This window comes from Chrysemys picta, chromosome 11 (genome assembly GCF_011386835.1).
Source record: "Chrysemys picta bellii isolate R12L10 chromosome 11, ASM1138683v2, whole genome shotgun sequence".
Taxonomy (NCBI): Eukaryota; Metazoa; Chordata; order Testudines; family Emydidae; genus Chrysemys; species Chrysemys picta.
Window position 1 is genome coordinate 43,122,915 of NC_088801.1, and position 56,712 is coordinate 43,179,626.

Here is a 56,712-nt window from a genome sequence, read left to right on the forward strand (position 1 = left end):
TGGAAAAATTAGTAAATTATATTCTGTAGTTCCTTAGTTATTCAGAATGGTCCCATTATAATTTTTTTTATACCATTATATGCCAGTTTTACAAGAGGAAGATTGTCCTGAATCTCTGTCATTTCATCTAAGCTGATGCGTAGTCCTACATCCAGTTCTGGTAAACTAATGTGAACCTGTGTAATGTGAAATCATCAGCCACAATTCACCATTGCCCTGCACTTTATATAGTACTTGAACAATGCAAAGTGAGTGTAAAATGCCACCATTCTCAGTTAGTAGCATTTTACTAACACTTTACATTTGTGCAAAGGACTTCATGAAGTGCATGGTAACGGTGAATCAGGACTATTGAACTCAAACTTGATCTGCCTGTGGATTGGTAACATCAAATCAGAGGAAAACAGAGTTCCAGTACTACTGAACACTATTTGAAACCATTTACGCTTCTAACATTATTGTGATAACTGCAGGCGATACATGCAAATTCAACCTACTTTCTTGGGATTGAGATTTTTACAATAACGTCTGGAAAACATCATTACACAAAAAGATGATTATAGAAAAAAATATATTTAAAGGAACTAATAGGAAGATTACGCTGTCTACTATGTTTTGTGTTAATGAACAGAATTTCTATGTAACTGTGATTACTCTGTTTAATATTTTGTTAAACCAAATGTATTGATATTACTTGAACCACATTAGTCCCTGAGAAACCATCACCTTTCTCCCACATTGTCATAGATGGATGAGAGTTTATTATTTTGCCTTTATGTTCTCTCCTTATGAGTATTATTACTCCTTTCCAATAAAGTATTTACTGTATATTACACTATCAATTGTATTTTATTTACTGCATGACTACAATGTTAAATTCCACAGATATAGCCTAAGTCAGAGTACTACTATTTCCAGTGCTTAAGTTTAAATATAAATAAAAAGAGTACATCTGAGACCTCAATAACATCTTGGCTTTTGCAAGGAATACTAAAAAGTTGAACCATATCACTCTTTGATTGCTATAAGGCAATCCTAGCAAAAAACAATAGCAGACATTTTGCTATATTTTTTATTTAAAAAAAAATTTTGGTCAACACTTGCTACAATGATCATTAAATATCTTTGTTGCCCATAGTACCTAATTCTAGGAAACAGGGCATGAGTAAAACAAAAGCCAAATTTAGGGAAACTATTTTATTTGAAAACAAAGCTAGTTAAATGCAGAGAAGTTTGTTTAAATATCAGATATTAAGGGCCAGTTTGGGATTTTTGGTAATGGCCCCTAAGAAGCCATCTCCCCACCAACTGAGAATAGCCAGAGCACAATAGCAATCTGATCACATCCCTTCCCACCTCCAGTACACTCCATACACCAGTGCCAGAGGATATACCATCTCTGCCCCAACTTGGTGGAATGCTTGGTTGATGAAATCCAGTAATTTTCTAACCCCTTTGCATCAACTGGAGTGAACTAGAGCATCTGGCCTGAATCTAAAAGAGCAGTAATCTTCTGAGTACTATAGATTTAAGATACTTGATCTATAGAAAGAAGAGTCATTAGATATTGTGCTGGACATTATGGAGACTTTTTCCCCAAAAACTTTGTTTGTATAACTATTACAATGTGTTTATCAAAAAGAAAGTTTAAATACAAAATAATAGTTAAAATACAAGCCTTACTATAATAGTAGCTAACACACTTGTAGCAGTTTTCCTCTACATTTCTGCTTATTTACTCAAAACTTTCTGTGTGCTCTTTCTGCTCAAATTTTATAGAGCCTTCCCCCACCTGCACCCCCTTCAGTAAAACCACACCTATTGACTTACTCCACCCAATAAACTGGTCTTGTGACCATATATAGAGGGAAGGGGAAGCCTACAAAGGGATAAATACTGACTTGCTCTACCTATTATTTTAGTTAAAAGGTGTATTTGAGTTAGTGTATCCTTCTGAAATGGCTATTGCTACAATCAAAGAGGACAAAGATATTCAAGACTATGTAAGAAGAAAGGATGAAGACTTTTACAGGTTGACTAGCTTTGGGGGGTTTTATGCTTATTCTGGTGTCCTTCTCCAAAGAGACAGAAAGAATTGCCTAACTATACTTATAACTATTCAGTTTGTGTCCTTCTTCTACACTATATGAAACAAACAAATTGAGTACTTCCCAGTCCTATTTATTGAGTTACTTGACAGTTTGTTAGTCTATTTCTTCCAGTCCCTACACAAGGGTGTGTGTGATAACAAAATCAAGAGAAACCTGGCCTAATTGGTGATGAGCTTGCTTGTTACAATACTCTAGCTAAAACTTCCAGAGGTAACTGCAGATTGAAACTATTGCCTTTATTTTTAGTACTCAATTTGAGACACCTTAACATGACCTGACTTTGAAAGTGTAGGTGCTCAATAATTCCTGCAAGTAAAGCTGTTTACAATATATCCAGTTGAATATACAAAAACTAAGGTATGCAAAATCACTCATGAAAAATCTTGACCACATTTGTGCACAATTTAGTGTTAATCTAAGATTACTTTTGCAGTATAGATTTCTGAAAAATTACTATTTTGAGACAGGAGGCAAGGCTTTTCCAATATTGCTATGTCTTGTGATTTTTATCATGACTGCAGTGATTTTTGTGATATTTTTATTTTAATGTGCCCTATGAAAACATGCTGAATAGTACCCATGCATCAATTTCCTTATTCAAAATGGCCACCTACTACTACTCTCAATGGAGCTGAAGCCATCAAGATGGCCACTGTTTCCCTACAGTTTCTCTGCATATGGTAGCACGGCTGCCCTTTATAAAGTTAGCTGCCATCTCCCACTGTTTTCAGTGAGATTGATGCCATCCCTGCAGGCAAAATGGCTGCTATTCTATGGTTGAGGGGGTTAGCAGGACACAGGGACTATGAGGAGCAGCAGAAATACTGTGAATGGTGAGAATAAGGTAGAGCAGCAGGTGGATCTATAGGATGCATGGGGGTGTGGGGCTGAAGGGGTGCAGAGTAAAATGATGGGAAGAATGGCAGCAGCACTCCTAGCCTGGGGTAGTGGTGGGGAAGAGATGGCACCTCTGAGCAACCTGGAGAAGGCAACAAGGAGTCTGGTGGCACCTTAAGACTCCTTGTTGTTTTTGTAGATACAGACTAACAGGGCTACCCCCTGATACTGGAGAAGGCAGTCATGCCAACTTTTGCAAACTGATCATGAGTTAGGGCATTTTTTGTTGGCACCTGCAGGAGGAGCTCTGCTGTGATGTGAGAAGTTCCTCTGAGCCTGTGACTTTTTTCAGGGCTGGGCAATGGCATACTAGCAAAATTCTACGTGAGTGCCTTGGGATTGTGGATACTACAGACCTGCCCTACCTACAGGAGTGGCTAGATAGCAGGGAGAGGGACCTGGGGTGAGGGGAAGCAGTGATGTGCTGTTACTCCACCTGGGAAGAGAAGTACTAGGGAAGCAGGGGGATTCAGAGAGCTGGTGTTGGTGGGGCACAGGTGGAAAAGCCCCGGGGCAGCAGGGGGTGTAGAGAGTAAATGAAGTATCCATCTGAGCATCCAGGGAGAGGATTGCATCTTGTGTGCATTACTGGTTGACTTTCAACCTGACATTATGACATACTGGCAGAGGAATAAAGGGGAGTTAAGAAATTTAAAAAAAGGATTAAAAACTGATTTTTCTAGGCCAAACTTTGTCTCGTGACTTTTGATCTCTTGAGGGTGGCAATCCTGTGTGTGTTCTAGAGTTTAAAAACAAGCACTATTTTATCTCACTAAGTTATTAACTTTCATAATAGTCAGCGTTTGACGGGTGGGTTGTTCTCTTTAACTAATGCTGTTGTGTATTTTTGCCCTTCCTCTAATCTGCCGCTATTTTCCATTTTGCTTGATGGAAGTGAGCCCACAGTACCCTCCCGTGAATTGCGTAGGATTTTTGAGGGTGAAAATATGGCTGCCCTTAGAGAAGATGGCTCACCCCCTTTCGTTCCAACGGGGAATGAAGGCAACTGGCTGTCAGGGAAGATGGCTGCTCCTTTGAGGTGTCAGATATAGCAGGACGAAAGGCTGGAGTGAGCACTATTGGAAGGGCTGAGAAGGGAGGTCCTTGGAATCTGGAAGGGCAGGGAAGAGAGACTAGGAAACGTGGAGGGGGCGGGGAGGAGCAGGCTCGCTGGACGTAGAACAGAAGTGGGACAGAGCTCCCAGACAGAGGAGGGTAGAGTCCTTCCATCAGGTCGGGGGAGGCCCTCATTTTTGCGTATATGTACTTAAGGGTGACTTGATCGTGCATGGCATATGGAACTCAAGCCCCCTAGGCTGCTTTCCAGGCTCTTGCAGGGATATTCCCTGAGGCAGGGGGCTTGGATTTATGTGTTGCGGCCCTATGTAGATATCCGAGTCATGGGCTGGGGCATGGCGGGCCACGCGCGCTGCGCCTTCTGAACAGGGAACATTCGTCCCTCCGCCCCTCCCCACGCTGTATCTTGTAGGTATAGCCTCCCCTCCCCCAGCTGTGGCTATTTCATACAGCGTTCTTGTTCGCAGCTTCCTTTCCCCCTCTGGGGTCGGGATCGCCCTGAGCCGCCCTCCCCGGCTTCCTGGCGGGAAGGGGAGGACAGAAGGAGGCGGCCCCGCCACGGCGCGCGAAAGCTCTGCCGAATTCTCTGTTACTGAGCGCACGCGCTGTCTCGAGCCCGCCTCCCCTCTTCTCACGTGACCCCTCCTCTCCTCTCCTCTCCCTCTCGGCTCCATATTGAATTTGAAACTGAAGGAAACGAGTCTGGTCACAAAATGGAGGTAATCGCCGCCGCCGCGTTAGCGCCGCGTGGAGGGAGCGGGGCTGCTGTCCGGCCAGACACGAGGGAGGGATAGTGAAGCCGCCTCCCCCTGCGCTGCTTTCGTGCCCGGCTGAGCTCCATGCGGGTGGATTTGGGACGGGAGCGCAGGCAGCTGGGTGTGTCGGGCAGGCTGGCGGCAAAACGGCCCCGCTTCCCCGAAGGGTTTCCCCCGATCCACCCGCCTCGGCGTTGCGAAATAGCGCACAGACCGAGGGCGGGGGGAGGGCTGCGCTTCAAGCTCCAGCCCCTCAAGCAATAGGGCTGCGGCCGCCATTTTGCCGCCCTCTGAGCACTCTACCCTCCGGGGTGGGGGTGGGGGGGGGAGATTGACACTATGGGTCCGGCCAGGAAACCGCAATGCTCGTAATAGCCCCCGGCCGGGAGGGTGGGGGTGGAGAGTGAGCCCCGGCCCCCCAGTAAAATCCCCACCGCGCGCACCTAAGGGAGGGGCGTAATTTCCAGCAACCCCCCCTCTCTCGGCATCGACCAACACTCTCCAGTCGGCACCCGAGAAAGGCTGGGACACCCCCCAACCCACAGCTGCAAAATGCCATCCTGCTGCGCCCCCTTCCCCCTGTAGAGAAACCGCAAAATGCCATCCTTCTCACTGCACCTCCTGGGGGAGAAACCGCTATACGTGACCCCTCCCCACCTCCAGAACAGGCTGGCAGTTGCACCCACAGCAGCACAATCCCCACTGTCCCCAGGGAGAGACAAACGTCTAAAGCCAAAGTCTGGCCCGGCCAACAACCAACATGCAGCTGCCACGACTCTGGGAAGAGAGACAAAGGAAGAGTCTCACACGGAATCTGATCCAAAGCCCATTGAAGTCAGACTCCCATTGACTTCAGTTGATTTTTGGATCTGGCCTACACTGAGAGTAAGATACAAAGCAAATCCTACCACCACCCATGGAAGATCCTGTAATGCCCCAATTGTTGGAGAGAGCTCTTGCACAGCCGTTCCTTTCTCTGTGATCCATTGGGGAGGGATGTGGGTATCCCTGCTCAGTAGAACTCACAGCAAGATTCCACCACTCCGTTTCTCAGGTATCCAGGCCTGAAGCGTGTACAAGCAACTAGAAGAAAGGGAGAACCTGACTGCCTCCATTAGTAACTGCTACTACATAAGAGGCAGAGAGGAAACTCCAGACGATAGCATAACAGGTCAGAATAACTTTATGTGTAAGCAATTGTTTTAGTTGCTTCAGGGATGTTGCAGTTTGCAAAGGGTAGGGGAGCTGTCCTACTGACATCTAACAGTGTGGATCATGATTAATATAGCTTGAAAATCCATGGTGTGCCTAATCAAATATTTTCCTGCTCTTCACAAATGATAATGCTGCTTACATTGGGAATGGGTTGTCTGCAACAGTGTAAACCATTTACATTGTTTCTAGCCCAGTTTTAGTTCTGTTTATGAAACTATGTTTTAAAGGAATCTTCTTCAGATATATTTGCAATATATTATCCTTGTCAGAATTGGCTTAACTACAGCTGTGTTTAAATGCAGTGCCATAACTTTCTGTGAAACACATTGTAGATATAGCACTGCCAAATGTCATGCATGTTGACACTTCTGCATATTGCAAGCCTATCAGGCCTGCCTGCATCCCAGTTGATACCTCATGCATTCAACTGGCCTCTAAGCCAGGGGTGGGCAAACTTTTTGGCCGGAGGGCCACATTGGGGGTTGCAAAACTGTATGAAGGGCGGGGTACGGAAGACTGTGCCTCCCCAAACAGCCTGGCCCTTGCCCCTATCCAACCCCTCCCACTTCCTGCCCCCATCAAAACTACTGACCCATCCTATCCCATCCCTCCCTTCCGCTTCTTGTTCCATAACCGCCCTGGGACCCCATCCCCTATCCAACCCCCCTTGCTCCCAGTCCCCTGACTGCTCTGACCCCTATCCACACCCCCCCCCCCCCGATAGGCTCCCTGGGACTCCCACACCTATCCAGCCCCCCCGCCCCCGCTTCCTGTCCCCTGACTGCCCCCCGGGACCCCTTGCCCTTTATCCAACCCCCTGGCCCCCTTACCATGCCGCTCAGAACAGCATGTCTGGCAGCTGCGCCGCCCGGCCGGAGCCAGACATGCTGCACTCTCCTCAGCAGGTGTGTGCAACCCTGCCACCCAGAGCGCTGCCCACACGGTGACATGGCACTGGGGAAGGGGCCGGGGGCTAGGCTCCCTGGCCAAGAGCTCAAAGGCCGGGCAGGACGATCTGGCCCACCTGCCTTAGTTTGCCCACCTCTGCTCTAAACACACAGTAGTAGTTCCTCCTGGGCTCCTGTGTTCATTGTGGCACCAGATTTCAGGCAGCGTCTCCACCCTTCCTGCAGTGCTGGCCTGCATAGAGCCTAGCTGGTGGTGACAACAGCTGCTGATAGGAAAGTGAGGGGATTTAGACCCTTAAAAAGGCACAGTAGAGGTCTAAAAGAGGGAATAGATTGGGGAATCTCCTCCCACACCTCTTAACAACTCCCCCAGGCATGTGTTAGCGTGCATCAAAACCCACCCATGCTTCCCTTTGGCAGCCCCTGACTGCCTCCAATTCGCCACCACGTGCCTCCTCCAGCTACCCATAATTCCCTATGTTCTTCAGAAGCAAGGACTAGACTCCTATTTTCTCCAACACCTGCTCTGAGGAATCTTGAGAGAGAAATTGGTGACTTTTACCTCTGAAATGACATACATGAAGCTGCACCAAACTTAGCATTGAGGTAGACAGTGTTTGAGGACAATAGAGAAGCTCTGATGGTACTTCATAAATGCTCCTATAAAAGCTTTTGTTTCTAAGCAGGATGCGTTATTTAAATCACAGCATTTAAATTTGGTTTAAAATCTGATCAAATTAAAGTTTGATTTAAATCTTGTCTTGTCTTAGTTTGCAGAATAAAAATTCATTCTCATTTAATGTAGAATCAAAACTTTTATCTATTGCATGCATTAAATGTGTAGACTGTCTACCTAAAAAGTTAATAGTTCTGTTTGGTAACTTGCACATGTGATGGTCAAACAGTTACTTGGTTTACTAATTAAATTTTTCAAATATCATTGTTGGAATAAACATAGAATTGCTCCTGATTTACTAGATTCTACATTGCTATATTTTGCAGAATGTTAGAATTAAATCTAAAACCAACATACAGTATTAAAACTATTTATTTTTCCCTTATTGGGGATTCCTATATCCCATTACAAAATGGGATAATTTTAGATTATTGATGCTTCTTGCCCCATGAAGAACTGTACATCTGACTCTTACTAACTGGGGTCTCTGCCTTCCCAGGATATTCTTCAGTGGCTGAAATAAAAGTACATTGAAATCACTGATTTACATATATCCTGTAAAAGCTAAGTATATAAAAGCTAAGTTTAGTAAACTGACTGAATTATCACGAGGGCAGAGGAAAAACTGTCCTTGTGTTTTCAGCTTATACTTTACTCCCACTTTGGAATACATTTACCAGAATATTTCACAGTTGAAATTTCGTATGGTGACTAGAAAATTTAGATGTTGACTAAATCTGTGTGCAGTTGTTTCCAGCTATTCATTTAGAAGTGTAGAGGAAATTGAGGGCCTAAACTTCAGTGTTAACTGAAATAGCCAAGGAGTAGAGGGGGACATGCTGCCTTTCACTTGTTAAAGGACAATAATCTAGTATGGGGTTCTCAAACTTCATTGCACCATGACCCCCTTCTGACAACAAAAATGACTACATGACCTCACAAGGAGGGACAGAAACCTGAGCCTGCCCAAGCCCTGCTGCCTGGGTTGGGGGAAAATGGGGGAAGCAAAGCCCAAGGGTTTTAGCTCCAGTTGGGGGGCCTGTAACCTGAGTCCCACTACCCAAAGCTGAAGCCTTTGGGCTTCAGCCCTGGGATCCAGCAAATCTAACGCCATCCCTGGCGACCCCATTAAGGATCCTGACCCACTTTGGGGTTCCGACCCACAGTTTGAGAACTGCTGATCTAGCACATGAGTTAACAAGAATCTTCAAGATTGAAAAGTGTCTTGACTACCTCCCTTATTTGTGACTGACTGCATGTGCCCTTGGTAAGTGTAAGCCATTACTTACAAGACAGATATTAGAATTGTTATAGGTTTTTAGCTTTAATTAAACTTACAACGGGAAACAAAGATGAGGCAAAACCATCTGACCAGTTGTACTCTACATACAGATCACTAGTGGTCAACTGACCACAATCTTGGACTTTATGAACTAGCAGCAACCCACAGTGGCATTAGAGGATTCTTGCATTAATGTCTAAAGTAAAGCATTAGAGCAATATTTGCTGTTATGGCAATTGTTTTTCCCATGTTATAGTGCTCCAGTCTTGTAGGCTACTTGCTCAGTGAGTAGAACACAAGGGGAAACATTCCCAATAAAGTAGGGAAATCATCCTGTTAATAAATAATATTTGTTAAACATTGGAGGCTTTAAAGCAGTGGTAGGCAACCTGTGGCCTGCCAGTGGTTTACCCTGATGGGCTGCAGGTTGCCCATCACTCCTTTAAAGGATATCAGGAATAGAATCTAAGACCAGAAATGAAATTTTATGTAGTAAGATGAATCATATATTGACTATGATAGCTATACAACAGCAGTCAGATTTCATGGTGTTTTATAAATCAACTGAAACATTTTTTTCAGACCTCACTTCCCTAACTAGCAATTAAAGTAACTATCTTAAAAATAACCTAAAGGTTAAACACAAAAAACAAATCCCGTTGCAGCACTCTTCCTCTAAGCTTCCATCTACTGGCTTGTAACTTGTTCTATTTTTTTTATAGAGCTTTGCCCCACTGCCATACCCTGCCCCCCTTAGTAAAGCCACTTGTTTGTTCCAACCCATGGAAAGGCGTGCATCTTTACATATGGGGAAGAAAAAGACCCACAGAGGTAAATACTGACTCATACAACTTGTTTCCTAGGTTAAAAGGAGCAACTGAGTTAGTGCATCCTTCCAAAATGTCTGGGATCAAAGAGGAGAGAGATATTGAAGACTACAAGAGGAAAGGAAGAAGATCTTCACAGGTAGTGTTTCCTTTATTTCTTAAGTTCATTCTGGTTCTCCTATATGGGTAGATGAAAGAGTCTTGTCTGTCTGAATGTTTCTATGCCAGGTATGTAACAACACTTCACCATTCATCCCTGCTGGGCTCTATTAACAACTTGTTCAAACATTCCCATCCCTTGCATTACAAAAACCGAAACAAAACAGGGTCAAGCAACAAACTTGTTTGCTAAAATGTTATGTATAGTTTATTACTTCTACAGGATAGACTCTGAGAATGAGATAAAATCTGTACTTCTATTCTGTTACTATAACAAAATTTATCTTAAAAATGTCCTCAAAGTTGCTAATTTTCATTGATTTAGGTGTTTTCTGCTTTACTGCTGATGCTCAGGAGCATCAGCAGTATATTAATGAATTCTTGATTTTTATTCAGAATTCCTTCCATTTTTCTCAATGAGAGGGAAGACAGGCTATCTGTAACTAAAATGAACAACAATTCTCTACAACCTCTGAGAATGGAAGTGAGACTATATCTCGTAAAAGTGATAACTTCCCTATCAGGTCCCTCGGCATTTTTAGTCCTGAGAAAAGACTTGTTTTTTGTAATCTTTCCTTGTAGGTCAGGTTTTCTAAACCTTTTATCACTTCTGTTCCTCTCTCTCCTTTGGACTTGCTCCAGTTTACCTGCATCTTTCCTAAAATGTAGCACCCAGAATTGGACCCAGTACTCCAGCTGAAGCCTCACCAATGCCAAGTAGAGTTGGAATATTACTTCCTATTTTTTACTTACAACACTCCTGTTAATACACCCAAGAATACTAGCCTTTTTAAACTTCTTCATATTGTCTCATTCAATTTGATCTATTATACCCCCCAGATCCTCTTCAGCAGTATTACCACCTTCCATTTGTTCCCCATTTTGTAGTTGTGCATAAGGATATTTTGTATCAAAAGTGGTCCTTAAACCTTTTAAAAACAATGCCATAACTATTACACTCTATCCAAAGATGCAAAAAAGTAACATCAGTCGCTCAGTCTCTGAACCCACAAGCAAAAAATGAGTTTAATGGTCATTTTAGGGCTGCAGATTTCATGGTGGTGAAAATGTCATGGATGTGGTTTCTCTGACTTCCATGCAGGAACGCTTTAGGTGGGTTGGCCTGCCAGCCTGGTGAAGAGGGGAGGCCCTGAGGATGGGGAATGTCAGAGCAAGCCTGCCCCACATTTGTCCCTCAGTGGTGGCTCCTATGGGGTAGGGCCTGGTTTTCCATTCAGGGCTTTGCAACATGGGCAAAGGGTCTCAGTGCCCCCATGACTGAGAAGTGACCAGGCCAAACCTGAGTGCTGATGTGATTCCATGCAATAGATTGCAATATCCAGAGCAGGGAGTCAGGCTAAGTCCTACAGGATGTAGGAGCTGCCATTGGGATGAATGTAGGGCAGGCTTGCTCTTCAGCCTCCATCCCCTTCCTTACTGGGCCAAGATTAGAGTTGCTGTGCAGAGGATAATGGTTCTGTTGTGCATGTTGGTGCTCCCTCAGCAGGGTGAGGAAGAGAACATGACAGAGGAAAGGCTGTAGACACTGGCCTATGATTTTAACAAGATACTATGTTAAAGTATTGTATAAAAAAATCACAACCTATGGCTTTTACTAAAGTTACCATGAATTGCTGATTTTCTTGATTAAAAATGTCATGACAAATCTGCAGCCAGTTTTCCAGAGGACAAGTGTCTCCACCAAACACTGTCACTAACTGTCAGTCTTATTTTTGGTCTCTGAAAATACTTGGGGGTTGAATAGGCTTGGAGATTGAGCTGATTCTTAGCTAGGGTTGGTCCCTGCAGATCAGTTGGTATACACTGACAGTGCCAATACAAGCTTCTCCACAGTTCCTATCTGCATGTCTTTTTTTCCTGTTGATAAAGGATATTGATATCTCGGGCTGTGAAAACAGCACCTGTAAGTAATCTGGGAAAACACTGTAATCTAAAAGTGTTCCCCAGAAGCTGTTGTGCTATAAATATGAAACAAGTGAACTGGTGTTGGAGCTGCTTCCCAAAACGTAACTTGCTGTTGCACTTAAGTGCTTTTTAGTCTTCAGGGCTAACTTTGTGTCTCCAGACAAAGCGAAGGATTCTCATGGAGTGCTGTGCGGGCTTGCAGAGGGGGTTTTGGCAGCGGTTTCTACATGTAGGTGGAAATGCTAGGATCTGGGGGTGCCTGTACAAGGGAAGGACAGAGACTTAAGGAAGCGGCGCGTTCGCACCCGGCCATGTGTTGTATTTCGCCCCTCCCTCATGCGCTCCTGTTGTGGCTGCTTAGCACAACGAGACTGGGGTCTCCAAACAGAAAATGTTGGTCTTGCATATGGGGCCAGAGACGCTGCTCCCACAGGAGAAAGAGGGACAGGCCCTCTCCCTCTCCCTCCTCCCCTTGCCAGTAAGCGACAGCTGGGTGCGCGCGCTGGTTTCAAGCCCGCCTTCCTCCTATCACGTGATCCCGCTTTCCTCTCTGCTCCATATTGAGGCGAGGGTGAACGCGGCGACTCGTGTCCGGTCACAAAATGGAGGTAACCGCCGCCGCGTTAGCGCTGCGCCGGGGGAGCGCGGCAGCTGGCCTAGACTGCCGGGAGGGGGGGGGCTGGCGGCGGAGCGTGCCGCCTGGGCCGGGTGGAGCAGAAACTGGCCGCTCCCGCTCCGGAATTCGCCCCCTGAATAGGCGTCTCGGCGCCGCGAAATGGCGCGCAGGCCCGCAGTGTGGGCTCGGGGGAGGCTGCCCTTCCTCTATGCAAGGGGCTGCGAGCGCTTGTACTGCGTTTCCTCCCCATTGCAACCACTGCTCGGGAGGGGAATGGAACAGGCTGAAAGGAGCTGACAGGAGTATAATATTCAGCATAATTCTCAATCCTGGAGACTAACACCACAGTCCATCTCACACACGCATGAGGGACAATGCTGATCCCATCCGCAGGAAACTAACATCTAGAAAACCCCAGCCATCCATCCCCAGAGAGAATGAAATCCTTAACAAGTTAGCCCTGCTTCTCAAGCGACAAACTCCCAGAAAAAAACATCTTCATGGAGAGCTTCTTTAAAATAGAAACATCCCCCTTTCAGAACTCTCATGCAAAAAAAAGAGAGAGAAAATCACTACGAGGAGAGTGCAGTACCCAGCAAAATACCTCCTGCCTCAGGGAGAAACTAATACACCAAGATCTATTCCTTCTTGCCCAATGAGAATACAATACACAAGAAAGCCCAAGGAAAGACTGCAGTTTGTGCAGGAACCAGGGGGAGAAAATGACACAGCAGAATTCCCCTTCCACCCGGAATGACACTTTTCAGTTGTTCTCCAGTCATATTTCTGGAGCATAGATAAGACCTATTTTTCTCTTATTTGTATATTTATATTAAAATGGCAGGCCTGATGCATGTTGAAAAACAAAAGGGACCGGGTCCACTTTTTCTCTTTGTAGGTCCCTTTTAACAAAGGAACCCAGCTCAGTTTTTTCTGTTAGCAGGCTGAACTGCCAAACAAAATTCATGTTGAGATAGCTTTTCTTCCCACTTCCTTTTTCTCCATTACTGTGAGCAGGCAAGTTTGAAATATTCAAGACCTTTACTTATTGCTGTAAATTCAGTGCCTGCTAAGACTAAAACAGACAGGCACAGCAGGGAAAGGAGCGTGTGTACATATACAATAAAAAACAAAGCTGGCTAATGTAAATGTAAAAAATATGTTGTAGGTTAAATACTGACTCTTTAGCATATGTCATGTAAAATTATGAATGCTGGTGATTGCATTATATTGCAGTTGTATCAAGCAATAATTACACCATGACTAAACTTGAACCTTTAAAAATTTTAAATACAAATGTAACTAAAGTATTTGGAGTAAAGGTACTCAAATATTTTCAGAATCTGGACCATTTAAAGTATGTCATGACCCATGTTTCCCACTTGCAGTCACAGGACCCCTGAAACCCCCCTCTCTGCTTAATCATTACATAGTATTTGTATGGTAACTAAGTCGGTTGTTTAAAATATAAAACTAATATGAGGGGGGGGAATGCTTTTGGATATCTATAGAGTTTCTCATCTGAAAATGAGAGCCAGCTCTTCGTGAATCACCAGCCATTGGTCTTTGCACTATAGTTTGGAACCCACTTAATTGAATATTTCCCAGAAGTGGTACAAAATTCAGCCTTAAGCCTTTGTTTGCTAAGCACTCTTGAACAAATAACTTATAAATATGTTGTCCTTCAAAGCAGCCATATTGCATTCACTCAAAGGGAAATGCATTTTTTTCTGAAAAAAGCCAAATGACCTTCCCTAACCTGAGAGCAGGACTGGAATGCTCCACTTGCAGATTGGAGTGGCAGATCACATCTGTCTGAGGCCAGGGTTACTTGTTCCATATAGTTGTATCTGCAATCAGCCATCCTTCAGGTTGCCCTGTGTCTGCCCCACATTAGCCTGTTGGGAGCAGATGCAGTGGTCCCTCATGCACATCCCCACTGTAGGGCTTTAATTGTGCACAGGGCCTTGTGCCAGCACTCCACTCTGGAGTGTTTCCTATTTCTTATTTTGTGACTATGCGTTCATAAACGTTAAAATATCTTCTACTGCTTTTCCCACATGAGCTGTTGTATGAGTTGCCCAGTAGTCTTAAAGAGATCTAATCAACTTGAAACACTCTTTAATTTTTAACCTGCTGTGTAATTTAGTAAAACCTGTGGTTACAATAATTGGTAAGTTTGCCGAAAAAATATTGTACATTGTCAGCACTTTGTGAGTTATCTCCTTCGTTGCTTAAGTCACTTGAAACTAATAGGAAGGAGAGAACCCCTTATGTCTTTAAAACTTAAAAACAAAATTCAAAGTATACTGTTAAAGCAGTGGTTCTCAAACGTTTGTACTGGTGACCCCTTTCACACAGCAAGCCTCTGAGTGCGACCCTCCCTTATAAATTAAAAACACTTTTTATATTTAACACTATTTTAAATGCTGGAGGCAAAGCGGTGGAGGCTGACAACTCGTGACCCCCCCCCCCCCCCCCATGTAATAACCTCGCAGCCCCCTGAGTGGTCCCGACCCCCCAGTTTGAGAACCCCTGGGTTAAAGAATTCCCTGAAAAGCTGCACTCTGGAAAACTAAACTGTGCATTTAATTTTAATAGCTCACATTAAAATTTAGCTCAACTAAACTAGAAACAAGCTTTTCCTTACTTTTGCTTTCCAATACAGTAGTTCTTCCTCCGGCTTTAACCTTGTTTCATGGGCCCAGCTCAAGAAAGTATCATGGGGCCCTTTTTTCACAGCACTGTTGAGACTCTTGTTTCAAGATACTTTACATTGTGGCCTTTTAGAAAAATGTTTGTTGAATGAAGACATAAAATAAGCTTACACTTAATTCAGATTTCCAAAAAGTCTTAAATTTGATCTACAAAAATAAGTCATAGAAGATGTTCTAGCATGACCTAAATGTTCTTTTAAAATACTTGTAATTGCTTCACTAATTTGTATAAGATTCACATTTTTAAGCGCTGTCTTCACATGTCCATGCAGCTTTTTGCAGCAGTTTAACTAAATCTGTTTTTAAAATAACACCTTCAGGTAAATCAGTTCAACCCTGTCATATAGACAAGACCTTGTTTCACTCTTGGACAAGGTGTGGGGCCACAATGCTTTTTGTTATACTTTCAGACTAACATAGCTAATGGCTGTTGGTGGATGGAATTGTTGCTGTCCAGTCAGAAAGGTTGGCAAAGGAGACATTTGAATCTTGCTATAAGAAAGCTTTTACAACTTTGTTTGCCTCTGTACAGGGGCCGAGATGCTCAAAAAGTGGCTGATTTTGTATATCTTAGTTTTTGGTTGCTTATCTTTGAAAGATCCCATCCTCTGAAAATTGGACCCCTTTATAGTGTGGGCTCCCAAAGTCACTTGTCACTTAAATCTAGCAAAACAGCATGTTCTCAGACCACTGAGACTCTGGACTTCAGTTCCTTGACGGTGCCCTTTGGCTTGGTGTCTTGCTTTATTTTTAACCCTGTAGAAGTTATTTGCCAGTATATAGTGGTGGCTCACTTATAATGAAATCTGTAGGATATAGTTCCTGAGACTTGCAGATCAAATAGCATTAACATGCCATAGATATTTGGATACACTTTAAAAATAAACTGTTTGATACTCTTGTATCTAGCTATAGGTATGACCAAACTTGTAATATTAAAATTCAAAACCAAGTTCTAGCCTGCTAAACAAAACCACACATCACTAAAGAAGCTAACCAGTGGAATTACTTAAACCTATTCTTCTTCACCAAATGTTAAATGTTTTTTACTGTTGTGAACAAAACTTATTTAAATATTTATATTATGAAAAAAAACTCAGAAGAATTGTTAGTAATGCTACCAAACTTGTTAACTTGACAGGACACAAGTGTTTGGTGTAGCTTGCTGAGAAAATGTCTTTGTTTTGCAGGGCCATGACCCAAAGGAGCCAGAACAGTTGAGAAAACTGTTCATTGGAGGCCTGAGCTTTGAAACAACAGATGACAGCTTAAGAGAACATTTTGAAAAATGGGGCACGCTCACAGACTGTGTGGTAAGTTGTCATAATTCAAAAAATGTTTCTGAAACAATGAAAATATCTAAATGTAGTAAGATGATAGCATGTCTCTTATGCTCTTGTAGGTGATGAGAGACCCACAAACAAAACGTTCCAGAGGCTTTGGCTTTGTGACATACTCTTGTGTGGAAGAGGTAGATGCTGCAATGAGTGCTCGACCACATAAGGTTGATGGGCGTGTGGTCGAGCCCAAGAGAGCAGTTTCTAGAGAAGTAAGTCATAACTTAATTTGTACTGAGTATATTAGGAAGTCATGAGAAATATAAAGTACTAAATATAATTTCTGGCCTTCTAGGATTCTGTAAAGCCTGGAGCACACTTAACAGTAAAGAAAATATTTGTTGGTGGAATTAAAGAAGATACAGAAGAGTATAATTTAAGAGACTACTTTGAAAAATATGGCAAGATTGAAACCATAGAAGTCATGGAAGACAGGCAGAGTGGAAAGAAAAGAGGATTTGCTTTTGTAACTTTTGATGATCATGATACAGTTGATAAAATTGTTGGTATGTGACTGTTATAGAATGTGAAATTACTTGAAATAGTATAACTGATTTTTACACAGACCTGAACCATGCATGGAATGTGTTTATTAGTAAGCAAATAGTTGACCGAAAGCATGCTACAAGAAATATTGCATGTAGTATAATCTTTGCTTTTAACCTGTGTTTATGCTTTTACTAAAGCTTTGTGTAGCTCATGTTCTGGTGAACAGTGAAAACGAGAAACTATTTCAAAATTGTTTATTTTCTAGTTCAGAAATATCATACTATAAATGGACATAATTGTGAAGTGAAAAAAGCACTTTCCAAGCAAGAGATGCAGACTGCTAGCTCACAGAGAGGTAAGTTTGAGGTGGTGCATAATGGGATATTTTTACATAGCTTAGTTTGCATTTCATTTAATATATGTAAAATGTCTTGTAGGTCGCGGGGGTGGCTCAGGCAACTTCATGGGTCGTGGAAGTTTTGGAGGAGGAGGAGGTGGTGGTGGTGGAAATTTCAGCCGAGGAGGAAACTTTGGTGGCAGAGGTAGATGATTGAGTCTCTTTCATATTTCATCAAAATGAGATATTGGCTCAACCAGACTTGTATTTGTTCATGAAAACCTCTTTTCTTTGGTCCAGGAGGCTATGGTGGCGGTAGCGGTGGTGGTGGGAGAAGTGGAAGCTTTGGGAGTGGTGATGGATATAATGGATTTGGCGATGGTAAGCATATCCTAATACCACTTGGTCAGAACTGGCTTTGGACTTTGGAAAGTGAGGTTATTTTGGCAGTGATTGTTTACTTGGATATTGTGCAACATGAGTTGAATGACTTCCTTTTGATATTTTTTTTTTCAGTGCAGTTACATCTTCCCTAGATGAGCAAGTTGGTTAAAATGAAACTGATCCAAGTGTAAACTGAGCCTTAAACACATCTACATTTAAGTAAATGATAGGCAAATAATTAATTGAGTGAAAACAGTTAAATGAAAGCTAACTTTTTCCAGTCCCTATGCCTGCTATGGCTGAAACCTCAAGGGTCAGATATGACAAAATGACATGAAAGTTGACTTAATATCTGAGGTTCATATGTAAAAGATTTCATAAACTTGTAATCTTAGCAGACTTGGGTTTGGATGCTTATCCAAACCAGTGTCTGGACAGAACTTCTGGAAGTTTTCCCATCAGCGAGATGTGTAAGTGGCACTTCTGCCTTTGAAAACAATAGAGGAAATAGAACAGTAGACTATTTTATAATTAAAGCTACTTTATTGCTTTTGGTACAGACACATAGATTAATGTGTTGTGACTTACTTAGCTATTAATTTATCAAAGAATGTTCTTGTAGCTGAAAAAACTTAGCATTTCAGTTGCAGCATACTTATTCTACTTAAATCTATACCTAATTTTTTTGGTACACTGACTAATCTTTCTTTTTTAGGTGGGAACTATGGAGGTGGCCCTGGTTACAGTAGTAGAGGGGGTTACGGTGGTGGTGGTGGAGGAGGACCAGGATACGGAAACCCAGGTGGTGGATATGGTGGCGGCGGCGGTGGTGGTGGAGGAGGAGGAGGTGGTGGATACGATGGTTACAACGAAGGAGGAAATTTTGGTGGCGGTAAGTAGTAGTTGCAGATCTTTAAAATGTAGCCTATAGCTCGCAAATCTGAACTATATAGAACCTAAAATTACGGGATATAGTAATGATTCTAGAAATGACAGAGGTTAGGGTTTGGCCCCAAATATAATCAACATAAGGATATTGCAGAGGGGGTAAGCGAACTTTCCTTATGTTTATACTTAATTGTACAGTCTTCCATTGCTCAGGAATTTTTTATAAAGAGCAATGACCATAATTTTTGGGGTGGAGGGGGGGAGTAGCAGATAGAGGAGAGACTTTCTTCTGATGTCTTGAGTGAGGAGGAGTAGAGAATTCCCAGGACTATGCCCAACTTAATATATCAAAATTCTGTATAACGTGGCATGAAGGTATTTAGTTTAATCTTTCATAACCTGCAGACTACTGCTATTTTGGCCAGAAAGTTAAGATACAAAACTTACCTTCCTCCATCCTGTGACCTCAGCAAGGTTTGAACATCAGTCTGTATAAGACATTTAAATACTAACACGAAGTATTTCAGTTTATTGCATTTTCTTTCATTAGAAAATGAGTGCAAAATTACTAATTAGATTGCAAAAGTCAGGAAATTAGTCACTACCACCGTCTTGATATGTAAACTATATTTGACAATTAAGCTTATTAGCCTCAAACCACCAATACAAGTATTAATAAAGGGATTACATATAGGTTAACTATTAGCAAAAAGTTGCTTTCCTAAGTCCCTGTGTGTTATGAATGGGTAAAGAAGGGAGGGGCATTTTTGAAAAGTTGAAATATCACCAATGTCTATGCATGCAGCTTTCAGTGAGGACACTCTCAGTGTTTTTGGTTACATAATGGTGTACTAGAATAAAGACCAGGTCTACGCTACACATTCTTGCTAGTATAGCTGTATTGGTCAGGAGGGTGATACCTGATCAACATAGCTGTGCTGGTAAAAATCCTTACTGTAGGATGCAGGTACACTGGCAAAACTCTGCTTTTGCCAAATGTAGCATACATCCCTTGGTGTCTGGAATAAGATATGCCAACAAAAGCAGTTGTGAAGATACAAGCTGAACTCGTACTAGGAGTACTCTGCCATTGTAATATACCCCTATAAAGCCCACCTCGGGCTTGTCTATGGGGGTGTGCGTTGCAGTATGCACTAAACTAGGGGTCTGCAACCTTTCAGAAGTGGTGTGCTGAGTCTTCATTTATTCCCTCTAATTTAAGGTTTCGCATGCCAGTAATGTATTTTAATGTTTTTAGAAGGTCTTTCTATAAGTCTATGATATATAACTAAACTATTGTATATAAAGTAAACAAGGTTTTTAAAATGTTTAAGAAGCTTCATTTAAAATGCAGAGTCCCCTGGACCGGTGGCCTGGGCAGTGTGAGTGCCACTGAAAATCAGCTCGCATGCCACCTTTGGCACACGTGCCATAGGTTGCCTACCCCTGCACTAAACCATTGTACTGTAAATACCCTGTGTAGGCCCTGCTAGCATGAGCATAAAAGCTACCTAGTTCACATTAATATACTCCTGGCAGTGCATGCCACAACTCACTCCTGTAGCCTGCCCTGGGGGCTGTGTAGACCTGGCCAAAGGATGAGTCTGTTTTGAAAGGTAAGGAAGTCCCTGTCAACATAACCAAAATGTCTTTCCACAAAGTTCAATCAACTTGATTGGAAACCCTTCCAAATACCAATATAGACAATTGTAATGTATTTTATATCTTATGAGCTTATCTGGCTTGATTGGAAAACTTTTTGCTCATGTTGATAGGGTTTATGGGGCTTTTATACTCTCGAGGCATTGCAGTGATTAATAGGATTAGCTCACTGATTAACAAATTGGCTTTTCAGTTGATTTAATTAAGCCAGTGGAGCCCCTTTTGGAGGAAACTTTCATAAATCAGTGTAGAAATGGCTATAAATTTAGTTAAACTTGGTGATATTAGTTCAGCCACTCCTACACTGACTTAAGAGCTCTACAAAGGCATTGCACTACTTAAACCAGATAGGTGTAACTAATTTGTTTTTAATCAGTGCACTTTCTGTATATAGACCTGGCCAAAGGCCCCAGTTAAGCACATTCTTAAGTACAGGGCTAATCAAGCCATTAATGGTTAACTGGCCTTTTTGGATATAGAATGAGGAGTGGGGCCTGAATTGATAGTTTGTTTTTCCTATAGGAGGGGTGGGGGGGAAGCTCTCTGCAGTTTTCCTGGATAACTTTTCTCTTCCAAGACTGGTTTGGTAGCTAGTTAGCGGCTATCAAGGACTTGAAAAGAGTTCATCTTGTTTAACTGTTATCTCTAACTGTAGAGCCTTCATCTAGCGATGCTTTTCAGCAATTAATATAGCAGTATTTGTGGGTTCACACTGTAAGTTCTGCCTTAAAGAGATACTGAATTACAGGTGGAAAACTGTTAATTTGAGTAATTATGGTTAGGGTGCCTCAGTAGAAAAACTGACTTTCTGCCTTAATGGAGGTAGAAATAGGAGTGACATAATGGTGTGAATGCTTGGTCAAAGACAAGGTAGTACATGTTCTCTTCCCCAAGATGGTGTTGAAAGTCGGACTGGCATGGGTTAGCGTGAGGCTGTGGCAAGCCATATGACCAGAATTTTGTATAACTTGATTATGAACACTAATTTGTCCACATTGCTCTCCCTCATAAGAAAGTTAAGACCCATTTCTTTCTTCCCCTAAATCAGAAGTGATGTTTCACGTTTTTCTTTTGTGGGTGGGGAGGGGAGAGAACTTCTATGTTGAGGGCTACATTAACAATACCAGTTTTGAGTTTGCCTTTCACTTCTGTGGCTTAGGTATACAACCTGAGGCCAATCAGTGGGATTCTTTAGGTTTTTGTGTTTGAAGCTGTCTTAGGTGGTAAATTTGAGATGATTAAAAATAAATTTTGTTTCAGGTAACTATGGTGGCAGTGGAAACTATAACGATTTTGGCAATTATAGTGGACAACAGCAGTCAAACTATGGACCCATGAAAGGAGGTGGCAGTTTTGGTGGCAGAAGCTCAGGCAGTCCCTATGGTGGTAAATATAACTCTTTGAGCAAAAAATTTTAAACGCTTGCAAAGAAACTTTACATAAATATATATGTTATTTGTAGGTGGTTATGGATCTGGAGGTGGCAGTGGTGGCTATGGTGGCCGAAGATTCTAAACTGAACCAGAAAAAGGGTGGGTATAGTATACATATAGATGACGATGATGATGAAGAATATACAGCTGTTCACTGAGTAATAATTTTCTTATCCTGTATTCAACAGGCTACAGTTCTTAGCAGGAGAGAGAGAGCGAGGAGTTGTCAGGAAAGCTGCAGGTTACTTTGAGACAGTCGTCCCAAATGCATTAGAGGAACTGTAAAATCTGCCACAGAAGGAACGATGATCCATAGTCAGAAAAGTTACTGCAGCTTAAACAGAAAACCCTTCTTGTTCAGGACTGCCATAGCCACAGTTTGCAAAAAGTGCAGCTATTGATTAATGCAATGTAGTGTCAATTAGATGTACATTCCTGAGGTCTTCTATCTGTTGTAGCTTTGTCTTTCTTTTTTTTTTTTTTTTTTTTTTCTCCTCATTACATCAGGTATATTGCCCTGTAAATTGTGGTAGTGGTACCAGGAATAAAAAACAATTAAGGAATTTTTAACTTTTCAATATTTGTGTAGTTCAGTTTTTCCACATTTAGTTCAGACTTTAACAAAAATAAAGAAATGTAGTTTAGGGTGTTTCTTGTTAATAGAGAAGATTGATGCATTTCTCAATTACCATTTTGTGTTAACTTTAACTGTAGAAACACCTGATTTGCAGTCTTAAGGGGTCTAGTCTCAATGCATATATGTAACTCCCATTGACATGAGTTATATATATATATATATGCAAATAGAGAGAACATATGTTGCGTTATAGTTTGTTTTAGATGTATTATTAGGATTGAGTTATTTAAACTAGTGTTTGTGAATGATAGAATTAAGCTTACTTTCAAATGAAAATTTCAAATTACTTTTTGTTTTGTGCATATTTTTTAATTTGTGGTTCTGTATTAGTGCTGGCTCTGCAAGAAAATAAGGCATGACAAATATTTTAACAAGACTTTCTTTAGCTACATAAAAACTGCCTCCAGTCTCATTTTGAGATATGTAGGGGATACCTGAAGTCTCTTGTTCAAGTTCTGGGTGAAGAGGAGATGGACTTGCTTTTACCTTTTTCAAATTCTTGTAAAGCTCAAAAGGGTGAAACTCAAGTGCCTATTACCTTAGGGTATGAAGTTAGATATTTTTTGGATGAAATTGTGCTTTGAAGAGAACAGCCATGATGTCTTTCTCTTGAATTAACTATTTCATTTGAAAGTGCTGTTGTAGTGAGAGAATAGGTATATGTTGTAAAACCATTTAATGGCTATATGCTTCCTTGTATACACCCTAGGCATTTTTTCTGGACACATCCTTCTGACTTGGAACAAAGAGTAGCACAGGTATAATCCCTGACAGTCTCAGGTAATTCATTAAAAAGCCTCATGATGATGGGCAAACTGTCATAGTTCAAGTATTTTTTACTTCTGAAGAAATGGGTTCAAGTAAGGGATTTAGGGCTATTTAAAAATAAACTTGGTCATATTTTAGTGGCAGGAAATCTTATTTGTTCCATTATTTGGGCTAGATTTGATACCAGCATCAGTTTGCTTAAGAGACACCCATAATCAATTCAGATATGATACACTGGATGGTGGCGGTGTATCAAAGTGGAATACAAGCAGAATAACTGGGTAGGTGACAGTAATGCTGAAAAGGATCTGGGAGTTATAGTGGATCACAAATGAGTCAACAATGATGAATTTGCAAACAGGGCTAATGTTCTGGGGTGTATTAACAGGAGTGTCTCCATGTAGGATATGTGGGGGAGGGGTGGTGTTAATTGTCCCTCTGCTTGGCACTGGTAAGCCTCAGCTAGAGCATTTTGTCTAGTTCTGGGTGCCACACTTCAAGAAAGATGTGGATAAATTGGAGAGTTAAGAGGAGAGCAACAAATAAAAGGCTTAGAAAACCTGATATGAGGAAGGGCTAAAAAAACTGGGCATGTTTAGTCTTGGGACAAGAACGTGGAGGGGGGAACCTAATAAGTCTTCAGCAACGTTAAGGGTTTTTACAAAAAGGATGGTAATCAATTGTTCTCAATATGTACTGAAGGCCGGACAAGCAGTAATGGGCTTAATCTGCAGCAAGGGAGATTTAGGTTGGATATTAGGAAATCCTGTTTCACAATAACAATAGTTGAGTTCTGAAATAGGTTTCCAAAAGAGGCTCAGGAAAATCCTTTTAAGAACAGGTTGGACAAAACCCTATCAAGATTTACTTGATCCTACCTCAGCACAGGGGGATGAAGTTGATGACCTCTGAAGGTCCCTTCCAGTCTGCCATTTCTGAGATTTTTATATATATATATATATATAGAGAGAGAGAGAGAGAGAGAGGGAGAGACAGACACAGACACCTAGCAAGTATGCTTAATGCCTTACTCTGAACCCCACATTCAGGCACTGGTCATCCTTTCCTCTACTTGATTTGACTTTTCTCTCAACTCTTGCCAGAGCAGTGCTTTCTGTCATACAGGCCCAGAAGAGTAGGGATACAGTCAGTAGAAGAAAAACCCCAGACATTTGACAGTATGTGATGCTCAAATTGATCTCACCTGTTTCACCTCTGAGTCCAATGTGCGATATAAGGTAAATGCAATTCCAGCACAGGAATCCATCTTCAAAGATGTTATGAAATGGCTTAAGTTACGACCAGTCAAACTACAATAAGTTACTATTTAAGAGGTTGTAGAAGAAATAAAAATCAATACAATCATTAAGCAATGTTGCCAAACATTGTTATGGGAGTGTGTTCAAATTTCAGAATATTAAAGAAACAAGGAACACTGTCAAGGTTGGTAGGCACCAAACTGGATGTTTTTCTCCTCTGCTCAGGTTTTTTTCCTGTGGGAATGTTCTAAAATGATTTTTTTTATCTCTAGTTTTAAAAAACCCCAATAGTCCAGTATCTGCATGAATCCAGATATAGTAAAATGGCATGCATTGAGATGGGAGTTGAAAAGGTAGCACTTAAATGAGATATTTAAATCACCTCCAAGGAGCTTGTAGACAATGGCCAAACTTTAAAAGGTACATCAAATCTGGCATCTGATCTGGATACTTGCAACATTGGGGGTGAGTTCTGCAGACACACAACATTTAGATCACTCCTTGACTTGCATGTGCAAATGCTTACTAACGAGTTGGGTAGACTTGGCTCTGCATCTGATTGTAGGGAAAGAATTAGGATGGGTTGAGGTAAAGTCTTGACAGTGTTCTTTTTAACAAGGCCTCTGTAGCTGCCCTGTAACACTTACATTAGTTTCAAGATTATCAACAAGACTCCTTTGCAACTTGAAACAGTTGAAGTCTGCAAGTGACTTGTTCTTAAATGGGTGGGGTAGCTTAGTTGTGGTATGCAATATGGAAAAGTGTAAGCTATGAGACAGTGATTAACCAGCTTTAAGAACCTAGGATGTACTTCTTAGCAAAGTATGGATCAAAGGACTCATAAGACAGGACTTCAGCAGCCTATTGAGTATGGACAAGTCAGCATAATTAAAGAATGACAAGGCAGCAGCAGCAACAGCAGCTTCAACTTCCAGAGAAGTGAAGGCATAAGATACTGTGCTGATAGTGAGCAGCTTTCCAAAGGCTAGTTAAATCTGCTGAAATATCGAAGAAAGTCTAGCAAGAGTTCTTCACCTTTTGGAACCTCCTTGAGTGATAGCCACTTGAGTTGACACAAAATCAATAGGTCTAGCATTTAGACCTGAAAGGAAGGGCAATGAGATAGGTAAGGTTTTCCTTTAAAAATTTTTCATGAATTAGACTAGTAGTGTTTTTTTAAACAAGGTAAGAGTAATTTATTTACATTGCAGGTTGAATGAGAAGCTGCAGTTTGACAAAATGAGGAATGTCTTGCATATCCTCTTCAGTTCAAAGGTTTCTGACTAGGTAAGACTTGTCTTGTAAAACAAGCAGCTGATCATGACCCTTTAACTCACTCCCTTTTTAGATTCTCTCTCTCTCCCGTCTATCCCCCCGTCGTCGTTCCCCCCCCCCCCCCCATTAACTTGTATTGAGTTTTTTCCTAGATAGGAGAAAGGACATTAGCAAATCACAGCATTTGCTGCTCTGAATTAAAGATATTTTTGGGGGTGTGAAAGCAGTTCTATATAATTCATTTCTCAACTGTCTTGCAATAATATGTGGATCAGTGTTTGAGCAGTGTACTATAGTTTTCCCGCTGTTAAAAGAGCTTCTAAACAACCTTTTGACCACAATTCAAAATAGTCTTTAACATGGTGGCTGTAGAATATTGCAGATGAAAGCATTCCTCCTATTAACGAGAACAATGATCTGTTCCTTTGCAGAAGTCTAGGCTCTCTAACGGCATTAGTAGTAATTAGCAAAGGCAGTTTTTTCCTTAGAACGTCCTATAACAAGTAGGGATCACTTAAAATGGATTTTAGCCCAAAACAACGCTTTTATTTCTGTGGGGACAGAACAATAAAATAACTTGTTCTCTCTATTTTGCACACAAGTCCTTGACTCTCTTGGACGTTTGCTGTTTTTTCTGTGTTCATCTCTCAAGGCCTGAAGCTGTCATGGTGGGGAATATTTCTATTGTAGCCCTTTTTTACACTGGAGTCTAGTACCTGTTTTCATTTAAACTTTTCAGTCAGATAAAATATCTACTAGTCTTTATTTTTACTTTAAGACTGCTTTTCAGTGAACAGTCATAGTTCAAGAACAACTCAGCCAGTATTGTCTGCTTAAATTGCACTAAAACGAAAAATTCAAATGAACACATTTCACTTAGTTTTAGCTGTTAAGTGTTCATATATGGATTTTGATTAGTACTAGAATCCCACTAATTGAGTCCTGGCAACATCTGCCTGTGAGCACCTAAAAATCCAACCTTTGAAAACACTGGTGTGAATCATTCTTAATAGTTATTTTTAGATGGCATGTTTGTAAACACCATGAAAATCTCACTTAGTGCATTTTTTACAAATTAAATGAATGACAGTTATATTCCCCCACCCTAGGTTGAGCCAAGGTTGAAAAGGTAGCTTTGGACTGAGGCAGAAGGTTCTCGATACCAGTCATGGTTAGAGTACTAGATACCCTTGTTGCATCTGGTGACTAGCATCCTTTCTTAGCCAGAGGTTGAAAAATGCTTGTTCCTGCCTGCTGTAACCTTCCCAACCCTGGCTAAGAGAAACCTCTTCTGAATGCACATGATCAACAAAGGGTCACTTCTAGATTAGATCATGGATTGATTTGCTGCAGCCTGCCTATAGCATCTTCAAGTGTTAAGAACATACGGGGTATCTAGGTATACAGTTCCTGGAAAGTATTTAGTTCAGTTGTAAGATCTATAGAGTGATATATTGGTTCTCCTTACGATGACTCCAGATTTTCTTAATATTTTAAGTGTAAAGCTTGGATATCAGAGTTTCTGAAATTAGCTTCCCAATATCAATATGTTAAATACTGAACTAATTTACTTCTGCTTACTGTCTTCCAATTGCTTATGTTGTAGTTTCATCAGACAAGGAGATGAACGAATTTTTTTAAAGAAAAGTTGGACATATGTTATACCAGAATATATGAATTTCCAGGTAATATTTACATAGGCGCTTTAAAGAGTGAGGATTGTCCTTTTTTCATGGACAACACTTTCCTTTCTCCAAACTGGGATCCACTTCAGATACTGGAACCAATTTACTTGGTGCAGTTGCTGAACAAGCAGTAGCTGCCATGCTTGTGAACAAAGTCACTGCCATACCAGTTTCTAATTGGTTGCTTTGTAAAGTACTTTAGGATACCAAGAGTATGAAATATGCTAGATAAAATCAGATTATAATAGAGAGGATCAATCTTAATTTGCTGTCCTTGCTATCAAGAATAAAGAGTTACAAGGCATTTGTTCCTACATTGCAACTTTAATGGGAAACTCCATTAAATACTTACAAGTATGAAAACTCGTGTGTGTACACACGCACACTGTCCTGTTTCCCAACAGGGGCCCAGTTTGATGCAGAGTGAGACTGGAATTTGGTTTGCCACTAGAAACTATGGAAATCAGTCTGAAAGTTTTTAATTAAACTGGTTATCTTATATTACAACTTTTGAAACCGTCTGGTTTCCAGTATTTTAGTGGGTGGAGGGAAAGATTGTAGTCCTTTCCTGTATCAGAATGTCTCAATGCCTTGGCTTACCGTCTCTTGGCTATATGTTTAAGACACTTTGTACAATGAATAAAATAACACTTAATTATTTCACTGGATTATTCCTTTTAAATATCAATCTGATCTCATTTATCAACACTTTTATTTTAAAAATATGCTTGAACATAGTGATACAAAGACAGTCTGGGGTATACTAACTTTCTAATGTATCTTATTCTTTTTCTACTGTGGATGCTGCAGGTTGATTCCTGTACCTCTAAGATAACTTTTTCCTGAACTCAGTGGTGCAAGTCTATCCATCATAGAAGAAAAACGACCCTTCCATAGAGGATAATGTCACAAGATTTGAAAACAGAAATTAAATCTATAATTAAAATGTCAGATAAAGGCTTAAAGAATAATAGTGTAGTGAAACTTTACAGTTTGCATTCAAACAAGTTTTAGAAAAGAACATCCATAAATGTTAACTATATATATCAAAATATTGTCGATAATGCATTTCTCATTTTCTGTACGAGAATGAACTGTATATTGTCATGACTTTTTATTAAAAGTTCTCTTTTTTGAGTAGTGTCAGTAAGATCTTTTTGTCTTCCTATAGTACTGTAGAAGTAATTGAATTTAGAGCCATTCAAAGGAGGGGGGAGGGATAGCTCAGTGGTTTGCGCATTGGCCTGCTAAAGCCAGGGTTGTGAGTTCAATTCTTGAGGGTGCCATTTAGGGATCTGGGGCAAAAATCTGATCTGTCTGGGGATTGATCCTGCTTTGAGCAGCAGGTTGGACTAGATGACCTCCTGAGGTCCCTTCCAACCCTGATATTCTAGGCTTGTGGCCAGAAGCAACCCTTCTAATGCTATTTGACTTGAATGAAATGTGTGGTCTTAATTCATTAAAGTCCTGGTCCAGTGTTCGCAACACTTGGAATTGGAGGGGTTGACCAGGAAATGAATTGGATCTGCATGGGGATTTGAGAATATAGTAGGTCAATGTTGTGTAACGCTGGCAGGGTTGCATAGGAAAACTTGCACTGCCACTGCCCTTGTAACTATCTAGTATTTTCATGTGTGCTGAAATCACCCTTTAAACTGGAAAGCTGTGCATGTGGAGGTTTTGTGGCAAATGTTTTTTAGGAGAGATGAGGTAGGATATATTAGAACTTGTTAAGGTCTTATGTTAAACCTAACTTACTAGAAACGCTCCCCCCAAACTTCTTCCCTGGATTGAGCCTGTGATGTGCCCCACTCCTCTACCAGGTCTTGGCATAACCATCTGCCCCTGGATTTCTCAAACGTGGTTGTGAGGTTATTATGTGGGGGGTTGCGAGCTGTTAGCCTCTACCCCAAACCCCACTTTGCCTCCAGCATTTGTAATGGTGTTAAATATATAAAAAGGGTGTTTTTAATTTATGGGGGGGGTCACACTCAGAGGCTTGCTGTGTGAAAGGGGTCACCAGTACAAAAGTTTGAGAACCACTAGCCAATCGATAATAGGACAAATGATGACCACACTTGGGGTGGGGAGGGGAGAATAATTACCCCCATTTAAATGGTCCACTGCCAAGCAACTGGGGGTAAGATTGTAACTGTGGGAAGTGAGGAAGGATCATCTCTTCCACACAAGTTCAGAGCGCTTTGATCGATGTGAGGGCTTAATTGCTGAGGGAATGAACATATGTTGTCCCTCAAAGCAGCCTACACATGGGATAGTATGCTCTTTTGGTGCAGTTACAGTTGTAACTAGCACAGTTTAAGGATATTTAAGGTAATATTACTCCTACATAAAGTACAGATTCAGTATCTGAAGCTGTTTTTGTTTCTTCACAAAAATGCTAATTTAGTAGTGTTTATAATGAATTTGAGTGAATGTAGCACTGGAAGCAAACTAGAGTTACAAGATAATCAATTACCATTTATAAAACAATCCTCAATTGTTTTAGTTGCCTAACACTTTCTATTGTAAGTCTTTTGTGACTTCTCATACCTCTGTTTACATTGGGCTTCTAAAACGTACCCAGGAGAATGTCCTCCAGCTAAAGTGCCTTTTCTTTTTGCATGCAGAGGTGTAGCCATGTTAGTCCCAGGATATTAGAAAGACAGGTGGGTGAGGTAATATCTTACTGGAGAAAACTTCTGTTGGTGAGAGAAGCTACAAAGAGCTCTTCTTCAGGTCTGGGAAAAGGTACTGTCACAGCTAAAAGACAAGATTGAACAGACTTTAACATAAGTAGGCACATTCTAACAGGGACCACTATGGGTGAAATGACAAGCACTATGTTCTTGAATTAAACTCTCAGAAACATGACAACCAAACCATGACCTGTGAGTGAATGCTTTTCACAAACCAATCATTCTATATTTGACTTGTCAGTCATTCTCAAAGGAAACCTGCACAACACCTTCAAACTATGAGCTTGGGAGCTTAAATTCATGTCTCTGCTAGACACTGAACAGACACTCGATTTAACTTATTACTACAGTCTGTAACCCTTAACTCCCCCCACCAATGACTGGAGAGGGGTTAACTGGCCACTTCACCTTAGGGTGACCAGACGTCCCGATTTTATCGGGACCGTCCCGATATTTCCTTGTTTGTCCCGCGTCCCGACCGACGTGCGGTCGGGACAACCGGACAAACAAGGAAATGCCTCGAGCCCGGAAGTGCTTGCGCCCCCCCCCCCCCTGCCCCGACTCCGCCCCCTCCTCCCCCGATTGGCTCCCTCCCCGAATCCCCGCCTCTTCCCCGGGCTCACCATTCCCCCTCCCTCCACAAGCGCTGGAGGGAGGCCCGGGAGACGCAGGGGAAGCGCGGGGCCGGGGTGAGTAACAGTCCGGCCTGGCCCAGTGCAGGCAGGACTCAGTTCGGTGGTTGGGAGAGGAGGGGGGCGACCCGCGGGGCCAGGCGACGGGGGAGGAAGCGGCCATGGCGCTCGGCGGCTCTGGCGCCCCCGAACCCCCCGAGCCGGGGCCTGCAGCAGCGCGTACGCTGGGCCCAGCCCCTGGCTAGGCACGTCTGGGCTGCCCAGCTGGTGCTATCCCGCGGCGGCCCCGGGGCAGAGGCATCGGCAGCCCAGCCCCGTTCGTTCCCCTGCGGGACGGGGGGGCTGGGGCCTGCTGCACCCACTCCGGGGCCGCCGCGGGATAGCACCAGCTGGGCAGCAGCCCAGACGCGACTGGCCAGGGGCTGGGCCCAGCGTACGCGCTGCTGGGTCCCCGCAGCAGGCCCCGGCTCGGGGGGTGCGGGGGCGCCAGAGCCGCAGCCGCCGAGCGCCATGGCCGCTTCTTCCCCCGCGGCAGTGGGAGCTGCAGCAGCGGCTGCTCCCGAGTCCTGCTGCCCGGGGGGGAGAACAGCCGCTGCCTGGCCCCGCGGGCCACCCCCCTCCTCGCCCTACCACCCAACTGAGTCCTGCCTGCAAGGGACCCGGCCGGACTCTCACTACCCCGGCCCCGCGCTTCCCCTGAGTCTCCCGGGCCTCCCTCCAGCGCTTGCGGAGGAAGGTTTTTTTTTTTTTTGGCCCCGCCCCCCGCCACGCCCCCCCACGTCACCCCCCCCCCCCCCCCCGCGTCCCGATATTTGTCTTTGGTGATCTGGTCACCCTACTTCACCTTGAATGGTCCCTTGAATTGTATTCACTACTTATGCTTAATCTGTTCCACCTTGCATTTAGCTGACAGTGCAAGTATATTTCCCAGACCTGAATAAGAGCTCTGTGTAAACTCAGTAGTTCTCACCAGTAGCTAGGGTGACCAGACAGCAAGTGTGAAAAATCGGGACAGGGGGTGGGGGGTAATAGGAGTCTATATATGAAAAAGACCCAAAAATTGCGACTGTCCCTATAAAATCGGGACATCTGGTCACCCTACCAGTAGCAGCTGGTCCAATACAAGATAGGTGAGATCTTTTTGTTTCTAACATGCTGCTGGGAACAACAGTGCTAGAATGATACTGGAAAGACACTACTACTCAACTGTTTCAGAAGGCAGTGCTGTTCTGCTGCTACTAGGCTAAATCATCTGATAGTAGCTTACTGCATTCACCATAGTCTGATCACTATTCCAACCTCAGTATATGCATTCCCTGTTTAAGCTGAAGAAATGTAGGCAGTGCAGTGTTACAGTGGCAGTACAAAGGGACAAACTTGGTGTGATACTTGTGTGGGTTCTCCTCCCCTCCCCCCCAGTCCTGTTAGGGGAAAGAGCAGGCCCAAATAAAATTCAGGGTAAAAGTTAAAACAAGTTATTTGTTATGGAGGTGTCAATCATAGTGCTAGAGTTCTTTTGCATAGAAAATAGTTTAACATCTTATGTATGGGAAGACACAGCATGTTTTACCCACCCTTACAGAACTTTTTGATAGTTTAAATTTAATTGAATTAAAAATAGTTTCTTCAAGAAACTTAGTGTTGTCAGAACTCTTGTCTTGAATTAATCTATGCTGTTACCCATTGATTCTCAAACTTTTGTACTGGTGACCCCTTTCACATAGCAAGCCTCTGAGTGCGACATTCTTCCCCCCCCCCCAATATAAACTAAAAACCCTTTTAAATATATTTAACACCATTACAAATGCTGGAGGCAAAGCGGGGTTTGGGGTGGAAGCTGAAAGTTTGACCCCCCCATGTAATAATCTTGTGACCCCATGAGGGGTCCTGACCCCCAGTTTGAGAACCCCTGCTGTTAACTCCTCAACGTTCTCCCTATAGTTTAATTCACTACATCCAGAAATATCAACACTCAATTTTCCACAATCCTGATTTTCTTTTTTTTTTTTTTAAACATAATTACTAATTCAGGCTGAAATCTTCTAACTTTGCAAGGTCTATAAAATCATGACTGGTGGGGAGACAGTGAATGAGGAAATGTTATTGACTCCTTCACATAACACAAAAACCAGGGGTCACCCAATGAACTTGGACAGCAGGCATAAAACAAAGAGTACTTCACACCATGCACAGTCAGCCTGTAGAACTAATTGCCAGGGATGTTGTGAAGGCCAAAACTATAAGGGGGTTCAAAAAGGAACTAGACAAGCTCAAGGAGGATAGGTGATCTTGGTGTCCCTAACCGCTGGTTGCCAGAAGCTGGGAGTGGATGATGGAATGGATCACTCAATAATCACATGTTCTTTTCTTTATCTTTGAAGCACCTGGCATAGGTCACTCTCAGAAGACAGGATACAGGGCTGGATGGATCATTGGTCTGACCTACTATGTATTTTTATGTCCATACATTTATATATGTCTCTCTATGATCCAGTGAATATAGTAATTAGCACTGCAGCTGCAGGGGGTGATATAGATTTAGACTGTGTAATGAGGGCCTGAAGAGGCAAGCTGCAGCAATGAGTGGGTTTGGGTGCTGGATTCACCACCCAAACCCCAGGCTGCATGTTGTGCTCTAACACTCCCACCTTCCCTCCCCTTCTGGACTCTGCTGTGCTATGTTAATGCACTCTTTAGTATCTAGAGGGTGCTAGGAGGGTCCACCGGGGGCAGTTAGAACACTGCAGCCTGTGTCTTGAGTGGTGAATCCAGCATTTCAAACCCCCTGACATCAGGCTTTCCTCTTCTCAGACCCTCACTGCTCTCTGCAGTGGAGGAGAAGCCAGAGAGGGAATATGACAGCAGAAAGGAGGTCCAGGTCTGAGCCTGGCTAAGGTAATTAAGGACCCTAGGCAGCATAGGAGGGCAGCTTTCCAGGGGTCAATTTATCCCTTCTCCCTGTTTGGGGGGAGGAGACGGGCAGGCCCCCTTCTCCACAGACATAGGAGAGAGGTCCTCATTTGTGGGGGTCCAGCAATCACTTTATATATATATATATATATATAAGCAATCCTAGAAGTGTCAGAGCAAGGTTGGCATCTTTGCTAATTCTTGGGACCAAGCTACCGCTGAAGAAATTTTAGGATTAAGTTTATGCCTCAGCAAGGCTGGCACATAACTTCTTCTTCGAGTGCTTGCTCATATCCATTCCATTAGGTGTGTGCGCGCCGCGTGCACGATCGTCGGAAGATTTTCTACCCTAGCAACACCGGCGGGTCGGCTGTGGAGCCCCCTAGAGTGGCGCCTTCATGGCGCTGAATATATACCCCAGCCGACCCGGCGCCCCCTCAGTTCCTTCTTACCGCCCCTGACGGTCGTTGGAACTGTGGAGCGCTGCTTAGCTGTTCTCCACTCTCCCTAGCTTAGTTAGTCATTCGCAGTTATAGTTATAGTTGTAGTTCTAGTGTTTGTAGTTAAATAGTTTTAAAGTTGTTCTAGTTGTTATTGTAGTTCAGGGGATTAAGGGGGTAGTCTCCCCCTTTCTCCCCCGGCCGCGGGGCCGGGCTCATGCCCAACGCTCCCGGCTTCAAGCAGTGCGCCTCCTGCGCTAAGCCTATGCCCACGAGCGACCCGCACGACTCCTGTTTGAAGTGCCTGGGAGAGTCCCACCAAACAGATAAATGCAAGATCTGTAAGGCCTTCAAACCAAGGACCAAGAAGGAGCGGGACTTTCGGCTCAGGCAACTCCTGATGGAGGCGGCACTTAGCCCGGACACTCCTTCTACGGGCCAGGCTCCGGCGCCTAGCACCTCGGTGCGCAGTGCCCCGGCGGCACCGGCTATGACGACCACGCGAGTGGCGTCAGACAAGCCTCCCCGGCACCGGACCTCGTCGGCACCGCAAGCACAGCAAGTGCCTCGGCGCCGGTCATTATCCCCAGGGCATAAAAAAGCCCATAAGACGGGGACATCCGTGCCGAAGACGCCGGCTCCCCCAGTGCCGGGGGTAGAGCCGCGTCCGCCGGTGGAGCAACGAAAACAGGTGCCTCCAGCACCGTCGACTCCGGCGCCGAGGCCGTTGAGTCCGGTGCAAATAGCGTCTCCACCGAGGCCGGCGGTGATACAGTGTCTCCCGTCGACTCCAGAGACCTTCGCGGCGGCGAGAGACTTAATAGCTCTCACGGAGCCGGCACCGCCCCAACCACCGGCACCGACTGCACCGTTGACTCGCCCGGTCCAGTCGAGAGGGAAACCTGCCTTGATGCGCCCTCCATCACAAGGGCTGGAACCTCGGCACCGATCCAGGTCCCGAAGCAGGTCCCCACGCCGCTCGCAGTCCCGGCACCGAATATCGTCTCGGCACCGGTCGTACTCGCGGCCAAGATCTTCTTCGCGGCACCGCTCTACGTCTTGGCACCGATATGATCGTCGGCACCGATCAACGTCGAGACGTAGTTCTCGGCACCGCTACGGTCGACGCTCGACGTCGAGGGGCCGCTCCCGGCACCGGGCATACTCCAGGTCCTCGTCGAGGTCCAGATCCGACTCCCGGCACCGACGAGGTCATCGGCACCGGTCGCGGTCCCGGCACCGATCGCCGGCACCGCGCAGAGATAGATCATCTCCGGACCGGCACCGTGCGGCACCGCAGCCCACGGGGATCGTTTCATCTCTCTCGGCACCGCCATGGCCGTCAAGATCGGTGTCTCGCTCCTCGGAGGACCTGTCGAGATCGGCATACCCCCCTCAAGGGCAGGCCGAGGAACGAAACTTGGGCCATTGGCAGGAGATGGCAGAGGACCACTCTCATGGACCATCTCACTGGTCGTTTTGGACCCCGTGGGCGTACCACCAGGAGCAAGGGGCTCCAATACCATCGACCTCTCGCTCGGGTCACTCGGTCAGAAGGGCCCCAGAATCCACCATCTCTCGGCCTCCGCCAGGAGGCATGGAGGCTTCCGTGTCCACGCCACCCGACACCATGGACCCAAGTGCAGGTGATGCTCCGGCCCAAGAGCAGGGGGATCAGGACCCCCCCTTGGATCCAGTACCACCGGAGGCATCCTCCTCCTCCTCTCCGGATGAGGCAGTGGCGGGCACTTCATGTACGGGTCCCCCTCCGATAGATCTTCGGGCTCACCAGGATCTCCTGCGTAGGATGGCCCGTAATATGGACCTGCAGGCGGAGGAGATAGTGGAGGTGCACGACCCGATCGTGAATATCCTTGGAGCGGATGCCCCATCGAGGGTGGCGTTACCCCTGATCCGCACGATCCAAACGAATGCGGATACGATATGGCAAACTCCTGCCTCTATTCCACCCACAGCGAGAGGGGTGGAAAGGAAATACTTTGTCCCGTCTAAGGACTGTGGGTACTTGTATACCCACCCCCAACCGTGTTCACTGGTGGTGGAATCAGTGAATGCACGAGAGCGCCACGGCCAGCAGGCTGCAGCGCCTAAATCAAAAGAGGCTAAGCGGCTTGATCTGTTTGGCCGTAAGGTTTACTCAGCCGGAGGGCTACAACTTAGAGCGGCGAACCAACAGGCGCTACTGAGCCGCTACAATTTCAACTCCTGGAACTCTATGGGGAAGTTTAAGGAGTTGATTCCCCAAGAGTCCAGGGAAGAGTTTGGAGCCATGGTAGAGGAGGGCAAGAAGGTGGCTCGGACCTCCTTGCAGGCCTCCTTGGACATTGCAGACTCAGCTGCGAGGACCCTGGCTTCGGGTATCGCTATGCGCAGGATCTCCTGGCTTCAGGTTTCGGGTTTGCCTCCGGAGCTGCAGCAAACCCTACAAGATCTCCCCTTTGAGGGTCATGGATTGTTCTCAGATAAGACGGACTCTCGCCTGCAGAGCCTCAAGGACTCGAGAACAATCATGCGCTCCCTGGGGATGCATGTTGTGGGCCCTCAGCGCAGGCCATTTAGGCCGCAGCCTCAGCGCTTCTACCCCCCCCCTGCCTCGTCAGAGACAGGACTCGGCCCGGAGGCGAGGGCGAGGTGGTAGAAGAAGGTGGACCGGCCCTCAACCCGGCCAGAACCAAGGGCCACCTAGACCACCTTCAGGCCCCAGGCAGAACTTTTGAAGGTGCGGTCGAGGACGGCGCCCCAGTCATCCCCCAGGATCCAGCCCCCTCCTTTCGGGATCGCCTCTCCCACTTCCACCGTGCTTGGTCCCTTATAACTTCGGACCGTTGGGTCCTCCGCACGGTGGAGAGGGGATACGCTATCCAGTTTTCTTCAATCCCCCCTCCTCCCCCCCTTCCCCGTCCCTCTTCAGGGACCCTTCTCACGAGCAACTTCTTATTCAGGAGGTTTCTACGCTCCTGGCCATGGGGGCCATAGAGGAGGTTCCGATAGAGTTAAGGGGCAGGGGATTTTATTCCCGTTACTTCCTGATCCCCAAGTCCAAAGGAGGTCTGCGACCCATCTTGGACTTGCGCGGACTCAACAGATTCGTAGTAAAGTTGAAGTTCCGCATGGTCTCTTTGGGGGCCATTATCCCTTCCCTCGATCCTGGAGACTGGTTCGCCGCCCTCGACATGAAAGACGCATACTTTCACATCTCAATTTACCCACCTCACAGACGCTTCCTGCGATTCGTGGTAAACGCGGTGCACTACCAATTTGCAGTCCTTCCCTTCGGCCTATCCTCGGCCCCACGGGTGTTCACGAAATGTATGGCTGTCGTGGCAGCGTACCTTCGTCGACAAGGGATACAGGTGTTCCCGTACCTAGACGACTGGCTGGTACGCGGTCGCACCAAAGAGCAAGTTCAAGCTCACGTCCACATAATAGTGCACACATTCAACGAGTTGGGCATCTTGCTCAACAAGGACAAATCCACTCTGGAACCTACCCAGAGAATAGAATTCATCGGCGCAGTCCTAGACTCCAGACGTGCACAAGCCATCCTGCCAGACAACCGCTTTTGTACCATCACGAGCCTCATTCAAGGGCTCAGGGCCTTCCCAACTACCACGGTGAGGTCGTGCCTCACCCTGCTGGGCCACATGGCTTCCTGCACGTACGTAACCAGGCATGCCAGACTTCGGCTTCGCCCACTCCAGACCTGGGTGTCATCGGTATACCGCCCACATCGGGACAGCCTGAACATGGTGGTCACGGTCCCGAACTCGGTCCTGACCTCCCTCACCTGGTGGCTAGATCACAGTGTGGTTTGCGAGGGGATGCCGTTTCACGCCCCACAACCCTCTCTGCACCTGGTCACAGACGCTTCATCTCTGGGTTGGGGCGCCCATCTCAACGAGCACCATACCCAGGGCCTGTGGACTGCACCCCAACTAGCCCTGCACATCAATGTTCGGGAACTGATGGCGGTGCGCCTGGCGTGCCAGGCATTTCTCAACCTCCTACGTGGCCGCTGTGTGTTAGTTCTCATCGACAACACCACGGCCATGTTTTACATCAACAAGCAAGGAGGAGCACGTTCGTCAATTCTATGCCAAGAGGCCATTCGCCTGTGGGACTTCTGCATCGCCCACTCAATCCACCTCACGGCATCGTTCCTCCCTGGAGTCCAGAACACTCTAGCGGATCGACTCAGCAGGTCCTTCCAGACGCACGAGTGGTCTATCCGTCCGGACATTATACATTCCATCTTCCAGAGGTGGGGGTTTCCCCAGATAGACCTGTTTGCATCCCGAGACAACAGGAAGTGCCACGTGTTCTGCTCCCTGCAAGGTCGAGCTCCAGGCTCCCTCTCGGATGCGTTTCTCCTTCCCTGGAAAGACCACCTGTTTTACACCTTCCCTCCGTTTCCTCTGGTCCACAAGGTACTGCTCAAATTGCGCAGAGACCAGGCACAGGTAATTCTGGTCGCTCCAGCGTGGCCGAGACAACATTGGTACACCACGCTGTTGGAACTCTCGGTTCAGACACCGATCCCGCTTCCATTGTATCCGGATCTCATCACGCAGGACCACGGCCGGCTGCGTCACCCCGACCTGCAATCACTCCACCTCACGGCGTGGCTGCTCCATGGTTCACCCAGGCAGAGCAGCAATGCTCGCACTCTGTTCAACAGATTCTGCTGAGCAGTAGGAAGCCCTCAACACGCACCACGTACCTGGCCAAGTGGAAGCGGTTCTCCTGTTGGTGCGAACAACGAGCCACGTCCCCGTTGCAGGCACCTATTCCTCTCATTTTGGAATATCTCCTCTCCCTAAAGCAGCAGGGGTTGGCGATATCTTCAATTAGAGTTCACCTGGCCGCTATATCGGCCTTTCACCCAGGGGAACTCGCGTCTTCGGTATTCTCTAACCCGATGGTCGTTAGATTCCTCAAGGGCTTAGACCGGATGTACCCACAACAACGTCAGCCCGTTCCGACGTGGGACCTCAACCTGGTTCTCTCCAAGCTCACAGGTCCTCCATTCGAGCCACTGGCCACCTGTTCACTTCTATACCTATCCTGGAAGACAGCCTTCCTCGTAGCCATCACCTCAGCAAGGCGCGTTTCTGAACTCAGGGCGCTTACGTCCGAGCCCCCTTACACAGTTTTCCATAAGGATAAAGTGCAGCTTCGTCCACATCCTGCCTTTCTCCCTAAGGTGGTTTCTCCATTTCATATCAACCAGGATATATTTCTCCCGGTCTTTCACCCTAAACCACATGCTACTCGCCAGGATCAACGTTTGCATTCCCTGGACGTGCGAAGGGCCCTGGCCTTCTATATTGACCGCACAAAGCACTTTAGAAAGACGACGCAACTCTTCGTCGCAGTGGCCGACCGAATGAAAGGCTCACCGGTCTCCTCACAACGCCTATCCTCCTGGATTACGTCTTGCATCCGGACTTGCTATGACCTGGCAGGTGTCTCAGCACCGCACCTCACCGTTCACTCCACGAGGGCCCAAGCCTCCTCGACTGCTTTCCTGGCACATGTTCCGATACAGGACATTTGTAGAGCGGCGGTTTGGTCATCAGTCCACACGTTTACAGCTCACTATGCACTAGTGCAGCAGTCCAGGGACGATGCTGCCTTCGGATCAGCGGTTTTGCACACAGCAATGTCTCACTCCGACCCCACCACCTAAGTTGGGCTTGGGAGTCACCTAATGGAATGGATATGAGCAAGCACTCGAAGAAGAAAAGACGGTTACTCACCGTTGTAACTGTTGTTCTTCGAGATGTGTTGCTCATATCCATTCCAAACCCGCCCCCCGTCCCCACTGTCGGAGTAGCCGGCAAGAAGGAACTGAGGGGGCGCCGGGTCGGCTGGGGTATATATTCAGCGCCATGAAGGCGCCACTCTAGGGGGCTCCACAGCCGACCCGCCGGTGTTGCTAGGGTAGAAAATCTTCCGACGATCGTGCACGCGGCGCGCGCACACACCTAATGGAATGGATATGAGCAACACATCTCGAAGAACAACAGTTACAACGGTGAGTAACCGTCTTTTCTTCAAAGAGTTGTCCTTTCAAAATAGCCCTTTTCCCCCTCTTCTGTCACCCCCCCTTCTGAAGGGGAGTGAGGCCACAAACAAGGACTATAAATGTTGCACCCCTGCTCAGCCTGGCATGTGACGCAGCATAAGAAAAGGTACTAAACTATGGGCTACTATGGTAATGACCATTTTGACCCGGGTTTTGACCTGTAGGTGGGGGTATTCACATAGTTTTGATTGATCAGAAAAACAAAATGCCTTTTCTAGGATCTGAAACTTTTCATAATCACCTTTTGCAAAATCCCTTAGGCATAGTCTGTGGATTCCCAGAGGTTCACAGACCAGAGGTTTAAATCCACTGTGCTATGTCCTCAGTTGCTGCACCTCCCCCCCCCCCCCCCCCCCCCCCCCCCCCACTTGGAAGTGCAGCAGAAATGTTTCCTGCAGATCAGTGAGGCCACAGTCCCCTGACAGGTAACTTTGTGGGAATAACATTTAAGCCACCCTTTAGCAGCAGAATTATATCATTCGCAAGCTGGAAAAATGCTGTCCCAAACCATGTGAGTAGAACTGATGGTACCCCTAAAAACACATAGACCACAAATGAGTATCCTTGTCCTAACCCCACCATGCTTCCAAAAATGACTTATTACTTGCTAGGATATAAAAAAAAAGACTCCACCCAGCATAGGCAGGGTTTCTATTATTCTCTCTGCACCAGACATACTGGAAACATGATGGAAATGCAGGCAAATTGATCAGCTGTATCAGGTAACCAAATCAAGGAAATCTGCATGCCTCCACCTATCAACACATTTCTGTGGTCACTGATCTCTCAACCTAGGACTTCCTGAATTCTTTGATTCCCCTCATGCTTCTTTGTATCTGAGGATAACCCTTGGAAGTGGTATAGGGAGCAAACCAGGGCATGTGACCCAGTAAAACTCCTTCCCTGCGCCCCTCTTACTTCAGGGCAGGTAGTACTTTAGTATAGCCCTTTTCAGGACACACTCTATCCCCCAGCCAGTTCAGTGGTATACCCATTCTGACCCACAACAAGGTATGGTTCTCACAGTCCTGACCCATGGGCAAGGACCAAGTTATGCTAAGCTTATGAACAGTGTTGTCAAGTCTCACGATATTTGGTGGTGGTTCTTCAAGTGCTTGCTCATATCAATTCCAAACCCTCCCTCTCTGTTGGAATAGCCAGGAAAAAGGAACTGAGGGGGCGCTGAGTCAGCTGAGGTATATATCCAGTGCCATGAAGGTGCCACTCCAGGGGGCTCCACAGCCTACCCACCAGGTGTTGCTAGGGTAAAAATTCTCTGCTCTCAGTGCCGGAGTCAATGGTGCTGAAGCTGCCAATTGTGCCCCTTGGCATTCCGCTGCGGGACGCGGCTTTGCAGGCGGATCCGGAAAGGGTGGTGCTTCCTGAGGTGGGCCCACCTTTTCCGGTTTCCAGTGCCGTTTCTGGCCAGGCGAGTGAGAGCGGTGTTGGACCAATGATGTCGGCTGCGGTGCTGGGGAACGTCGGTGCCGCGGGTCTCTCTCAGAGTCTAACCGCGGTACTGTTCCTACCACTGAAGCTGTTCCTGCGCATCGAAGCACTCAATGCCAGTTCTTGGCGCGCCGTTGGAGGCTTGAGGGCTAAGAGCCGCCTCCATGAGGAGCTGTCTTAAGCGAAAGTCCTGCTCCTTCTTGGTCCGGGGACGAAAGCTCTTGCAGATCCTGCACTTCTCTGCTTCGTGCAATTCCCCCAGACACTTCAGGCAAGAATCGTGGGGGTCGCCCATTGGCATAGGCTTGGAGCAGGAGCCACAGGGCTTAAAGCCCAGAGCCTTGGCCATGAGCCCAGGCAAAGGATGGGGAGGAGGGAAACCCCTTCCAACCCCACTAATACAAACAACTATAGTAGAACTATAACTATTAACTCTAAAACTATGCTATAATTATCAACTATTAACAAACTATGTAGGAAAAATGCTAGGGAGAGTGGAGAGTAGCAAAGCAAAGCTCCACAGTTCCAACGACCAGCCGACGGCCGTGCATGCAGCACACGCACACCTAATTGGAATGGATATGAGCAACACATCTCAAAGAACAACAGTTACAAAAGTGAGTAACCGTCTTTTCTTTTCAGCACAGTTCCTGGAGTCACATGACAGTCTGGACCTATACATAGAATGCTTCCGCCATCGTGCACAGGCAGAAATTGTGGAAAAACAACATCACTTGCCTCATAACCTAAGTCCTGCAGAACGCAATGCCATCCACAGCCTCAGAAACCACCCTGACATTATCATCAACGAGGCTGATAAAGGAGGTGCTGTTGTCATCATGAACAGGTCAGACTACCAGAAGGAGGCTGCCAGACAACTCTCCAATACCAAATTCTACAGGCCACTTTCCTCAGATCCCACTGAGGAATACACTAAGAAACTGCACCATCTACTCAGGACACTCCCTACACTAACACAGGAACAAATCAACATACCCTTAGAGCCCCGACCGGGGTTATTCTATCTACTACCCAAGATCCACAAACCTGGAAATCCTGGACGCCCCATCATCTCGGGCACTGGCACTCTCACTGAAGGACTGTCTGGATATGTGGACTCCCTACTCAGACCCTACGCTACCAGCACTCCCAGCTATCTCCGTGACACCACAGATTTCCTGAGAAAACTACAATGCATTGGTGACCTCCCAGAAAACACCATCCTAGCCACCATGGATGTAGAGGCTCTCTACACAAACATCCCACACACGGATGGAATACAAGCTGTCAGGAACAGTATCCCTGATGATGTCACAGCACAACTTGTTGCTGAGCTCTGTGACTTTATCCTCACGCACAATTATTTCAAATTTGGTGACAATATATACCCCCAGACCAGTGGCACCGCTATGGGCACCCGCATGGCTCCACAATATGCCAACATTTTTATGGCTGACCTGGAACAACGCTTCCTCAGCTCTCGTCCACTCACGCCCCTTCTCTACCTATGCTACATTGATGACATCTTCATCATCTGGACCCATGGGAAGGAGACCCTGGAAGAATTCCACCATGATTTCAACAGCTTCCACCCCACCGTCAACCTCAGCCTGGACCAATCTACACGGGAGGTCCACTTCCTAGACACCACAGTACAAATAAGTGATGGCCACATTAACACCACCCTATACCGAAAACCCACAGACCGCTACGCCTACCTTCATGCCTCCAGCTTCCACCCCGAACACACCACACGATCCATCGTCTACAGCCAAGCGCTGAGGTACAACCGCATCTGCTCCAACCCCTCAGACAGAGACCAACACCTACAAGGTCTTCACCAAGCATTCTCAAAACTACGATACCCACACAAGGAAATAAAGAAACAAATCAACAGAGCCAGATGTATACCCAGAAGCCTCCTGCTACAAGACAGGCCCAAAAAAGAAACCAACAGAACTCCACTGGCCATCACCTACAGTCCTCAGCTTAAACCTCTCCAACGCATCATCAGTGATCTACAACCCATCCTGGACAATGATCCCTCACTTTCACAGACCTTGGAAGGCAGGCCAGTCCTCGCCCACAGGACAACCCGCCAACCTTAAGCATATTCTCACCAGCAACCACGCACCGCACCATAACAACTCTAACTCAGGAACCAACCCATGCAACAAACCTTGATGCCAACTCTGCCCACATATCTACACCAGCAACACCATCACAGGACCTAACCAGATCAGCTACAACATCATCGGCTCATTCACCTGCACATCCACCCATGTTATATATGCCATCATGTGCCAGCAATGCCCCTCTGGTATGTACATTGGCCAAACTGGACAGTCACTACGCAAGAGGATAAGTGGACACAAGTCAGATATCAGAAATGGCAATATACAAAAACCTGTAGGAGAACACTTCAACCTCCCTGGCCACACAATAGCAGATGTAAAGGTAGCCATCTTACAGCAAAAAAACTTCAGGACCAGACTCCAAAGAGAAACTGCTGACCTCCAGTTCATTTGCAAATTTGACACCATCAGATCAGGATTAAACAAAGACTGTGAATGGCTATCCAACTACAGAAGCAGTTTCTCCTCCCTTGGTGTTCACACCTCAACTGCTAGCAGAGCACCTCACCCTCTCTGATTGAACTAACCTCGTTATCTCCATACTGATTTATACCTGCCTCTGGAAATTTCCATTACTTGCATCTGAAGAAGTGAGGTTCTTACCCACGAAAGCTTATGCTCCCAATATTTCTGTTAGTCTTAAAGGTGCCACAGGACCCTCTGTTGCTTTTTTGATGAATAAAGTAAGTTTCTAGCCCTCATGGTTGCAGAGAAAAGTTTGAAAACGTAACTTGAATGTATTCCAAAAACCAGAAGGCACGTAAAATAACCCAAAATGTATTATTAAAAGTCCTGTAATTTGGTGGGGAGAGCTGATTTATGATTTTTGCATGCTTGACTTTGACCCTATTGAATGAATAACTTGTCTGAAAGACATGAAGAGATCCTCACCCCCTACTCTGGCTCTTTTAAGCTAAGTAAAAGAGCCGATGTAGCACAAAAGGCACTAAAGGCTCCAGTTCGAGACAGGGGAGGATTCTGCCAGAACAGGCACTGAAGAGAGAGCCATAAGGCTGCCTTTCATGGACACCTTGCAAGCTGTTGTGTAGAAAAGTGGTTCTCAACCAGTGGTCTGGGGACCCCTAAGGGGTCACGAGCATATTTCAGGGGGTCCACCAAAATAAACCAGAGAGCAAGGCCGACATTAGACTCAGGGCCCAGGGCAAAAAGCTGAAGCCCGAACCCTGCCACCCAGGGCTGAAAGGCAAAGCCCAAGCAACTTAACTTCATGGGGCCCCCTGTGGTATGGGGCCCTGGGCAATTGCCCATCTTGTTACCCTCAACACCAGCTTTTAATCTACTTGATATGCAGAAAAACAGTTGTTATGGCACTGGTGGGCTATGGAATTTTTATAGCATGTTGGGGGGCCTCAGAAAGAAAAAGGTTGAGGACCCTTGGTGTAGAAGGTGTGCTGGGATAGAAGCATGGCCAACAGCACTATGAAGATTTCAGATAGCTCTATGGCCTATTGGGGCAGCCTGGGATGGCTGCCATTATTTAGGACCCTGGGGATTGTTTAAGTTACACCTGCACCTCTCCAGCCCTGGGAGCAGCCTAGAATCAAGAGGGCACAAAGATGGCCTAAAATCACCATCACAGGAGGAGGCTACTCACCCTGTGCAATAACTGACATTCTTCGAGATGAGTGTCCCTGTGGGTGCTCCACTCCAGGTGTTGGTGTATCCCTGCGCCTTCACTTGGAGATTTTTACAGCAGTACTCATACCGGTCGTGCATGCACAGAGCCCACCTCCCCACCCCCCATTCTGAGTGTACGTTAATAATACGCGTGCACGACTGGTCTCCTCAGTTCCTTCTCTACAATGGAGGCTACCCCAACTCCAAAGTAGAGGGGAAGAGGGACGTCAGTTACTGCACAAGGTGAGTAACCTCCTCTTCTTCTTTGAGAGGTGTCCCTGTGGGTGCTCCACTCCAGGTGACTTAAAAGCAGTGTATCTCAAGTAGGTAGGGCTTCGGATCTGGTAGGAATGCAGTAGATAATACAGCTCTGCCTAATTGTGTATCAGAGAGAGGGCCTTGAGTAAGGGTGTAATGCTTAACAAATGTGTGTTCAGAAGACCAAGTGGCTGCTTTACAGATGTCAGCCAGAGGAACTTTGCATAAAAAAGCGATGGAGGTAGCAACAGATCTAGTGGAGTGAGTTCTGATGCCGGCTGGAGGCATAACTTTCTTTATCTGATAGCACAGTTGGATACACTCAGAAATCCAGTTTGAAAGTCTCTGGGTAGAAATAGGTGTCCCTTTGGAGTGCTCTGCAATAAATAAATAAAGATATCCTATCTCCTAGAACTGGAAGGGACCTTGAAAGGTCATTGAGTCCAGTGCCCCTTGCCTTCACTAGCAGTACTGATTTTTGCCACAGATCCCTAAGTGGCCTCCTCAAGGATTGAACTCACAACCCTGGGTTTAGCAGGACAATGCTCAAACCATTGAGCTATCCCTCCCCCCTTGGAGACAAATAGTCTAGAAGAGTTCCTAAAGGGCTTAATTCTATCCAAATAGATTCATAGATTCTAGGACTGGAAGGGACCTCGAGAGGTCATTGAGTCCAGTCCCCTGCCTTCATGGCAGGACCAAATACTATCTAGACCATCCCTGATAGACAATTATCTAACCTACTTTTAAATATCTCCAGAGATGGAGATTCCACAACCTCCCTAGGCAGTTTATTCCAGTGTTTAACCATCCTGACAGTTAGGAACTTTTTCCTAATGTCCAACCTAAACCTCCCTTGCTGCAGTTTAAGCCCATTGCTTCTTGTTCTATTCTTAGAGGCTAAGGTGAACAAGTTTTCTCCCTCCTCCTTATGACACCCTTTTAGATACCTGAAAACTGCTATCATGTCCCCTCTCAGTCTTCTCTTTTCCAAACTAAACAACCCAATTCTTTCAGCCTTCCTTCATAGGTCATGTTCTCAAGACCTTTAATCATTCTTGTTGCTCTCCTCTGGACCCTCTCCAATTTCTCCACATCTTTCTTGAAATGCGGTGCCCAGAACTGGACACAATACTCCAGTTGAGGCCTAACCAGCGCAGAGTAGAGTGGAAGAATGACTTCTCGTGTCTTGCTCACAACACACCTGTTAATACATCCCAGAATCATGTTTGCTTTTTTTGCAACAGCATCACACTGTTGACTCATATTTAGCTTGTGGTCCACTAGAACCCCTAGATCCCTTTCTGCCGTACTCCTTCCTAGACAGTCTCTTCCCATTCTGTATGTGTGAAACTGATTGTTCCTTCCTAAGTGGAGCACTTTGCATTTGTCTTTGTTAAACTTCATCCTGTTTACCTCAGACCATTTCTCCAATTTGTCCAGATCATTTTGAATTATGACCCTGTCCTCCAAAGCAGTTGCAATCCCTCCCAGTTTGGTATCATCCGCAAACTTAATAAGCGTACTTTCTATGCCAATATCTAAGTTGTTAATGAAGATATTGAACAGAGCCCGTCCCAAAACAGACCCCTGCAGAACCCCACTTGTTTTGTCTTTCCAGCAGGATTGGGAACCATTAATAACAACTCTCTGAGTACGGTTATCCAGCCAATTATGCACCCACCTTATAGTAGCCCCATCTAAATTGTATTTGCCTAGTTTATCGATAAGAATATCATGCGAGACCGTATCAAATGCCTTACTAAAGTCTAGGTATACCACATCCACAGCTTCTCCCTTATCCACAAGGCTCGTTATCCTATCAAAGAAAGCTATCAGATTGATTTGACACAATTTGTTCTTTACAAATCCATGCTGGCTATTCCCTGTCACCTTACCACCTTCCAAGTGTTTGCAGATGATTTCCTTAATTACTTGCTCCATTATCTTCCCTGGCACAGAAGTCTCCCATGACTTTCCGAAGATAATAGCTAGAGGCTCAGATACCTCCTCTATTAGCTCCTTGAGTATTCTAGGATGCATTTCATCAGGCCCGGGTGACTTGCAGGCATCTACCTTTTCTGAGTGATTTTTAACTTGTTCTTTTTTTATTTTATCTGCTAAACCTACCCCCTTCCCATTAGCATTCAGTATGTTAGGCATTCCTTCAGACTTCTCAGTGAAGACCGAAACAAAGAAGTCATTAAGCATCTCTGCCATTTTCAAGTTTCCTGTTACTGTTTCTCCCTCTTCACTGAGCAATGGGCCTACCCTGTCTTTGGTCTTCCTCTTGCTTCCAATGTATTGATAACAAGTCTTCTTGTTTCCCTTTATTCCCGTAGCTAATTTGAGCTCATTTTGTGCCTTTACCTTTCTAATCTTGCCCCTGCGTTCCTGTGTTATTTGTTTATATTCATCCTTTGTAATCTGTCCTAGTTTCCATTTTTTATATGACTCCTTTTTATTTTTTAGATCATGCAAGATCTCGTGGTTAAGCCAAGGTGGTCTTTTGCTACATTTTCTATCTTTCCTAACCAGCGGAATAGCTTGCTGTTGGGCCCTTAATAGTGTCCCTTTGAAAAACTGCCAACTCTCCTCAGTCGTTTTTCCCCTCAGTCTTGATTCCCATGGGACCTTACCTATCAGATCTCTGAGCTTACCAAAATCCACCTTCCTGAAATCCATTGTCTTTATTTTGCTGTACTCCCTTCTACCCTTCCTTAGAATTTCAAACTCTATGATTTCATGATCACTTTCACCCAAGCTGCCTTCTACTTTCAAATTCTCAATGAGTTCCTCCCTATTTGTTAAAATCAAGTCTAGAACAGCTTCCCCCAGTAGCTTTTTCAACCTTCTGAAATAAAAAGTTGTCTGCAATGCAGTCCAAGAATTTGTTGGATAGTCTGTGCCCCGCTATGTTATTTTCCCAACATATATTTGGATAGTTGAAGTCCCCCATCACCACCAAATCTTGGGCTTTGGATGATTTTGTTAGTTGTTTAAATAAAGCCTCATCCACCTCTTCCACCTGGTTAGGTGGCCTGTAGTAGACCCCTAGCATGACATCACCCTTGTTTTTTACCCCTTTTAGCCTAACCCAGAGACTCTCAACACTTCCGTCTCCTATGTCCATCTCCACCTCAGTCCAAGTGTGTACATTTTTAATATATAAGGCAACACCTCCTCCCTTTTTCCCCTGTCTATCCTTCCTGAGCAAGCTGTACCCATCCACACCAACATTCTAATCATGTGTATTATCCCACCAAGTTTCAGTGATGCCAACAATGTCATAGTTGTATTTATTTATTAGCAGTTCCAGTTCTTCCTGCTTATTACCCATACTTCTCGCATTTGTATATAGGCATCTAAGATACTGGTTCGATCTTGCCTCCCAGTTTTGCCCTGACCCTCCTTTCTCTCTGCCATTATAGCCCACACTCCCTCTTGTTTCCGACCCATCTCCCAGGTCTCCATGTTCCCCACTTACCTGTGGGCTTTGCTCACCTGTCCCCGTCGAACCTAGTTTAAAGTCCTCCTCGCTAGGTTAGCCAGTCTGTGTCCAAATAGGGTCTTTCCTCTCCTCGAAAGGTGAACGCCATCTCTGCCTAGCAGTCCTTCCTCGAATAGCATCCCGTGGTCAAGGAAGCCAAAGCCCTCCTGGCGACACCATCTAGGACACATTGTCCTAGAAGGACAAAGCCCTGCGTACATCTAATGTATGCATTGTGGATTCAAAAGAATTTGCATGTCGTTTAGGAAAGAAGGATGGTAGGTGTATCGGCTCATTGATGTGGAATGATGAATGCACCTTTGGAAGAAATTTGGGGTGTAGTCGGAGAGTAACCTTGTCCTTAAAAAATAGTGTATAAGGTGGGTCTGCCATGAGAGCTGCTATTTCTCCTGCACGTCTGGCAGAGGTGATTGCCACTAAGAATGCTGTTTTCATAGAGAGGTGTCAGAGGGAGCAAGTGGCTGTTGTCAGACGCTCCCGGTGTGGTGCTCTGCTCTGTTCAATGTTGGTATCAATCGGCTGTGTGCCTGTGTTCCCTCTGTGTGCTGCCCCAGCTCTGCGCAGATAGCTGACACAGCAGATTCCAAGAGAACCCCCAATGACCACAGACTCTAGTAAGGTACGAAGGCACGTTGGCCAGGTTTATTGTCAAACGAAGCACAGTAATAGTTCCCTCTAGACTTTACTCTAGAGGACGTACTACGAATATGTATCCCCTGGCAATGGACTCAGCTCAGTCAGTGGTGGGACTTTCCACTGCCCCCTAGGCTGGACAAAGATATCCACTCAGGGATGCATTCTTATACACAGATACAAACAAGTTACACATCACTCCTAACATCGCACTTTGCTAGAACAGCTTAATTAGCAATGCAAAACTGCAACGTGGAAGAAGCGTATACCTTACGTCCAAGCAGATCTAATCGCTTACTGTCCTTGTCGGAAGTGGAGGAGCAGGGAAATTGGTGTTTGTTCTTTTGGTTAACTGCATCTACTACCAACGAGTAAACAGGAATTCCGAGCCCTTGGAAGGAATAAAGTACTTTTGGTCTGCTCTCTTACAGGTAGGCTCTCTTACAGGTAGGCAGGCTTGCAGCCGGGGTTTGCCAAATGGCCTTGGCAGGTTCTAAAAGGGCTGCATTGATAGGTAATGCAATTCTAGAAGAAGAAGAGGGCTGCAGAATGTTGGTTAGCTCATGCTGCTGTTCAGGGACTTCCTCCAGGTTAATTCGTAGTTCATTGGCAACTCTTTTAAACAGGTCTTGAAATTTTGAGAAGCCGTCTGAAGACATCAGGGGAGGAGGAAGCAATGCTTCATCTGGCGGAACAACTGGTTCTACCGGGTTAGAGGCAGGCCGTGCTTGCTCTTGTGGTTGTGACAGGGCTGCCTGGTATTTGGAGTCAGTGGCAGGGTTGTCAGCTGGTGGTACCGTGCCGGTCTCATGCCTAGCTGCAGTGGTATAACAAGTGTGGTCCCAAGTATAATGAGCCCATGGAGCCCAATATTGCCACTGTGGTGGAAAGGACATGGGTGGTGCCATCCAGGGGTTCACGCACCATGAGGCAGGACCCTCGGAGTAGGACAAGGCAGCTTTTCTATGACCTCTCTTGATTGGGGTCCGTGGACGGGAGAGCTGATAAGGTAAAAATTCTCCAAGCAGCCCAGATTCCTCATCACTGGAGGAAAGCTGTGAGGACTTTGCCTGAGGGTATGGCTACACTTTGACTTAAACTAGCCTTCGTAGAACGCAGTAGGGAAAGCGCTGTAGTCTGTCCACACTGACAGCTGACAGCGCAGTGGTGTGGCCACACTAGTAGCTCTTGCAATGGCCATAGAGAGCAGTGCATTGTGTTAGCTATCCCAGCATGCAAGTGGCTGCAACGTGCTTTTCAAATGGGGGTGTGGGGTGGAGTGTGACTGGGAGTGTGTTGTGTGTATGGGGGGAGAGTGGGTTTTTGGGGGGCTGAGAGCATGTCAGCATGCTGCCTTGTAAGTTCAGACAGCAGCAGACCTCCCCCCCCCCCGCCTTTCTCTCACACACACAGCATTCCACAGTAAAGGTTGCTTTGTCTCAGAGCAGATAAGCATGCCGGCTGTCAAACAGAGCTGTCAAAGGGTATATCCAAAACAATGACAAGAGTGGCCACTTGACTTAAGGGGATTATGGGACATTTCTGGAGGCTGAGCAGAGTGCAGTAATGCAACACCTTGTTCACACTGACGCTGGGGTGCTCCAGCGGGGGTGCATCAAACATTATTCTACTCGCCGAGGTGGAGTACCAGGAGCGCTCTAGCCGTGGAGTCAGAGCGCTCTACGTGCCTTGCCAGTGTGGATGGGTAGTGAGCTAGTGCGCCCGGGGCTCCTTTAATGCACTGTAACTCGCAAGTTTAGCCAAGCTCTGAGTGTCCGGAGAGAAGTAGGTGTTAAGTAGAGGTCACTGCAAGATAGGTGACACCAGAAGAGATGTCTTGAGTGTGTGAATTGCAGTGTGTGAATTGTGGTGCCGCAGTGCCTCTGTGAGGGGAGGGCTGAGCAAAAGGAATTAGTTGTGAGGAGGGATTCCTCTGCACCGGTGTCCTGAGCGTTCTGTCACTGCCAGCTAGCTCAAAGGCTGACGGTGCCGGGAGAGTGAGAGGAGCCTGCAGGGGGTCAGGCAGGCTAATATGCGTCGGCACCACTTCCATTGCAGTGCCAAACGGTGCTGTGTGAGAGGTAGGCAACTGAAAGCCTGAAGCCTCGGCACCGGAGGTTAGCGTGATTGCAACCGCCGCAGCCGCAGGCGGGTTTTGCGCAGCGCCGGAGGAGCCCGGCGCATCAAAGGTACTCAGCCGGGGGAGCGTGCGGAGGGAAGCAGTACCCGAAGAAGGCTTGTCCCTGCTAATACCCTTTGCGGGTGAGAGAGACTGATTTTTTTTGAAGTTTTCTTTTGTCTCTTTGAAGTGGGGAGGCCTGCGGTGTATAGCAGAGTCAGAGCCTGGGTCTGAGGCTGGTCTGAGAGATTTTTGCTGCAGGAGTAGTTTTAACTGCAGCTCCCTGCCTTTGCATGCCCTCGATTTCAACTTGCTGCAGTTGGCATATTTTTGGGGGATGTGGGACTTCCCCAAACATTTAATACATTTAGAGTGGCCATTTGAAAGAGGGATGGCATCATTACAGTTAGAGCAACGCTTAAAACTGGGGAGCCAGGCATGTCGGAAGCAGCTGCAGTGACAGGAACAAAAAGTTTGTTTTTGTTTGTTTTTTTTAAAGAGAAGAGAAGGGAAAAGGGTACCTAACTAATATTGGTAATCTAAACTAAGAGGGGAAAAAGTTGAATGAGAGAGAGAAGAAATTCTCTAACGAGTCTGCTGAGCTCCGTCTCAGGCCGGGGACTGTAGAGAAGGAACTGAGGAGACCGGTCAAACATGCGTAATATTAAGGTACACTCAGAACAGGGGGGCAGGCTCTGCACGTGCACGACAGGTACAAGTACTGCTGTAAAAATCTCTGAGCAAAGGCGCAGGGACGCACCAACACCTGGAGTGGAGCACCCACAGGGACATCTCTTGAAGAAGAACCTAGGGTTATTGGTTTTTGGGGGGGGAGGGAAATTACACTATTTCTGTGCTGTACCTCATAGAGAATCTCACCCTTTGTTATTTATGAAATGTAAAAAGTGTGCTCAATGCTTTACAAACAAACATACAGAAAAGGCCTAGGTCCACAGATTTTATACCTTAAATATATACAGGCTGCCTCAGTGCTTGATATTATATTCTGAATGTGTCAGTCCTCTTGAGATTTTCTATAGTGCCCAATCATAGTATTCACCAAGAATAAAGGTTTGCAATGTTGCCAATTATCCCAGTTTTATTTTGGCTGAGGCTGGGGCCATATTGCCAACTTCAAGCAATCAAAAATCATCAGATTATTAAAAAAAAAAAAATCAAACCATGTTATTTACTCTTGTCTATTGACTTTTTAACTCCCCACTATTCTTCTGCCAATGTGTGTGATATTTTTAGATTGGAAAGTCAACCTTTAATGCACCCAAAAATCCACACTTCTGGTTGCTCAGTTATAGACTCCATTTACCTTCTCCTGAACCCTAAAATAGGGGAATTCCATTTCCTATTACTGTCTTAAATCTCCCCCTTCCGATTTTTTTTCCCCTTTAATAAAAGAAGGACTGGATAGTAGATAGTTTGAGAACCACTGACCTAATTAATGCATCATGATTCACATTCTCACACAGAACTTACATTACTTTTTAGGGTTGATGAATTACAGATACACTTATAAAAGAACTTTAAACATATCAATCATTCATATAAATAATCATGTCACAGTAAAAACAACATGGGATTGGTTTAGTATTTTGCAAGAAGCAACACTTCCCTGCCCTTCCCCCAAACTGCACACACACACTTCTCTGCCCTCCCATATCCTGCCTGTCCCTGCTCCAGTCCCCCTCTGCCTCCTCCCCACCCCCAGTATGCTTCCTTCAGCTCCAGGCCCCCCACCTTCATTTCCCTCCCCACCCCCTCCTATGCCCCATATCCCCCTGCAACCTCTAAAACTACCTTCTGCTCTCCCTTCACCTTTCACAGTGTTGCTGCTGCTCCTCACAGCCCCTATGTCCTCTCTAGCCCCCTTGAACCATAGATGTCAAGTATCAGAGGGGTAGCCGTGTTAGTCTGAATCTGTAAAAAGCAACAGAGGGTCCTGTAGCACCTTTGAGACTAACAGAAGTATTGGGAGCATAAGCTTTCGTGGGTAAGAACCTCACTTCTTCAGATGCAAGTAATGGAAATCTCCAGAGGCAGGTATAAATCAGTATGGAGAGAACGAGGTTAGTTCAATCAGGGAGGGTGAGGTGCTCTGCTAGCAGTTGAGGTGTGAACACCAAGGGAGGAGAAACTGCTTCTGTAGTTGGATAGCCATTCACAGTCTTTGTTTAATCCTGATCTGATGGTGTCAAATTTGCAAATGAACTGGAGCTCAGCAGTTTCTCTTTGGAGTCTGGTCCTGAAGTTTTTTGCTGTAAGATGGCTACCTTTACATCTGCTATTGTGTGGCCAGATAGGCTGAAGTGTTCTCCTACAGGTTTTTGTATTCCTGATATCTGATGTTCCCTTGGTGTTCACACCTCAACTGTTAGCAGAGCACCTCACCCTCCCTGATTGAACTAACCTCGTTATCTCCATACTGATTTATACCTGCCTCTGGAGATTTCCATTACTTGCATCTGAAGAAGTGAGGTTCTTACCCACGAAAGCTTATGCTCCCAATACTTCTGTTAGTCTCAAAGGTGCCACAGGACCCTCTGTTGCTTTGAACCATAGAGTGGCACCTGTTTTGCCTGTGGGGATGGCTTCAATCTCTCTGAAAATAGTGGGAGGTGGCAGCCAACTTTATGAAGGGCAGCCATTTTGGTGGCTTCACCCCATTGACAATAGGAGATGGTGGCCATTTTGAATAAGGGAAAATTCATGAGTTGTCACCTTTCATCATGTGTTCGTGAGACAGGGGGGAAAAACCCAGAATAGCTAAAATTGCAAGAGTTGGCAACACAGCTGGAGCCCAGTCTGCCTGGGAGCTGAGCCCTGCTAGGGGTTGGGGGCTGCCCCACTTGCCCTACTCCTGGCACCAAGTAGCCAATCAGAACTGCTGCAAGAAGAGTGCACTGGCTTAGTCTCTCTCCCCCTCCCCCCTTAGCAACCTGAAGCCTTCTCTTGTGGGGCTAAGGAGTTCTACACTCCCACTCCTTTCCTGTGAGCAACAGGATAGTTCCTCTGCTCCTCACCCCACCAACCTCCCCACAGAACCTGGCCTGCACAGGGACTGTCCTGGAAGCTGGCCTCTTTGCCTGGTAGGGGGAGAGGAGGTCCCACTGCAGCCCCCCAAGCCTGGAGTGCGTGTGAAAAACCCAGAAGCAGAGGTGAGGCTGGGAGGCTGAACAGATGGCAGAGTGGTCAAGGCAGTTGTAGGAGGTGGACTGATGGATTGACTAGGACACAGATGTGGGTTGGAGATGGGGGCACAGGATTAATTGCTGGTCAAGGGATTGGCAGATGTCAAGGTGAGAGCTCCTGCATTGGGGGCCAAAATCACCTTACCCAATGAATCTGGAAGAACACACACACACACACACACACACACACACACACCCTTTGTTTAAAAAGCATTCAGGTTCTTTTGGCCAGTCTCATTATTTTTGATTGCTTGAGGTTAGCAGAAATGGGTTTGTGTTCTGGGTTACTGTGCTGGCTTGGTCTGTGTGTGTGGGGTACACCTACAGACAACCTCCAAAGGGACCTAGGAATGGGAGTAATACTGCAAGGTGAAGTAAGAAACACCAGCAGCAAGAGGGGAGCTGCCTTCGTACACTCTTCTAGTAATAAATGTGTGTTCTGTTACTATTGAGCTTGTGCCACTATCTTCATTCCAAGGACTCTGCCAGCTTGTGCTAAACCACAAGAAAGAGACCGCAAGGTCACGCAACAGTATCCTGCTGGCCTTTCACTTTTTTGGTATCTATATAAAAGGAATCTGGAACACTAAAAATAATCACAAAATCCATAAAGAAGTAGATTTCACAAGGATTTAGATTATGGTGCCAATAACAATTTGGTATTTTGCATTTTATGAAAAGTGCTGAATGACAAATGTTTAGTATTGGACATGTTGCTCAAGTACAGTTAAAAACTTGAATCTGTGCAAAGATTATCTTCAAAAGGTTAATTCACCAGCACCACTTTACAATCAGACTAAATAAAAAATAGCTTTTCCCCCCAAAGATGCAGAATAACTGATAACAGATAACTATTCAGACCTGTACTTGTTACTGTAAAGGAATAGTATAGATGTGTTTCAAAATACAGATGATGTATTTTGTATATTTACCCCTGTGATCTGAGTCCCATATGTAACTGTTGACATATAATCAAATATTACTTATTTGCCCCTATTCTTTATTTCTCTGTAAGTCATACTCACAAACTCTACAATGCTCTTTATTTAATAGAGCAATAAGTCCCAAGTAGTGAACTCATTTGGCAGCTGTAATGTAAGCGATCAGTGTGCTATAGTTTTCTATGATGTTATGAAGTAAAAGCAGTGAAATGATGCTTATTGACGGAAGAGTCAGGAAATGTACAACATAGTAATTGAACAAGCATTGTAAATCTTACAGAATTTGTGGACTGAAAACTTTGTAATGTAGATAAAGTTTTAATTAAATGGATTAAAAATACCTATAATTAATAATTATGATAATTTGTTTAAGTAGTGCTCAAATGACAAAATAATGGTGTAAACATGGAATGTTGATTTTTAAAGAAAAAATTTATGCTAAATTTTAAAAGGCACTTGTGATAAATGAAGGGCAGGGGGAGGGTAGCTCCCTTTTATGGGCACCCAGCCAACCAGCAGCTATAAAATTCCTCTTAGTAGCTGATCTCTAATTGCTCTACCTGTAAAGGGTTAAAAAGTCTCACTGCTATGCATAGGTAAAAGGAAGTGAGTGGGCACCTGGTCAAAAGAGCCAATGGGAAGGCTAGAATTTTTTTAAATTTGAAACAAGACTCCCTTTTTGTCTGTGTGTTGTTGTTGTTCTCCTGGGGAAGAGGCA

At 45.3% G+C, this 56,712-nt stretch overlaps 2 protein-coding genes and 1 long non-coding RNA gene across 8 annotated transcripts; 2 read left to right on the forward strand and 1 right to left on the reverse strand.

Annotated features, from left to right (window-relative positions):
• Positions 1–1,913: 1,913 nt before the first annotated feature.
• On the forward strand, positions 1,914–28,457 carry HNRNPA3 (heterogeneous nuclear ribonucleoprotein A3). Of its 6 annotated transcripts, XR_010591326.1 has the most exons (14): positions 1,914–2,032; positions 9,785–9,887; positions 16,357–16,479; positions 16,569–16,715; positions 16,799–17,009; positions 17,258–17,347; positions 17,430–17,534; positions 17,630–17,710; positions 18,429–18,605; positions 21,524–21,649; positions 21,726–21,795; positions 25,572–25,647; positions 27,242–27,320; positions 28,131–28,457. XR_010591326.1 is itself a non-coding variant. In XM_065560800.1 (13 exons), the coding sequence occupies exons 3-12, from the start codon at positions 9,822–9,824 to the stop codon at positions 21,776–21,778; spliced, it is 1,179 nt and encodes a 392-aa protein (XP_065416872.1). In that variant the 5' UTR covers positions 4,562–4,804; positions 5,895–6,011; positions 9,785–9,821; the 3' UTR covers positions 21,779–21,795; positions 21,885–22,619. The 6 variants fall into 6 exon arrangements, 5 of the variants coding, with proteins under 5 accessions (XP_065416871.1, XP_065416872.1, XP_065416874.1 ...); XM_065560800.1 differs by lacking the exons at positions 1,914–2,032; positions 25,572–25,647; positions 27,242–27,320; positions 28,131–28,457 and adding exons at positions 4,562–4,804; positions 5,895–6,011; positions 21,885–22,619; XM_065560799.1 differs by lacking the exons at positions 25,572–25,647; positions 27,242–27,320; positions 28,131–28,457 and adding an exon at positions 21,885–22,619 and having other exon boundaries at positions 1,917–2,032.
• A 1,774-nt stretch (positions 28,458–30,231) lies between these two features.
• On the reverse strand, positions 30,232–31,625 carry LOC135974138 (uncharacterized). Its single transcript, XR_010591327.1, has 2 exons — positions 31,493–31,625; positions 30,232–30,424 (listed from the first exon to the last, which is right to left on the reverse strand). It is a non-coding gene; the product is annotated as an uncharacterized LOC135974138 (long non-coding RNA).
• Positions 31,493–44,388, forward strand: LOC135974137 (serine/arginine repetitive matrix protein 2-like). Its single transcript, XM_065560797.1, has 2 exons — positions 31,493–40,056; positions 42,199–44,388. Exon 1 carries the CDS (start codon positions 34,216–34,218, stop codon positions 36,655–36,657), a length of 2,442 nt encoding a protein of 813 aa, XP_065416869.1. The 5' UTR covers positions 31,493–34,215; the 3' UTR covers positions 36,658–40,056; positions 42,199–44,388.
• Positions 44,389–56,712: the final 12,324 nt, after the last annotated feature.

Bases quoted from the DNA above. Each gene is read 5' to 3' on its own strand.
- LOC135974137 (XM_065560797.1), top strand. From the start codon at position 34,216: ATGCCCAACGCTCCCGGCTTCAAGCAGTGCGCCTCCTGCGCTAAGCCT.
- HNRNPA3 (XM_065560799.1), top strand. From the start codon at position 1,959: ATGGCTATTGCTACAATCAAAGAGGACAAAGATATTCAAGACTATGTA. The intron at 17,348-17,429 runs GTAAGTTTGAGG...AATGTCTTGTAG, and splicing joins GACTGCTAGCTCACAGAGAG to GTCGCGGGGGTGGCTCAGGC. The intron at 21,650-21,725 runs GTAAATATAACT...TGTTATTTGTAG, and splicing joins CTCAGGCAGTCCCTATGGTG to GTGGTTATGGATCTGGAGGT.